Source organism: Cryptomeria japonica, chromosome 4 (assembly GCF_030272615.1).
Source record: "Cryptomeria japonica chromosome 4, Sugi_1.0, whole genome shotgun sequence".
Taxonomy (NCBI): domain Eukaryota; kingdom Viridiplantae; phylum Streptophyta; class Pinopsida; order Cupressales; family Cupressaceae; genus Cryptomeria; species Cryptomeria japonica.
The window spans coordinates 153,751,626-153,823,714 of NC_081408.1; positions in this window are offsets into that span (position 1 = coordinate 153,751,626).

Below are 72,089 nucleotides of genomic sequence, written 5' to 3' on the forward strand. Positions count from 1 at the left end.
GATTTATAACTTTTAAAATTAAAAAAAATTATTGGAATTTTGGAATTTAAACAATTGATATCAGACCTCACAGTCACAACAATTTGTGAAAGGAAGAATTATAGTTACAACATATGTCAAGTGATAAGGTATAAAAGATTTATTGGAATAGAAAGCAGCATGGAGGTCCTATAATAACTAAGTAGCATATGGTGTTGGTTTATTTTCAAGAGCTTGAAGTGCATTATCATTTGATTTTGGTCTTTTGAATTTGATCATGTAAATTTTTGCATTCCCAATGTTTCAGATCAAATACCATGATCCATCATCATGAAAAAAGAACAAGTAATAGAGCAAGAGAGCATTTTCATTGTTCCAATTTAACTACAAATAATTATATTATCATGTAATTGGTTCCATAGATTATTTTCTTCTTTCAATTTTTATATTTTATTCATTTGAGAACTATTGTAGTTTAATTATTTAATATATAGATAATATAGTTAAAGACAAAGAGTGTAAGATTGGAGACAACAATTCTTTTTAACTACAAATATTTTTAATTATGATGACAATTTAACAAATGATGTTTTATAAAAAGTTTCTTTTGAGATTATGACCAAAAAAAAGAATGATGCATAAATGGTTTGAAAAAGTATCAGAAAATGAATAGAGAGCCAATTGAACCAAGTGTGTGGTTGAAAAATACAGGGCTTGGATATATTCAAACTGAAGCAAATATAAATGATGTAAAAGGGAATATGGTTATAAACAAGTTGATTTAATAAATTTAGTGTTATTAGTGTTCTCCTTGTAACAAGAAAGGACATATGAATTTTTTTTGGATCTTCACATCATAGAACATGTGGATTAAAGTATCGTTATTCGAACAAAGAATGTAAAAAATAGTAAATAGTGGCATAGTGCAATAGTGAAATTATTGTGTTTTGGTTCTTGCTATCAAGGTTCAAGTATTTTTGGGTTGTTATTACAAAGTGATTATGTCAAGGATGAGGTCTCTCATTTGTGACCTCACCAATCCATAGCTCAAAGTCAATATTATTTTCTCTTTCAAAAAAAAGAAAAAAAAAAGAGTAGAAGAAACAACCTAAGACATATTATATACAAATGAATAGTGGATGGATTGGTATATCTAAATAAAAAAGACATCATAAATAATTTCAAAATATTGAATAGGAATAAATGCTCCCATATCAACCAAAATAGTAATCAAGAAAGGCTTGAATGTTTTATTTGAGTGACTAATAATCATATTCTATTAATCAAAAGAAGTAATTATCTTGCTCTATGTTATTACTAAATCAAACATAGTAATACTACATATCATATATTCAAGATAACCAATGAATAAGTGGACAATTTACTTAAATATTGTAGAATAGAAGATAGAAGATCATTTGATATGTTCATATATTTCTAATAAGTCTTTCTTTATCATACATACCTTTGATTTCAAAGTTTTGAAGGAATAAGGGTGACTTGGAAGTGTGGTTGTAATTTAGTTCTAACACAGATTACTATTTGCTAGTTTGAGCAAATTGTTTGTTCCATTACAAGTTATATAATATTTAGATTTCAATTATAATGGAAGGCATACATTTTATTATAGAGTTTGAGATTTTTGTATTAATACGATTTCAATGGATGGTAAAATCTATTTTGTTTGAGTTCTATTTAATCGCTAAATAGAAAATTGAGCTTTTCTATAATTTTATTATCATTTGACTTGTTAGAGTAACTCAATAATTGATCATATATATTAATGTACTTATGGCATCAACCCATATGAAAATCATCTCATCTAGTATTTTAATTGCTAATAAAATCAAATAGAAAATGAAAAGGCCAATAAAATAATTGTATGTTGGACTAAAAAGTCAAGGTTATCAAAGAATACATTAGAAACTTCTACCTCACATAGTGAGGTATTATTAATTATTAGTTTAAGATTATATATTTTTAATTATACTTATGTAATTAATTATAATTGATTGCTTGATAAGGGGGTTTGTAGGTTGATCCTACATTGCAACATAGAAAGCAAGTGATACGGGAAAGACCTATTCAAGTTAGGTGAAAATCAATTCTGATTGAGCATCTAAAGGTAATTCTAGAGTGTTGGGGGTGGGTGCGTTCACAATAAATTAATCAGACATAATTTTAGCTATTGGAACACAAAGAATAAATGGTGGAACCAATAATGAGGTCAAAGCTCAAGTGGTTCTTTTTGCAGTGAAGCTAGCTAATAGAATTGGCATGTCCAAAATCCATCTTAAAGGAGATTCATAGATTATTGTGAATGTCTTGACATCTAGAAGAGCTCACAATTGGAAGATTAACAAATATATAATATTAATATTAAATTTTATTCAACAATTCCAAGATTTCAAAGTCACCTACATCCAAAAGAAAAGTAATGAGCTGGCTAACAAAACTTTGAATTTGGGATGTGGATTGAATAGTAGTGATTAGATTGAATGGTGGGATAAAATCGAAGGGGTTTCATGTCCCATTGAAGTGGAGGAATGTACGATTGCGGTACCAATTGCATAGAGTATGTAGAGGCAGGATGTCTTTTTTACAATGTTCAGGAAAATAGATAAACATATAATGAATAGGTTGACAACTCTTCTATGGGTTGTCTCAATGTTGTAGAGATGATATGATGGATATGGTGCATAGAATTGGGATTAAAAGACGATGTCAAATGGGTAATGAGGGAGTGTCTGAAAGAGGAGTAGAAGGATGACCTTAATTCATTCTTAGCAATGACTCAACCTAGTGAAGGTTTATGGAAAATGGGTCCATGTAGCTAAATTTGAGCTGCCATTGAGACCATTCCTAGTTTGTGGAGCGGATGATGATCGAGAAGCAAGGAGGGTTGGAGACCATTCCTAGTATATCATGATTGAGATGCAAGTATGCAAGATTATGATAGACAAAAGACAAATAGGAAAAGCAAGAAGAAGCCATACTGTAGGAAATAATATTACAAGCTTAGCAAGAGTACGTATGAAGGGGGTCCTTCATATGAGTTAAAAATATTTTATAATAGCTATAGATGTATTAGGCTTTATCATATGGCCATTTTGTAATCATGTCTTGATGTATGAGGGTATTAGTAGGATGGTTTGAAGGAGGACATTTGGTTTCTGGTTTGTAGGTGGTTTGGAGAATGGGTTGCTAAGATGGATGAATGGGGCATATGTTATGGACTATACTACCATCTTATTATTATATAATATTTTCTCAAATTAATATAAACTATATAATTTACTGATAAAAAAATATTAATTATAATTGATCTTAAAAAAATAACTATTAATCATTATAAAATTATATAATATAAACAATCAAGTGACAATAGGTTTTTTTAATAACTAAACTAAAAATATTTAAATTTATCATTAAATATTATAATTTAATTATATTATACATATTAAAATAATTAAAAAGAAAATTATGATTTTCAAAAAGTATTTATAAAAGAAAATGATTTCAACAAAAATTATACAAAATTATAATTATAGAAGATACATACTTGAATTTTTTTTAATAGAAATATTTGTTGTGTAATGCTTGTAATTAAATAGTTTAATTATTTATTTTTAATTTTTGTTTAATTTAATTTAAATGGTGTGAATAAAATTTCTAAACAATGGTTAGTCAGTTTTATTACTTATACTTAAAAAAACAAAAAATATTACAAATTACATATAATTATATAGATAAATCACTTTATTTACAACAATATCATTAAAAAATGAAAAAAAGTAATTTGAAGTAGACCTTTATTTTTTAAATGTAAGGATATCTATTAAAAAAATCTATAAAATGTATCATTCCTATAAATTTGTTCCTATAATACCAATTTTTTTTCATCCAATCATATTGTAGATAAATAATTTCTAATTTAAAAATATAAATCTCAAAATTATAAAAATCAAGTTTATTTTGAAAATAAAAAAAATAATCACTTTTTATTGGTGCAACAAATTGATTAATTAGACTTAATTAAATGCAATAGTATTTCCTATATGGCAAGTACTAAAAAAGAGAGAATTCCATTCACAAAGCACTTGGCTACTAACGTTTTACTTTGAATCTAAAACCTTTTTTTATGTATGCCATAAATGACTCTATAACCTTAAAGGATTGATATTTTCTTTCTAGCCAAATTTTCTAAAGGATGAAATATGACATATATCCTAGGCAATGACATAAAAGATGGTAAAATAGGAGTTTGACCCATGCTAGCCCAACATTTATATATAGAATCAACGTGAACAAAAGTTTGATTCTAAATGTGCCATCACATGCTCCACATGCTTCCAAAAAGAAGAATAGGTAAAGAAATAGTGAGAAACACATTTCTCACTAACCCGACCAAGAACATATTTAGAAGTACATTGAAAATTATTTTTTATATGCTGTCCCAACAAAGATATTTATTATGGCTAAAAATCCATATAAAACGTATCACTTTGGTTAACAATAAGAATTATATATTTCTTTTCACCAAGGAAAAATTTAATACCTATTTCTTTCATGTTTTAAAAGCTAATGCCCAAGTGACATTATATAAACCCCCTTTCAATCACACCTCCTGAAAACAAAATCAACTACTTCCAAAGAAAAGCATGGTCAATCTATCAGAATAGACCAAAGAGAATCCTGATCATTTTGACCACTCCTAGTAGCTAATACTTAAATCCTTCAAAAAGTAAATATGAGTTTTCCCAACAAATTCAGAAGACTAGAAATAGAAATATAAGACCAACTAGATAATGAGAAAACCTTACTAAAATCTAGAAAACAACAAAAATTAGAGAATAAAGGTTCAAAGAGTATCCAAAAAAAAACATTACTTTTAGACTAGACAATCTAATTATGTCCATATTCAACAAGATATGCACTCCCTTTTTTATAGTATTCCAAATCACAAACATTTTTACAATATAGAATTATAGAACCTCCTTCGCAGAAATTCACCTATGTATTAATGAGATAAATGTTTAGCCTATAGTTGATTTTTTATTTTAACACAATCCACTAAAATGTTTTGTTACCAAAGCTTATCTACTGAAATTTTAAAGCAAAAGTTTAAGACCACCTCCTAGTTTAAGACCATCCTTTTTTAAGGCCTACAAATATGATCCTAAATAATAATAATCTATTAATGAGAATTAAAATTTCATACCCAAATAATTTTTTGATAGAAAGTATCAATTTCCTTTAAGAAGATTTTAGGAGTAGACAACACTAGAATTATATACATTAAAGACCCTATGACATTCATTTCAACATGAAAAATGATAAAATAAGACAACCATTTGAAATTCTATTGATTAAATTTCAATTTGAACATATGAAGGACATGCTTCCTATTGGAAACTTGTGTTATGTTGCTGGTGTTGTCATTGATCTCAACCTATATGTTGTTTTCATTAATGTCACTATGTGTGATGTGGATGTTGTTGAACATGTGAATTATTGGAACAAACCTAGTAAGATGCATTGTGATGTATTTGGGTCCTCTTTTTCTCTTGGACTAGACCACATTAAATGTATTTTTGGTCTAGGTGCTCAACTTTATGTAATTCATGTATAGTTTGGTTATGGTTGACCTAGTTGAGGGTTTAAATGTACAACCTTTTATAAATAGATGTGTGAATGTATGAGTTAAGGTAATGAATGTGTGTGGATTATTGTCAATTAGATGTGATTGATATGCAAGTAGGAGAAGTATGAATTTCAATAAATGTGATGAGCTTTGATGATCATATCTTTAGTGCATTGATGTGTTGGGATATAATAAATGAAGTCAATAATGTTTTCCATAATTTGTTTTCTTGAAACAATGGTTCAAGGATAGTTTCATTATCATAATTCATTATTCCCTATACCTACTGAAAGATAGTTTGTCCTTTAACAACCTTATGTAGCTCTTTATATCTTTCTCTAAGATTGTGTATCTTAGTATTATGAGTCCTTTGTATCTTTCCCTAAGATTGTGCTCCTTATTTTTTCAATTCAATTAAGGTGTAGTGTGCTTCATGAACTTCAACCTAAAATAATTATTCATATTGTGATTGTGATTCTCACCATGGATTTTCCCTCCTTCGGGTTTCCATATAAAATAGTGAGATGAAATTATCACTCATCTTAAATGGTCTCATTTGTTGCCACACTTGTATAATTTAGTTCCTCTCCCTAGTACACTTAGTAATAGACTTGATTGGAATTGAAAAATGGATCATATCTTAAGAGTTATTCTTATGCATGTATATTATGACATTTTGGGGTCTATTATAAATTTTAAGTTTTCTCATGCTCCTTGGAGTTATATTTTGGATTTATATGGATATGATGATTCTAAAATATTCTCATATGATCCACTTTAGATTGAAATGTGCTTCTTTATAATTCAAAGAAGAGACCCTATGATTGTGACACTATTAGGGAATTTGAGACCTTGGAGTATTTTAAGACTTTAGATGAGGATGAGCTTGCCTCAGAGGTTCCTAATTCTTATTTAGAGATAGTTAATCCATCTTCACTTCTATGTACTCCTTATCCAAATTCTTTTGAGACTTCCATAATTCATAATAAATAGGGACACCATTGTCTTCAATATTTGGTTGAAGGACACATTCAATTTTTAAAATTTATGATTGCAAGGTGGAATCCTATTTGGTATGTCAGATTTTGTTTGTCAATCTTTGAGTAGTTTGGAGGATACATTTGAGGGGTTATCAATCCTCCATGATGAAACTAATTGCATTCATATTTTTATATCATGTTCATCTTTGGATCTTGAACTCTCTATTAGTTTCCCCATAGTTCAATCTTATCACTTATTTATTTGTTTAGACATATACATGATTTGATTGTTGCATCATCATCTTTATTATCTTTCATGGACAAGGTAAAAAATGAACATTTTTTAGAGACATCATTATTCACATGGATTTCACTTCCTACCAATTCCTATCCAAAATGGGAAGCATACCTGCATCTATACATGGATTTATTTCTTCCGAATGAGAGAAAAGGTGTTTGTAAGTTTTGGATATTATTTTATCTCCAATCACTTACCATTATTATAGGTGATTATTCATTGTGAGGAGCTACATTGTCTCTCATTTTTCCTCATATGGGGGGGGGGGGGGGGGGATATGGATTGGATTCTTGTGATTGATGTAGTTATTGGGGCTATTAGTGTTGATCCCTCCATACATAACTTTATCTTTGACTTCTACATGATTTGACTTATCTCTTTTTGGAGAAGAGCTTTGTCCCATGAGGTTTTCTCTTTCTATCCATTTGTGAGAGATTATTTACATTATTAGTTGTACATGGGTACCTAACATGGCCTAGTTTTGAGGACCCATCATCATATCATATTGAATTTTGCATAATAATTATTCTCCCTAGGTTTCACTTAAGGGGGGTGGGGGGTGTTAGAGTAAATATTATTTACTCAAGATTGGTGGGGGGTGTTAGAGTAAATATTACTTACTCAAGATTAAGTTCAACTTAGGAGTTTATCATTTTAGGTGCATTTATTAGTTGTAGTTGGGTTGTTGAGCGGTAGTTAATGTTTACCTAATCTCTACCTACCCTCTCATCCTATTGATACACATGGCCTCATCCTATTTTCTCTCATCTGTTGCCTTTTCCCTTTACAAAAAAGGCTAGTGTACATTATTTCTCATCTCAACATATTTTTCATATTTCTCGTGAAATATTATTTCCTTTCTTGTGAAGGTTTTCCCAAGTTGTCATCCTTGGCTCAAACATTTACTAATGTTCAATTTTGTCTGCTTAGGATGTTTCTCTTGGCTAGGATTTTAGGGGTTCTTTTGAGTTGCTTTTCACTAGTACTCCTAGGTAGCCACCTAGTCATTCTTTCAAATGGTTTCCTTAGTAAACATTGGCTACTTTCATTCTATGGTGATGATAATGAAAATTATGATGAGGGGTGGTATTCTCCCGACATCGCTTTGGACCTCATTAATGTATAGGGTTTAAGTCAAGTGGCTAGGTTTCATCATTTCCTTGTAGTATTATTGCTCTTGTTACATGTTGGATTTTATGTTTATTCTATATTAATTATGATCTTGGCCCTATCCTATTTGGACTATTAAGATTTTCTTTTATATCCAACCACATTTTGTGAATATGTTTTCTATTATTCTCTTTTAAATAGAAATGGTGATCACTTATTCATAAAAAGTGACCATTCTGTCCTTCACCTAGTACTCAAATTATTTTAGGAGAGCATTCCTTGATGTTTCACTAACATGAAATCTATCAAATGAATGAAAGAAATGATTGATCTAAGAGAATTTATAAGCATCATATGCTCGAGCCCAATTTTTATCATTAGGCTAAAGGCTAACTAGTTACTTCTAACACTTCTTATTAACTTGATAACTACAAGCTTGAACACGCACCTGAATATGGTAGTATTACAAAATCCAAATAAGTGTATGGACTTAATATTTCATATCAAGGGAAATTTCTAACCATGCATACCATGATTCTCTAACAATATTCTATGTCTTATGTTGCTTAGTATGTTCCCTAAGTTATAATACTAAATCAAGACAATTTTTGCGATCTTTTAGTCTAATTCTGACCTATTTACAATAATGAATAATTAAATAAAATATTCCTAATCCAGATTGATGTCTACTCCAATGGACAAGATAGTCACGAGTCAAAAATAAGAGAGAGATACAACTATAATGTATAAACTAGACCTTTGTATGCATACAAATTGAAATAACATTGTATGCAAATGAACATACTTACTAAATATTCCATCTGAATACTACAATATGTCACACATTTATATAACCCATACTACATTCATAGAAACAAATATGATAAGAGAAAATCCACAACTAGGTTTGTGTAGTCCTTGAATAGTTACAGACTTCCATGGAGACATACCATTTGCATGTGCTATATTTATTCAATTCTCTTTATGTGATTTATAAAATGAAGATCATACCCCCTTACATACCAGAGTTGCATCACTTGATCTCATACAACTATCTCAAAAGACCCACAACCAAGAAATTAGCTTAACAACCAACCCTTATTATATTTTTCAACCATGAATATAAAGCATTCTCACAAAATCTATTCTTCTTTCCATGTCAAGGTTCTCATGGGTTTTCCACTATTCAATGTATTCCATGTGAAATAAAATAATCCTTAAGTTTTATTATATAATAGACTTTGAAAATAGTTTAAACTGTAGAAACAAGAATTTTCTATATGAAAACAATGAAGTTAAAAAACTCATTAATATATTATTTTTAAAAAGTTAAAAATATATCAAATATTAATTTTACACTGCATTTTTCTGTCTTAGCCACATTGTAGCTGCGGCCTTTTCGTTAGTTTATGTTTTACACTTTGAAGAGTGTAAGTTTCCTACATTCTTTTGACCAAAACAAAGCTTCTAATATTGTTTATTGTTTACAAGGGCAATGTTTAATAATTCGCTGTTAATAAATAAATTAAAAAATCTTCACATGTGACTTTTACTTCAACCACCTTAATCTATTGTACTACTTTTAAAAGACTTGAAATGTTTTTAAGAAATTGAAATAGTATTTCACGTTGAATTGGCCAACCGTCAACCATGTGATTGAGGGAATCATCTCTTCTGACAAGTTCTTTTATTATTAAAAACAACTTTATATGTTTAATAAAAAACTTTAGAATTCACAAACGTTGCTTATTTAATTTTTTTCCTCTTTTTCGATGAACTTTATTTATTTATGTACTTTATTTTTAATAATTAGTGGTTTAAAATCTATTAATAAGCTAACAATTAAGTTTGAGTTGATCTATTCATCCTTATCCCATTTCACCTCAAACTGTGTGTTACATCTGTCTATTTAAAATCTATTAATATTTTCACTCTTTCCTTTTTTTCTTTTTAAAATAATGTCCTTCATTTGAAATCATCTATAAATAAGCTTTCTATTATTTAAAAAATAACAATCATTAGTGATTTTTTTAATTTGAAATTTAAAATTTTTACGTTTCATATAATGATAATTATTACATTATTTTGAATTAAATATTTAATTTTCATTTTCATGATGTATTATTTAATTTAATGTACAAATTCAATTAAATAGTGATTTCAGAATGACATTGATTCAATTTTGTTTAATTTTACTGAATTTAAAATTTCCCACCAATTTATGAAAACTATAGTGAAGGAAAATTGCATCAAACTCCTCCAACAATATCTAAAAATCCTTTTGGGATACAAGAAAAAATTTAAGGACAACTAAAATAATAAAAAATAGTTTCAAACCTTGATTCAAAAGTTCAGAAGTCTATGTGGAACAAGTTCACATTGGTCTACCCCTGTGACTTCATTACAATATATGTCCCCCACACAAATTTTATTTGTGGTCAAATTAATACATTGTCAAACAAGAGGGATGGAGTAAGCCAATAATATGCAATCAAATTATTTTGTGAACAAGAAAAATATTGAGATTTAATTATATACATTGTTAATTGATCCAAGAAGTAATATACCCCTACATGGTATTTGTAGGAGGCTTTCTATCTATTAGTGCTAACATCAAGGGATAAAAAATAATTTTTGGTATAGGTAGTGGATAAATTTTATTTATTTTCCATGCAACAACATTTATGTCCTACATTAGTTTTTAAGGACAATTTAATTGTTGGCATAACATGTTTATTAATTATTTATTATATAGTAATTTTGTTGTATAGTTGTGTTGGCATATAGTTGGCATCAATTTAGTAACTATTTTGTAGCTATTTTTCACCCTGTAAATATGTACCATTCATCAACAATGTATCGATCAATTAAGAAGATTTCACCACATATGGTATTATAGCCAGCAAACAATGAACAAATTGCATGAAATTTTTTTCTTGAATCTTTACATGGAGGAGGTGGATCCATATAATCTTTTTGAAATGCAACTAAATAAAATGAATGATGGTTGAAATGATTCTAAAGATGAATGCCACTACAATGATAAAATGAAAATTGTTTTGTTTGTCCAAGTATATTCAATCTTTATTTATGATTGTTGATCTATGAATGAAAGGATATGCTTATAATGCAACTGATAATGAATGCTTATAATGTAGATGAATAATGAACTAATCTGAAAATGATCTAAACTGACATTTCCATTCTTCATATGTTGTCTTGTAACAGTGCTTGATTTCATCATCGAGCTTTAATATGTTGTATGAAAATACAAGCAACTTGACATAAGATCTGAGTTGACCTAAGTATTTGTTACATGGATTTTGATATAGCAAGTTTATACAAGCAACTTGATATAATGAATCAAGCTGACTTGAGTATTTCTTGCAGAACAAACAAGGATTATCTCTTTTCATGCATGACTCAGAACGTCTTCCTTGATCTTTTGTTAATCATAGCCTTAGACAAGTACATACCTTAATAAGAGATAAACCACAAACAAAAAACAAAGAAAATAATCATGCCCCATCATAGCTTCTCTAGTCATGGACATCTTTGAGTCACATAGATTACATGATTAGCAATAAAATCAAGATATAAACACTGAATCTTGTATCTCATGCACATGTTCTCATGATCATTAATTGATATAATCATCTTGATGAATGATCATTGATAATCTTTCATTACTTGCCGGTTGATTGTTTGTATCCTGAGTTTCACGATTCGGTTGATATGAAAGGCTTTGATCTTCGTTTCTCTATTGCTCATTATCATTTTCAAAACCATAGGTATTTTTGGTTTTTCTAAGTTTTCTGAATGTTTTGGATTTTCAAAGATTCAAAAGATAACCTTAGCAAAAGGAATTAGGATTTTTCACCCAACGGAAACCAAAAATTTATTATGGAAATGAATTGATCAAGATCCAAACCATGGCAGGATATAATGTAGATTGATTGATTCTAAGAAAATCTAAGACAATGACTATGACAAGTATGTCAAAAATTTATAACTATTGGTAAGGTGCATATTTCCTGCTAACAGTTTGAAGCAAAGGATGCGAAAGATGAAATGAATGAGCTAGGATAAATGGAAGCGATATATGGGATAGGATGGAGTGAATAGGTGCGCAAAGCGATCTCATAGATGAAAGAACTCACTTTTTAGATAGCGCCTGTTTACCAGGTTTTCACTATCTAAATTTATCGCATTTTTTCTAGGTTTTGATTGTTTTTCTTTCATTTTCTTTGTTTTATGATTTTTAGGGATTTTCTGCTTTTTTGATTTTAACTGATTTCTTCAGGGCTTTATATTCTTTTGATTGATTTTTTTCCAAGACTTCTCATCTCAAGCATAGAATTTCTTGAGATGGATAGAATAGATAGGTTCATCAAACGAATCACGTTCAGGAGTAGATAACTTGTATGCTCCTGAACCATATGTTGCTACTATGACAAAAGGACCTAACCAATTTGGTTCAAATTTACCCTTCTTTTCTCGGTCTTGCTGATTTCTTGGATTCTCCCTAAGAACTATATCTCCAATCTGAAAAAATGCATGGCTCAACTCTATGATTATAAATTCTTTCCATTCTCTGTTGATATACCTTCAAATGATATATTGCATTTTGGCAACGTTCCCGAATCAACTCAAGTTCTTCAAGTCTAGAGACTCGTTGTTCTTCTTCTAGTATAAGACCTTTCAAGGAAACTCGTAGAGAAGGTATCTCTACTTCTATTGGTAACATGGCTTCTGATCCATAGACTAAGCAATATGGAGTTGCCCCCGTTGGTATGCAGATGCTAGTTTAGTATGCCCAAAGAGTAGGATTTAGCTTAATGTACCAATCTTTCCCAGCTTCATTGACTATTTTCTTCAATATTTTCAAGATAGTTTTGTTTGATGCCGTAACTTGACCATTTCCTTATAGATAATATGGAGTAGAAAACCTATGCTGAATATGAAATTGCTCACATAGTTCCTTCACATCTTGATTCTTAAATAGTCATCCATTATCAGTGATAATGGTTATAGGAAATCCATAGCGACAGATTATATAATTCAAGATGAATGATGATATTTGTTTTCCTGTCACTTTTGTCAAAGGTACTACTTCAATCCATTTTGTGAAATATTTAGTAGCATTCATAATGAACTTTTGTCCATTAGAAGATAAAGGGTTTATCTTACCCACCAAATCAAGACCCCATTGAGAAAATCCTCATGATCCTTCCATAGGATACAATTCTTGTGCTGGTGCATGAATAAGATTCCCATGGATCTAGCATTGCTTGCATTTCTTGGCATATGTAAATGAATATCTCTCCATAGTAGGACAATAGTAACCCATACGAAAAATTTTCTTATCTAGTGTTAATCCACTTGAGTGTGTGCCAGAAATAACTACGTGAACATCATTAAGAACTTTCTCAGATACTTCTTGTTCAAGACATCTCAATAAAGTGATATCTAGACCTCGCCTATATAAGATATTGGCAATAATAGTGTGTGAGGGAAAAGCGGGTCAATGAAACTTAAAATGTGAAAAATGCATTCAAAGAAACTTGTCCACACACCCACAGGATCTCTTGGTGCAAGTTATGGAGTCATGAAGAATGACTCAACTTCCCAAGGTTGGTTCCATGGTTCTCTATCTCACAAGGTCCCTCAAGCCAATGCCTTTCCTCTCAGATAACTAAGCAAAGTGGCTTGGGGATGATGAATGCAAGAATATGGGATGCTTTAGATTGATTTTAGCATGAAATACATTCTATCTATGCATGATTCTACAAATGAAGTAAACTAGATTATAAGATGACAAGGTTAGTAGCAATACTATCCTAACATGATATACTAGTTAATGATTTAAGCTAATGATAAAGGAAATAACCTAAAATTCTTATTAGATTAATTCCTATTGCAAAGAGAAGCTAGATGTGTTGATAAATTTGAGCATAAATGAGATACTAAAAGCTTGCATGGATCCTTAAAATGGAGGAATGAGAGCTCTATTTATAGTGAAAATAGGGCAATGGATGCTCAAGATTGAAGCAGATAATCAAGGGTCGGGATTGAAAGTTAATCAATCCATGTTTACAATTCTCACCAATGAAATGGTGACAATTGTCAAGAAGAGACTACTTGAGAGGAGATGTAAGATGCTTGAGAAGACCTCATGGTTACCTTAGGAGCTAATGGTTAATGTTAGGTTAAGGTTATCCAATAGATAAAGCTTTTACCCAAAGGGTAAACTCTTGTGAAAAGGTCAAATGGATAACCATGGTCAAAGCAATGAATGCTTGATGAGACCCCTGGGTTAGATGAGGGTTAAGTTAGTCAAAAAGTCTCTAACCATGCCACTAAGGGTTAGTTAACCATTAATGGTTTGAAGACTTTGGGGACAAATTTATAAGAGTCCTTCCAAATTTAGGGATATTCAACAAGTTGGGTTGTTGAAGGCATAAAGGCTTTAATGCCTTTTGAAGACTTTACTCCAAATTTGAGAAGTGACCTCCTCAAATTTAAGGAAAACGGATAATGAATGGGTTTGAGTTAATTGATTAGGATTAGATGGATTCTAGAAGAAATTAGGAATAGGGTTAGGATGCAAATGGGAGATGTAGGAAAATGCAAGTGGATGAGGGATAATAGGATTTAATTAAAATAAATTGCTTTATTTGAATTTGGTTACAAGTTGGGAATTTAAATAAATTAGATTTATTTAATTTGGGTAAACTATTTAATTAAATGTAAATTTAATTAAAAAGTAAGAAGAAGGGATTTAATTAAATAAAATGATTTATTCAATTAAATGATGTAAAGGGGGGAAGTGAATTTAAATAAATAAATAGAATAATTTGTTTAATTAAATAGAAGAATGTGGATGATTTAATTAAATTATATTTAACTAAATAGAGCAATGAGAATAAAATGAACATTGAATATTCATTTAGGAATATGGTCATTTTTATATGTCTACATTTTGCCCCTCTTTGAAGTGACATGTGTGCACATGTTGATTCAAAGAAAATGATGTGTCATGATGATTTAGTTATGATCAATTTTTCTGTCATTTTGAGATTTTCATGTCGTGCCCCAGATTTGATAACCGATGCCCCAGATTTGATTATGATATTGATAATGCCCCCTCGGGAGATGAATCAAAATTTTTGAACATCTGATTTGATTTGGATAAATTTGATAAATTTCATTGCATTGTAAAATTTTTGGTTATGTTGAATGCGATTATTTGATTCATCTCCCGATAATGATGTTTGGTAGGGTTGTATGAGACACCACAAGCAATTTACGCATTCCTCTACGTAACCCTAATTTCGATTGACCCTATAAAAGGGAAAAACTAATTTCTTTTTGTCTCATTTGTGCTTATTTACTTTAGAGAAAGTGACACTTGGAGAAAAGTGAACATGCCGGTTCCTTATGCTTCTCATCAATTTGAGCGTGTGTGGAGGTATTAGAGACCCGTTGCGTATGGACCACTAGTAAGTCAGCCTTTTTGACCCCTTTTGGATTTTATTTTGTCATTTTTTATCATGTTTTCAATTTTGTCATGTGAATTTGGTGCTTTAGCACGTTAGGGTCAAATTGTAGCACATACGATAGGTTTTATAGCTTGTAGGGTTCAATAAAATAGGGTAGCATTTGGGTAGATTAGGATTGCGCAGCTGTAGGTTAGGTTAGCGCTTAGGATTAGGTTAGCGCACTAGGAGTACATAGTAGCACATAGGGAAAAATGGGTAGCGCATAGGAGATACCTAGCGCATATGGTTCTTAGGGGGTCACATGGGTAGGCATAGGCAGCACGTAGGTGTGAACTAGAGTAGCAAGGAAGGGTTATAGCGTAGGAACCAAGAGAGGATAGCGCATAGGGTAGTTTAGGTGACGTAGAAATAGGATAAGGTAGTGCATAGATGTTGGCTACCATATAGAATGAATGGTGTAGCATGCTGAGAGGATAAGGTAGCGCATACCCAACAGTGTAGTGCATAGACAAGGTAGGGCATGAGGGATAAGTGTTTGCCAGTTTTGCCGGGATAGGTGCAAATTGTCAGTCTACATGCTTGTTGTCATTGTTGTGATAAGTTGTCCAATAAGAGTTTTGATATAACTTGATTTTATTTGCAATTTTTCAAGATGATGTTGATTTGATATGATTTGGTTTTTGATATGGATGTTTTTGATATGAACTTGATTTGATTTGCATTGTTTCAAGTTGATATACATGTGGAGCTTGAGTTATTTTACAAGCTGATATGATTGTGGAACTTGAGTTGTTTTACAAGCTGATATGATTGTGTATCTTAGTATTATGAGTCCTTTGTATCTTTCCCTAAGATTGTGCTCCTTATTTTTTCAATTCCATTAAGGTGTAGTGTGCTCCATGACCTTGAACCTAAAATAATTATTCATATTATGATTGTGATTCTCACCATGGTTTCTCCCTCCATCTGGTTTCCATATAAAATAGTGAGATGGAATTATCACTCATCTTAAATGGTCTCATTTGTTTCCACACTTGTATAATTTAGTTCCTCTCCCTATCACACTTAGTAATAGACTTGATTGGAATAGTTGGTTGAAGGACACATATTCAATTTTTAAAATTTATGGTTGCAAGGTGGAAGCCTATTTGGTATGTCAGATTTTGTTTGTCAATCTTTGAGTAGTTTGGAGGATACATTTGAGGGGTTATCTCTCCTCCATGATGAAAATAATTGCATTCATATATTTATATCATGTTCATCTTTGGTTGTTAAACTCTCTATCAATTTCCCCATAGTTCAATCTTATCACTTATTTATTTTTTTGGACATATACATGATTTGATTGTGGCATCATCATCTTCATTATGTTTCATGGACAAGGTAAAACATGAGCATTTTTTAGAGACATCATTATTCACGTGGATTTCACTTCCTACCAATTCCTGTCCAAAATGGGTAGCATACCTACATCTATACATGGATTTATTTCTTCCGAATAAGAGAAAAGGTGTTTGTAAGTTTTGGATCTTATTTTATCTCCAATCACTTACCATTATTATTGTATATGGTGAAAATGGATTCAAGAATGACGAAAGACTAAATGAATTCAACCACAAAACCCTAGCCTAACAACAACAAAGATCCACCATAACATATGAAGATTACCTAAGACCATGCAAATCAAATGAAATCACAAAGATTATACCATCACATGTCCAATAGGGTTTGGATCTCCATTCTTCCTATCTCCATTGATCTTGCTTGATATATTTGCTCTCAGATTTTATGTATGCACAAGAGCTCAACAAAGAACAAAAATGTGGTTGCAAGTAGGATTGCATATGAAAAGCGTAGTGTAGTCAAGTAGTCAATTGATCAAGTAGTTAGGGTTTGGTAATGAAGGAAGAGTTTCCTTATATGGAAGACTCTATATGAAATGGAGGGATCAGATTGAGAGGTGTAAAAGAGGTCAGCTATGATTAGAGGGTAGGTAGAGGAAATAATAAAATAATGAGAGGGGTAGGTAGTGTATGAATTAAGAGATGAATGACATGTGTCATGGGTAGAAAAGGCTAATGAATTAATTAAATAAATAAAGATTTATTTAATTAATAGAAGAAGTTGGATAATTAAATAAATAAAATATTTATTTAATTAGACATGACGATTTTAGGTGTCTACAATTATAGGTGATTATTCATTATGGGGAGCTACATTGTCTCTCATTTTTCCTCATATCAGGGGGTATTGTTGATCCCTCCATGCATAACTTTATCTTTGACTTTGACATGATTTGAATTATCTCTTTTTGGAGAAGAGCTTTGTCCCATGAGGTTTTCTCTTTCTATCCATTTGTGAGAGATTAGTTGCATTATTAGTTGTACATGGGTACCTAACATGGCCTAGTTTTTAGGATTCATCATCATATCATATTGCATTTTGCATAATAATTCTTCTCCCTAGGTTTCACTTAAGGGGGGCGGAGGGTGTTAGAGTAAATATTATTTACTCTAGGCTAACTAGTTACTTCTAAAACTTCTTATTAACTTGATAACTACAAGCTTGAACATGCACCTAAATATGGTAGTATTACAACATCCAAATAAGTGAATGGACTTAATATTTCATATCAAGGGAAATTTGTAAGCATGCATACCATGATTCTCTAACAATATTCTATGTTTTATGTTACTTAGTATGTTCCCTAAATTATAATACTTAATCAAGACAATATGCATAGAAACAAATATGATAAGAGAAAATCCACAACTATGTTTGTGTAGTCCTTGAATAGTTACACACTTTCATGGAGACATACCATTTGCATGTGCTATGTTTATTCAATTCTCTTTATGTGATTTATAAAATGAAGATCATACCCCCTTACATACCAGAGTTGCATCACTTGATCTCATACAAGTATCTCAAAAGACCATGAATATAAAGCATTCTCTCAAAATCTATTCTTCTTTCCATGTCAAGGTTCTCATGAGTTTTCCACTATTCAATGTATTCCATGTGAATTAAAATAATTATTAAGTTTAATTATATAATAGACTTTGAAAATAGTTTAAACTGTAGAAACAAGAATTTTCTATATGAAAACAATGAAGTTAAAAAATTCATTAATATATTATTTTTAAAAAGTTAAAAATATATCAAATATTAATTTTACACTTCATTTTTCTGTCTTAGCCACATTGTAGCTACGGCCTTTTTGCTAGTTTATGTTTTACACTTTGAAGAGTGTAAGTTTCCTATATTCTTTTGACCAAAACGAAGCTTCTCATATTGTTTATTGTTTACAAGGGCAATGTTTAATAATTCGCTGTTAATAAATAAATTAAAAAATCTTCACATGTGACTTTTACTTCAACCACCTTAATCTATTGTACTACTTTTAAAAGACTTGAAATGTTTTTAAGAAATTGAAATAGTATTTCACGTTGAATTGGTCAACCGTCAACCATGTGATTGAGGGAATCATCTCTTCTGACAAGTTCTTTTATTATTAAAAACAAAGTACATAAATATATAAAGTTCATCGGAAAAGAGGAAAAAAATTAAATAAGCAATGTTTGTGAATTCTAAAGTTTTTTTATTAAATATATAAAGTTGCTTATTTAATTTATTTCCTCTCTTTCGATGAACTTTATTTATTTATATATTTTATTATTAATAATTAGTGATGCAAATTTTTGGACTGCAAATTTTGGAGTGATTTTTTGGAGCGTTTGTTGCGGACTGCGTGCTCTCCAACATCGCTGGCATTGTCTCACATGGCCAACTCTGTGAGGATGTGGAGGAGTTAATCTCCTCCACGCAGTTTGCATCTTCTCTCCGTGCCCTTATTACTGTTTTGCATTTACTTTCTGCTCGACGCTTAATGTATTTTTTCTGCATGTTAACCTAACCATTAATCACACCTATGGTTGCTCGTGTGACTCCTCTGTAGCTCTCAATGGAGCTTGAGTCTGATGGCGCTGCCATTAATTCTCCTCAACCCACCGAGCAGGCTCATTCAAGCCAAACAAAAACATTTGCTGAGACTGCTAAACCTTCTGAGCAGGCTCACTCAACCCGAAAGTAAACCTTTGCCGAGATTCTTTCTCCATCTGCCCATGGATTCCACCCTAGTACTATATTTTTTAAGACTCATGGAGGCAAATGACCCGGTGAGGAAGGTAAGAGCCCTACCGTGCCCTTGAATTCTTTCTACATTTCGCCAAACAATGAAATGTTGAAATAAATTGTTTCCAATAAAATTAGGTTAAGCAATACTGTATTTTTTTTCGCTTGTGTTAATATTGAGAAATGCCCGCCTAGGAAATTCCTAGATGATTGGTTTCATAATCTTTGGAGTTTGAAGTTAGGGCTTAAGATTTCATTTTGTAGGCAAGTCCAGAAAGGTTTGTATACTATCTTTTTTAATAATCATGAATCCCAGGTTGAAATTCTTAAAAGACAATACTAGACTATTGGGAACACCTCCTTTCGCGCCCTAGCCTTGTCTTTAGAGGCCATCAATGAGGAAGTTCTTGCACTCTCAAGCCCTAGATGGGTCATCCTTAAGTATGTCCCTCCCTTCCTATGGCATTTTCTTCCCTAGGTATTGGAAACATTTGGGAGAATAATTCGGGTTGATGAAAGAACACATTTAGTCCCTAACCTTGATGCAAGAATACTTATATCCATTAAACTTGGGGTCGACATCCCTCCTCTACTAAACCTTAACATTGGTGATGAAACATTTGTTTACCTTGTTGAAATACTTGGAGGACTAAACACCTATTTTTTGTGCAAAAAAGAAGGGCATCTTCAAAAGAACTGCCCAATCATCAACCACAGGAAACAAAAAAATAACACTAACCTAGCAGGAACATTTGAAAACCTATCTCCAATAAGGATCCAATCCCTAACCCAAGCAACCTTCATTCTGTTGGAAACAATACCAACCCTAAAGATTATCCCTCCCTAAGCTCGACTCCTAGCCTCATCCCTATTGAATTAAATCCAATGATTGTTGACACCACTACCGAACCCCTCAACCCTGCTTTTGTTTCATCCAAAATTTCTGAGGATTCACCTTCTGATTGTTTTCAAACAGTCATATCAAGAAAGCGGAGATGAAAGAATGCCCAACAACTCACCTTAAATCAAATCCGAGCTGGTGATCAAACTGCTAATCAGTTGATTACTAGTAGCAAATACCCCATCACCATGAATGATGACATACTAAAAGCTTCACAAACTCTGCGCACCTCCCTAGCTAAAAATATGGTTAAAAATTTAGAGAAGCCTAATCGCGGTGCTGGTGATGCTAGCATGAGTGATAACCCTGCAAAAATGGTGTGTAGCTCTGGGACCCCGAAACGATCTGAATCCATATTATTTGCAGATACTACCCCTGATGTTAACACCTGCAACCTCGTGACTACATATCTGCTAAATGAAATAGAGGAAAACCATATTATTGAAGTCATTTATGCTAATAAGGGACTAGAAGACATTAAGTGTAGCTGAATTCTCCTTGGCTTTCCAGCCTCCCAAGTACTTGGGTCGAACATTGTAGAAACTGCAGATGTTAAAATTGAGCTAACTGAGATTAGTGAGGAAGAGGATGACCTCATGAAAGGTGCCTCCATGACTAAAAAGAAAATAAGAAAAAAGTTTAGAGATCAAAATGGTCTCCCAAACAGTCCCTCTTAATCCCCTTTTCTCATGAAATACATCTAATCGAATATTAGAGGCTTAGAGTCACCTGATAGAAAGTTTGTTATTAAGAGGTTTCTGAATTGTCATAAACATCTAGATTTCTTGATGCTTCAAGAGCTTAAATCTATTGAGTTCTCCCTTGACACTACGCTTGATTTTATTTGGAGAGATGCGATCAAAATATGCATCAATCATCCTAAGAGAAAGGGTGGAGTTGGTCTCCTCATTAACCCTAAGTGGGAAAATCACATTAGGGATAGGGGCATCTCTCCTTGTAACAGAGTGGCTTGGGCCTCCCTGGATATTAGAGGCTCCTGTTTTGGGGTATGTTCTATATATGCACCTAATAATCATAGGGAAAGAATGTCCCTCTGGAATTGGCTGGCAACCCTTCCAAGTATCCCCTGGGTCATGGCTGGAGACTTTAACATGATTGAAAGCCAAGATGATAAGGCCAGGGATATCCCTTTGGAATGAAAGTGCCAAGAGAAACCTCACTAGGATAGATTTAAACAACACATGCAACTATTTGACCCCCTTGAGGGAAGGAAAATCTGAATCCTCTGCCCTATGGTACACTTGGTGCAACTTTCAGCAAGGCCCCACCTGAATTTACTCCAGATTAGACAGGTTCTATGTTAATAAAAATTTCTTCTCCTTCTCCCCTAACCATTTGGGGAACTCGGTGGTTGTTCTGCCAGTAACCTTATCTGACCATATCCCTATTATTGTTGTCATCAATACTAGGAACTCCATCCCTAGCAAAAATCCTCTCAATAAGAAGTTTATCCTTAATACCTCCCTGCTAAATGACAAGGATTCCCTAACTGGCATTAAAATGGTTAGAATCTTTAACATTCACTCTCAACATCCCCAATCCCACACCCTTAGATGGAACAGAAATGTCTCCTCTTGGCAAAAAATATTCCAAACTATAGGCCAGAAGAAAGCCAAGGATCTCAGGATTGTGGAAAAGACTCTCACTAATCGGCTCCACTCCTTGGAGCATGAAATACAATTACATCCTTCCTCCTCTATCCTGGCAGAATGGGTAGCTCAAGCTAGAGACATTCTTAGGAAGCATCAATAGGTCAAAATGAAGGCTGCCCTCATTAGAGCACGTAATCATTGGCTCAAATTTGGAGATAAAGGCTCTAAAGTCTTCTTCAATCTCCTTAAACAAAAACAAAATAGAGAAAAAATTGATAGAATCATAGTTGAGGATAAGGAACTCCTGAACATCAATGAGATCAAAGATGCTTTTCAAATGTTTTATAAAACCCTATTTACCTTGGAAGATACTGAAGCCTCAAAAGAGGCTAGAAATAGGTGTAGTAACACTATCCTAAAAGGAATCTCTGAGGCGAAAGCTCTTCCTCTCAAGACCAAAATCTCTATGATAGAAATTGTTGATGCCATTAACGCCCTCAAGGATGATAAGGCCCTAGGCCCCGATGGACTTCCTGGTGAGTTTTACAAAACCAATATTGAGTGGGTCACCAAAGACCTTTATGACATATACACCGAAGCATTTGATAGTGGCACCCTTGGGGAGTCCATCAATAGGGGCATTGTTAAACTTATCCCAAAAGATGGGGACAAAGCCCTCATAAAAAACTAGAGGCCAATTACTCTCCTCAACGTTTCTTATTAAATGCTGGCCAAAGCTGTAGCCTCTCGCCTTGAGAATATCCTTACAAAGTTCATCTGCTCTACCCAAACATGATTCATTAAAGGAAGGTATATCTTGGAGAACCTTGTCACTAGCTGGGAATCTATGGAATGAGCCAAAACTTCAAATCAAGATACTGCCATGTTCCTTGTAGACTTTGAGAAGGCCTATGACAAGGTGGAATGGGACTTCATCCTCATGATGCTGAAAGCCTTTGGTTTCCCTAGTGAGTTCTGTAAATATATCCAAATTCTCCTCAAAGATTCCTCCACCCTGGTTGAAGTTAATGGATCACTTTCCCAGTCTATTCCACTTTCTTGATCCATTAGATAGGGCTAACCCCTTGCCCCTGCTCTATTTTTCATTGCCTTAGATGCCCTCTTTTACCTCCTAAGAGATGATACCCTATCCCCTAAAGTTCATGGCATTGAGATGCTAGATGGCTCTGAATTGCTCAACATATAATTTGGTAATGACACTGCATGCTTCCTGGAGCTCTCTAGGCATAACATTGACTCCCTCAATCAAAAGCTTGCCACCTTTGGCAGAGCCTCTAGTGCTCGTATCTCCAATTCCAAGTTTATCCTACTTGGGTGGAATGAGGAACCCCCGAATTGGCTTCAGCAGGTTGGATACTCATGGGGAGGACCCAATAAAATAGTCATGTACCTCGGTATCCCTTTTTTTGTCTCTCCCTCTCTCAAGGATATGTGGAAAGATTGCCAAAAAACTTAATAAATGGGACAATAGAATTCTATCCTTGGCTAGTAGGATCCAAGTCTGCCAGAAAATCCTCTCCTCCTATAATTTGTACTACTCCTCTGTCTGGATGTTTAGTAACTACCAAGTTTATGAGATCCAAAAATCTTTCAGGCGCTTCCTTTGGTCTGATGGTAAGGGTAAAAGGAAGGCCCACACGGTCAAATGGCTCTGGTGCCACATAGATAAGAAACTTGGTGGGCTGGGACTTAAGGATCTCAAAACGCAAGGAGTTTCCCTAGCTCCCAAGTGGATATTTCATGCCATGGAAGGACAAGAACCCTAGAAGATCCTTCTTAGAAATGACATACAAAATGGCGTTCCCAAGTCTACCAAATCTTGGAAAGCCCTCCCCTTTAGTGATCTGATAGCAGGTGGATTCTCTATGTTTGTTCAAGGCACCTAGGTGTTTAAATCCATCTAGAAAGCTTTTGAGAATGTGTGTAAACTTATTACCAACTCTAATATTGACTGTAATAATACTCTGGATGGGGAAAGGTCAATATGGTGGAATCTCTACCATAACTCTAAACCCCTTGCTTTAACCCAAGTCTGCTCTACTAGGAATTGGTATAATAAGGGCATTAAATACCTCATGGACATCTTGGAACATGATAATCTCATCAGCTGGGAGGACCTTAGCAATAAGTTTGGCCTGCCTGCCTCGCATAAGAGAACCTACAATATGATTAAAAATGCTTGTGCTTCTCTAGATCTTCCTAGGAACACTGATGTAGACACTCACAGATACCTCTCATTCCAATGGAAGGATGGCTCCCTCCTCTCCAAGGTCAAAGCCAAGTCTATCTACAAAATGCTCACTCATGATACCATGGTGATCGATCATATTAACTCCCTCTGGTATGTTGACCTTGATACATCTGACTAGTAGAAAACATTTGAGAAACTATGGAAGTCCCCCATTCCCCCTAAAATCAAATGCTTCAGGTGGCAACTAATGTTGGATAGACTGCATATTAGGAATAACATTGCTGCCTTTGACCTATGCTATGTATGTAGGAACCCTGAGACTATGCGACATATCTTTTTTGACTCAATTTTTGCCAGAGAGGTCTAGCTGATGTTTGTAATTTCCATTACTGAACATGTTTGTACTCTTGATATTATTGTTGGATTCATTCATGGCATCAAGAAGGATGCTAACCTGTTTTGGCAAATTCTTTCTTCTTTCATACTTTGGTTTATTTGGAAGCTTAGAAATGAGGAAAAATTCCAAGGTACTGATAGGACTCTTACTGCGTTTTTTAAGAAACTCACACATTATAAAATTGTTGTGTAGGTATGTTTTTTGATGAATGTTGAGAGGGAGAAGCTGTCGCGTTTCCTTAGGGATGGCCAAGCAACCATGTTCATATATGAGATGAAGGATGGCTTTGAATGGGCTAGAATTATGGAGAACCAGACAGCATTCAATGAGGCTCTAAAGAAACTAATCAAGGAACTCAGGGACAACAGAGGTCCCTACTTTGATAAGCTCGAAATGTTTACCAAGGTCCTAGAGTGGAAGAAGGTGGTGAGTATGGATGGGCCACAAGGATGGACAACATGGATGGAAAACTAGGATGAGATTCTAAAATAGGTGTCCAGTAGCCTCTAGTTGATGTATATGGTTCACTGTATATACTCTCTCTCATAACTCTTTCTTTTGTAGGAGGTTATCTTTGTTCAGTCGGATAATCGCACAGGTTAATGGATGAGGTTTTGCCTCCCATCCTCATTTTTCTATAAACTCTCCTTATTTTGGTCTCTCAATATTTAATATAAAAAAAAAATTATTGATAAGCTAACAATTAAGTTTGAGTTGATCTATTCATCCTTATCCCATTTCACCTCAAACTGTCTGTTACATCTTTCTTCATGTAATATCTTTTCACTCTTTCATTTTTTTCTTTTTAAAATAATGTTGTTCATTTGAAATCACCTATAAATAAGCTTTCTATTACTTAAAAAATAACATTCATTAGTGATTTTTCTTAATTTGAAATTTAAATTTTTTAAGTTTCATATAATTTTAATTATTACATTATTTTGAAAAAAATATTTAATTTTCATTTTGATGATGTATTATTTAATTTAATGTACAAATTCAATTAAATAGTGATTTCAAAATGACATTGATTCAATTTTGTTTAATTTTACTAAATTTAAAATTTCCCACAAATTTATGAAAACTATAGTGAAGGAAAATCACATCAAACTCCTCCAACAATATCTAAAAATCCTTTTGGGATACAAGAAAAAATTTACAGACAATTAAAATAATAAAAAATATTTTCAAACTTTGATTGAAAAGTTGAGAAATCTATGTGGAACAAGTTCACATTGGTCTACCCCCCTGACTTCATTACAATATATGTCCCCCACACAGATTTTATTCATGGTCAAATTAATACATTGTCAAACAAGAGGGATGAAGTAAGCCAATGATATGCAATCAAATTATTTTCTTTTGATTGATTTTTTTCTAAGAATTCTCATCTAAAGCATATAATTTTTTGAGATGGATAGAATTGATAGGTTCATCAAACCAATCACCTTCAAGAGTAGATAACTTGTATGCTCCTGAACCATATGTTGCTACTATGACAAAAAGACCTAACCAATTTGGTTCAAATTTACCCTTCTTTTCTCGGTCTTGCTGATTTCTTGGATTCTCCCTAAGAACTATATCTCCAATATGAAAAATGCATGGCCTGACTCTATGATTATAACTTCTTGCCATTCTCTATTGATATAACTTCAAATGATCTATTGCATTTTGGCAACGATCATGAATCAACTCAAGTTCTTAAAGTCTAGAGACTCGTTGTTCTTCTTCTGGTATAAGACATTTCAAGGAAACTCATAGATAAGGTATCTCTACTTCTATTGGTAACATGGCTTCTGATCTATAGACTAAGCAATATGGAGATTCCCCCGTTGGTGTGCAGATGTTGGTTCAGTATGCCCAAAGAGCAGGATTTAGCTTAATGTGCCAATCTTTCCCAACTTCATTGACTATTTTCTTCAATATTTTCAAGACAGTTTTGTTTGATGCCTCAACTTGGCCATTTTCTTGTGGATAATATGGAGTAGAAAACCTATGTTGGATATGAAATTTCTCACATAGTTCCTTCACATGTTGATTCTTAAATGATCATCCATTATCAGTGATAATGGTTATAGGAACTCCATAGCGACAGATTATATAATTCAAGATGAATGATGATATTTGTTTTCCTATCACTTTTGTCAAAGGTACCACTCCAATCCATTTAGTGAAATATTTAGTAGCATTCATAATGAACTTTTATCCATTAGAAGAAAAAGGGTTTATCTTACCCACCAAATCAAGACCCCATTGAGAAAATGGTCATGATCGTGCCATAGGATATAATTCTTGTGTTGGTGCGTGAATAAGGTTTATCTCTCTCCATAGTAGGCCAATAGTAACCCATACGAAGAAGTTTCTTATCTAGTGTTAATCCACTTGAGTTTGTGCCACAAATACCTACTTGAACATCATTAAGGACTTTCTCAAATTCTTCTTGTTTGAGACATCTCAATAAAGTGCTATCTAGACCTTGTGTTTATAAGGTATCGACAATAATATTATAGTAGGATGACTAATGGATAAAATTTCTTCTCTAATTGCGGGATAGGTCAAGGGGAAGGATATTCTCTTTTATGTATTGATATGTTTGGTTGTATAAGGATTGATTAGTTCCTGATATATGGAAAATCATGTAGGTATGCTGGGTTTGAATGGTAGGGGTTAAGATATCTTCCACCAAGAATTCATAACGTTGTTGATTTTGCAAGAGAGATGCTATTGTAGCCATTGCATCTGCTACTTTATTCTCATTTCTTGGGATCTAGGTAAATGATATTTCTTCAAAGTGTTCTTTAAATTCTTCTACCAACTATTTGTAGGGCATGAGATTGACATCCTTAGTTTCATAATCATCATTTATTTGGTTGATGATAAGCTTTGAATCACCATAGACATGTAATTCCTTGAAATTCCATTCAAAAGACATTTTAAGACCAATAGTCAATGCTTCATATTCTGTAGCATGATTTCTGCATGGAAACCACAGTCTATATGATTTTGGAATTGTGTGTCCCTGAGGTGTGATGAACAAAATTCCTACACTTGGTCCATATTGTGTATAAGAACCATCAAAGTAAAATTCCCAAAATTGTTTACTTATTGTCAGAATGTTGGCATCCGGAAATTTAATGTGTAATGGTATGTCATCTTGTAAAGGTGCTTCAGCTAATTGATTAGCAATGACTCGTGCTTTGATAGATTTTTGATCAACATATTCTATATCAAACTCACTTAGTACCATAACCCATTTTACTAGTCTACCTGTCAAAGTTGACTTATTCAATAAATACTTCAATGGATCGATTTTTGCTATCAGTTTCACATAATGAGTCAGCATATAATGTCACAGCTTCTGAGTTGCAAATACAACTACTAGGCATGTCTTCTCTATTGATGTATAATTCAGTTCATAGCCTACAAGTGCTCTACTGATGTAATACGTTTCTCTTTCTTTTCCCTCTGCATCATGTTGTGATAGTAGAGCTCCTAATAATACATTTTTTGCTGAGATATAAAGTAACACTAGTTTCCCTTTGACTGGTGATACAAGTACTGGAGGATTCATGAAATATTCTTTTATTTGCATAAAATCCTCTTCACACTTCTGATCCCATTTGAATTGAACATTCTTATGTAAAAGTCAAGTGAATGGATGACATCTATCTACTAATTGAGAGACAAATATTCTAATTGACTTATGTTTCTAGGTGATTCCATTTTCATGATAGCTTTGACCTTTTCTGGATCTACTTCAATTCCACGAGCTAATATAATGTACCTAAGAAGTTTTCCAGATTTTCCCCAAATGCACATTTCTTTGGGTTTAACCTTAACTGATATCTTTCAATCCTATCAAAGATCTTGCCCAAGATGTTCAAATGTTCTTTTCTTGTATAAGATTTTGCAAGTATATCATCTACATAATATTCCATAGATCTATGCATCATATCATGATTTTTTTTTGTCATAGCTCTTTGATAAGTTGCTCCTGCATTCTTAAGACCAAATGGCACAACATTCTAGTAGTAAGTATCCCATGCACAGGTGAATGTTGTCTTTTCTTGATCTTCAAGAGCGATTCTTAATTGATTGTATCCTAAGAATCCATCTATTAAGAAAAACATCTCATGTCCTACTGATAAGTCCACAATTATATCAATGTTGGGTAGTGGGAAATCATCTGTGGGACATGCCTTGTTTAGATCTTTGAAATCGATGCAGACTATTATGATTTTATCTGGCTTTGACATGTGCACAATGCTTGAAACCCATTTTGGATAGGCAACAAGTGTGATGAAACCCACATCTAATAGTTTATTTAGCTCAACATTTACAAGGAGAGCAATGTGTGGATGCATCTTCCTTAACTTTTATTTAACTGGTTTTTCTTTTAAATCCACATTGAGATGATGCATGATAAGATCTAGATTAATTCCTGGCATGTCTGCATAGGACCAAGAAAAACATTATCTGTCTTTGTTTGAAGAATTCTATGTACTCTTTCCTCTCTTCATTTGATAATGATGAAGTAGAATGAAGTATCTTGAGGTCCTTGGGTGTGCCAATGTTTATTGCTTTTGTTGGTTCTATTAGAATAGAAAATCTGATGTAGAGGTCTTGTGCCTAGCTCTCCAATTCCCCCTTACTCACCCCATCTCCTCAACTCACCCTTCTACTCAAGCTCCTCCAAGGTAACTTGTTAGGGTACACTCCTGAGACCTCAAAGGCCTAAAAAACTATTGGCTTAACTCCTAGGTATATCCTCCTGAGGTTTCTTGTTAGTTCAGACCCAAATCTCTAATTTTGAGATGGTCTCCTACTAGGTTCCCAAAGCTCCAACTAGGCTCCAAGGATCTTCACTCTAATAGCACATTTAAAGATTTTTGTTATGTTGTGTAGGTATGTTCAAGGTCATTTTATGCATTGACAAGGTTTTCACCTCCCTCCCAAGCCCTAGGATTTCAACTTGTTTCTACCAGCTGCTATTAGGCCTAATTGACTAGCCCTTCTTTGGATGTTTTTAGTCTTTATCCCCAAAATTTCCTAACAACCCCCAAATATTTTTACATACCCATTTGGAAGTTAAATAAGATCACTCAGTTTCCCATCTATATTTGTCGTACAACTAGGGTAACTGAAAAAGAACTATTTTTAAGGGGTTTAGGCCTTCCAGACAATTTTGGAAGATGTGCTCCAAACTCATCACCAATAACAATCACCAACCCAAAGAAACTTGGATTATTTTAGTAAACTCATAGACCTTTCCAAAACACTATGGGTTGCTAGGGTGTCACTTCTCCATGGCACAAAAAATGGGCAATCTCTGCTGCCCCCACACACTAGCTACAAGCTTGTGTTATTCATCTCACCCATTCTCCTCCTTGTGGCGTACAAAAACACAAAACACATACTCAAAAACTTTTGCAGATCCTAACCAAGGATCACAACTTGTTCCATTCATGGATGCTTAGGTAAAATGCATTTTTACAATCAAAACCCCAAGTTTCATGGGTTTGTGAGCAACTTTTACTAAAACAATGATAACTTTTGATCCAAGGAACTTAAGACTTTCATATTATACTTGTTGGAAAGATAAAACAAATTAATAACTAAATCTTCTATTATGAGAACCATACCAGACTATATAGGTATGAATGAATTGAATGAAAACCAAAAGTTCATTAACCTATTATTGGAGAAGCTTAGAATGTTTTATACACAATTTTAAGTTTGTTCCAACCAACTTCCAACAACATTTCCTTCATGGACAACTTTTGCCTAGAAATGCAAAAGTTGTCATGACCAATTTTTTACAACGTTTGCCTATGAGTGCAAAAACATACTCCAAGGATCTCAAGGTTTGAAAAAACACTCAAATGGCATCCCGCAATGGATTTAAACCATTTCCAAACATTCTAGAAATTTTCTAGGCATCCACCTGGAACAAACCAAAAATTGACATTTTGACATTTCAGGATAATGACAATTTTGGATCCTGAGCACAACAAAAGTGTGGACAACCAAACTATGGCTTCAAAAAGAATCATAGGATTTATTCCACCTTATTACAACATAAAATAACTTGAAATCACACAAAAACTCTAAAATGCAAGAAAAGACAACTTTGAGCTAGGTGCTCTGCACAATACTCCCCTGGGGCAAGGAACTCAAGTCCCTTGAGTTATCAGGTCTGCTAGTTGCACTCCATGATGAATTATGTTAGCTTTTGACATCCACATAGCCTCTGTATCAGGTAGACCTTCCCATTTCACAAGATAATGTTTGTAGATGCCTTTGTTGTCTTCATGATCACCTTATTATCCAAGATGCTTTCCAAGTGAACCAGTTGACTAACTGGTAAATCCTTCACCCAATCCTGTTTAGATTGTAGTATGGTATCCATTTGAGAGGTCTGAGATTCTCCTTTATAGGGATACAAGTCATAAATATTGAAAATAGGAGATATGGCCAAAGAAGGAGGTAGTTCAACCTCATAGGCATTTTGGCCAAACTTATGCACAATCTTGAGTGGCCCAATCTTATTCATCATCAAATTGGTTGGCTTTCCTTTTGGAGGCCTTTCCTTTCTAAGATAAGCCAAAACTAAGTCTCCAACCTTAAATTGCAAATTCCTTCTTGATTGATCAGCTTGTTCCTTATATTTTTCTAATTTTTGTTGCGAGGACTGTCGTACTTTGTCATGAATTTCCTTAATACCTTCAGAAAAACTCTCTCCTTGAGAACTCTTGTGGGTCATTGTATTGATTTCACTAAGTTCTAAGACACCTCTTGGATGCATTCCATAAACAATTTAAAAAGGACTTTTACCTGTGCTTCGGTTGATTGAATCATTGTATACATATTTTTCTTGGCTGATCACCAAGTCCCAAGTCTAACCATGTTGCTTAGTGAGACACCTTAGGAGATTAAAAAAGGACATATTGACCACCTTAGTTTGACCATTTGATTGTGGATGGTGGGAAGATGAAAATGAGATTCTAGTACCCAAATTATTACATAAGGTTCTCCAAAAGTGACTCAAAAACTTAACATCCCTATCACTCACAATGCTAACTGGAAGTCCATGGATTCTCACTATTTCTTTTAAGAAAAGACCGACAATATAGGTTTTATCATTTGTACTATTTCAAGGGATGAATTAATCCATTTTGTTGAACCTATCTACCACCACATAAACACTATCAAATCCTCTTGGTGTTCTTAATAAACCCAACACAAAGTCCATGCTCAAACATTCCCAAGGCCATTGGGGTATGACTAAGGGCTCATATAAACCTACATTATTTTCTGATCCTTTTTCTCTCTGAAATATGGCAAATTGTTCAACAAATCTCCTTACTTCTGATTGCAACTTGGGCCAATAGTAGAATCGACTAACCTGCTCCATTGTTTTATCATTGCCAAAATGACCTCCTAGACCCCCTTGATGTTTCTCTTGAATGAGGTTTTATCTCATAGAGCATTGGGGTATACAAAGGATATGTCACTTACACAAATAACCTTCCTGTATCATCTATTTTGAGTAAGAAACATGAGAAGTGTTAGAAAAATCAAAACATGTAGCATATATATCAACAAAATCTTTGTCTTCTTTGTAGAGGTCTCTCAACTCCTCCAACCCCACACTGTGCAATTTAACCTCTTGTATGCTCATGACTCTCCTACTGAGTGCATCAACAACTTTATTTGAGGTGCGCTTCTTATGCTTGATAGTGAAGGTATAAGATTGTAGGTATTCTACCCACTTGAGGTGCTTCTGATTCAACTTCTCTTGTCCATTGAGAAAACTAAGGGCATTGTTCTCAGTATAGACCATAAAATATTTGGGCAGCAAGTAATGATGCCACTTGTTCAAGTCTTGTACCATGGCATACAACTCCAAGTCATACACAAAGTACTTTTGTTTTTCTTCATTCAACCTTTTAGAGAAAAAGGCTATGGGAAGACAACTTTGCAACACATAAGGGATTCAAAGTATATCAGATGGATGTGAAGTCAACTTTTTTTAATGGAATACTGAAAGAAGAAGTATACATTGCACAGCTAGATGGTTATGCTTTGATTGATGCAAATAACATAGTATGCAAATTGCACAAGGCACTATATGGTTTGAAGCAAGCACCTAGAGCATGTTATGAAAGGTTACATTCACACCTGATGAAGATAGGTTTTCAAAGAACTAGTGAAGACAACAACATATATCTTAATTCTAAAGGAGATAATATACTGGTTAGTGAAGTGTTTGTAGATAATATCATATTTGGAGGCAATGATGATATGAGAAATGACTTTACAAATGAGATGAAAAGTGAGTTTGAAATGTCTCTATTGGGAGAGATAAAATTCTTCATAGGTTTGCAAATACAACAGATAAAGAGTGGTATTTTTATCACACGGCTTAAGTATGTGAAAGAGGTGTTAAAGACATTTGGAATGAGTGACTCTAAACCAGTTGGGACACCAATGGTTATAGGTTGTAAATTGTCTAAGGAAGATGAAGCCACATCTGTTGATGAAAAGGAGTACAAGTCCATAATACCTGAAAAATTGCATTATGTTATTCACAGCGGACCGGATATAGCTCATGTAGTTGGTTTAGTTACTAGATTTTAGAAGACTCCAAAGGAGACACACTTGATAGAAACTAAGAGGATATTTAGATATTTGAAAGGAACTATTAACTATGTATTATGGTATCCATATGTAGGTAACTTTAATTTGAAGGTTTATACAAATGCGGATTGGGCAGGTAATGTTGGTGATAGGAAGAGACCAACCAGTGGTGCATTATTTCTTGGAGGAAGAATTGTTTCATGGAGTAGAAAGAAGCAGATCTGTATATCACAGTCCACTGCTAAAGCTGAGTATGTTGTAGCTTATATGAATTGTACCTAGGCTATCTAGATGAAACACATTCTAGGAGGATTCAAGATGAAATTTTTCAGTACTGTTAAAGATCTTATGCAACAACACGAGTGCAATTAATATTTCAAAGAACCCTGTTTTGCATGCACAAAGCAAGCATATTGAGCTGAAATATCATTTCTTAAGAGAAAAAGTGCAGAGTAAAGATGTATTATTGGAGCATGTATCTAGCAAGGAGCAACTAGCAGATATCTTTAGAAAACCTATGCCTAAGACTACTTTTAAGTATCTTAGAAGTCGGCTAGGGGTTGTATGCCTACATGAGGTCAATTGAGAATGATGTAGAATACATCAATCTTAGAGCTACTTGCTGAATTTTATAGCATGATTGGTGTAGAGTGGAGTTATTCCATAGGGGAGCATCAATTTGTAGATTGATGATGCTTAATAGTGAAATATGGCATTGCATGTTTTACTTTCACTTTGGCATTGTTGTTAAAGGGGTAGAAGAACTATGTGATTGGCATAAGAACTATATGATTGGTGAGAATAATTGTATGATTGACATAGAGAAGATCTATAGCCTGTTTCCTACTCAAGACATAGAGAATCAATTGAAGGAGAGTACATGGTAAAATATAAACCAAGATTCCTATTCACAATCATAGCAATCAAGGATATTGATACTTGTATTGCTATCAATGCCAAAGGCGAAGATTGTTGGCATTTACATGAAGATTGCATTAATGAAATGTTATGTTGTCATTGATATCAATTATAACCGGTAATGATGTTGTAATAATGTTGTTTTGCTACCGGTAAGTGATCTTGTGAAGGAAACTAGTATTACTAGAGATGAAGTGAGATCAACTAGTAACCCCTACCTATTGATATGATAAACCCTAACTGATGGAGTTTGGTGAATCGGTTGTATTGGTTTATGATCTAATGATGAGCGGTAATGGTTATGACATGTATGCATGTTGTATGAGAAGAGTTTCAGATGCTTTTTTGTGTGTAGAGATAATGGTTTTTCTCTTGGAAATGAGTAAGTTCATTGCATGTAATGCAAACTGTGTGATGAGTTACAGTGTTCGATGAAGTGGTGATCAAGGAGAGGTCAAGGATATCTTGAATGATTTGAAGTGATTGTTATGTAATGTAATGGTCATACTTCAACTGATTTGTTTATAATCTCTATGAGACGTTTAGGTTAGTGATGTGTTACCGACCTATTGATTTGCTTATAAGGTCAATGAATTGTTTTGTTGAAGAGTTGGCAATTTGTAGTTGAGAGTAAGAGAGTGTGGTTGCCGAACCAGATGATGTATTTGTAGTATGTGTAAAGGTAGATAGGAGCATGAAAAGGAACAAGCAAGTGTAGTGCTATTCAAACAGATCAACAAACCCCTGTTGTTCTCTAACAATTACAACAGTCAAATCCCCTAACCAAGTAAGCTCTAACAAGCTTAGCTTTATTCAAATCCTTTAACCAGGTGGTCCATTAGCTTGGGTTTCAAATTCTCTACCAAGGGTACTCCTAATAAGTATCGCTTCTAATAGGACATTATAGTCAATTCCTTAACCGGGTGGTCCCTAACAGGATTTGTTCTGAACAGGACTTTTGTAAAGCTTTAACAGGCTAGGCTCATAACAGGGCGAACTTCAAATGAGTTTAGAATAATTGTGGCTATTCATCCCCACCGTGGTTTTTCCCATTTGGGTTTCCACGTCAAAAATATTGTGTCAAGTGGTGAATGCTTTTGTGGTTATGTTTTGTATGGTTGAATTGCTTAACTACTAAATCCACTTTGATATATTATGTTAACCAGTAGCAATCTGAGATGAGCTTTAACTTTTGTCAGTAAAGTATTTGAATGATTTAGTTTAAAGGTTTTGAGAGTTCCAAAGTTGTTTTATTGTTAATCTATTATAACAGTCAACTGGTTTAACTTGTTAGTATTATTGCATTTGAAGTTCAGTGTTTGAACCAGTCAGTTCTGAGTTTGCTTTGAGAGGTTGTTTTGTTTGCTGAAAAGTTTATATCAGTTTTCTATCTACTAATTCACCCCCCCTCCTCTCAGTAGTTTACCAGATACTTATCTTTCATCATATCATCATAAAGTGATTCCCTAAACATAATCAACTATTTGATTAAAAAGACAACGCTTAGCTAGATGATTGATGATTTAATGTAGGAATGCTTTGAAATGATTTTCAAACTTGAAGAAATTCAAATTTCACACATTTTGAGGGAGGGCAATATATCTGTAGACCACGTGACAAATCTTGGGGTCCCTAGGGAGGATGAAAAATGGTGGTGGGAAGGGGAATCCTTTCCATTTCAATTATGTGAACTGGCATGGAAGGATGCCAATATTATCTCTTCGATAGAGCATTAATTAAGATAGCTTTTCACATGTGTAAAACTGTTCTTAGAAAGAAGTGGAGGTGACCTTCCAGGCTATTCCTATGGGCCTAGTTTTTTATCACCTGTTTAAAGCCTATTTTTTGTGTAAACGCTAAAAAATGCAAAGGTAACACTTATATGGGGGGAGAGAAGAATAAAATGCAACCATCATCATGTGAGATATGGGAGAAAAATAAACATATGGAGGAAAGTTGTGGATGTTGGTCTAGAACCATATGTCAGAAAACTCCATGCCCAAAACCACAATCTCATGAAAATGTTTATTAAGAATTGGAGCAATGGGGTGCTAAGTGTGTATGGAATTGAATTAAGGATTGATAAACCCTTCATAGTTAAGATTACAGGGCTAAGTTTTTAGGGTAAAAAATTCTACAAAGAGAGGAAAAACTCAGAAGAATCCCTATTGATTTTCTATGACAAAAAGAGCGAGAGAAGCAGAGTCAAGAAGAACCTGGATGGAGGCTACAACTGAAAGGATCTCCTAAAGCTTTGGGTGGATATGGTGGAGATCATTATGAGGTACATAACCCTGGATGGCTGCTATGCTAGTATTTTTACTTCTCATTTCACTATTCTGAATCAATTTAGGCATGATAAAATAATTTTGGCATCATTTTATTTATTGTCTTCTCTTGAGCATACTATTCATAAGCATTTTGAAAATGAGGAAAATTTGGTTTTTCATGAGAGTTTAATGCTCTAGATTGTAGAGTATTCTAAGGATGATGAGGTTAAACCCTCCACTATTTTGAGAAACCGCAAACCCTTAGCCAATGAGCAAGTATATGATGTTTCAAATACAAAATTTGGTGATGAGGAGGGCAGGATTTACACTGACTGAATGATATCCATATATCATGTGAATATAAACATAAGCCCTCAGATGATGGGGTCCCCTTGTAGAAGCCCACGCTAGGAACTACTAGTAGGAGGAAAAGAAAAAATCCTCCTAGATGGGCAGCAAAAAAGTTGAAAACCCCTATTTCTCAACCCCAAAATTTGGGCAAACAAAATATTAAAAAGAAAAAGAGTTGGAAAAGGGTGAAGGCTCAAGAAAAATGGGAGGATGAAATTAAACTATATGTTCCCCTTACTATGGACCCGAACAAGCTAAAAAGAAATGAAAAGGATGTTGACAAGATCTCCTAGGTAATTCGTTTTCCAACTAGGAGAAATGTTTCTACTTGGCTTTTAGTTAAATTAATTTTCTGAAACAAGGGATCAAGGACATTATAGACTATTTCACTAAGAATCTAATACTTGATAAAACTCATACTCTTGAAGCAGACTCAAAAAATTATGGAAGATATCAAGGTTATGAAAATATAGCATTGACAAGTTGGGGAATGATATACAAGATTTAAAGGGAAAACTCAAGGGTCTAATGGAGATTAGTAAGGAGGCAATGTATAACAATGCAAAAGGACTCAAAAGAGTTAAGCTCAATCGATCATATTTGACTTGTCCTCAAATGCCAGCTTGGACAAGAAGAACCAGGATGTGCAAACCTCCACAAGGCTCTCTACCAAGACTAGGAGAAAAAAACAAGAAAGACATAGCTTGATATTTATCATGGAAGAGCTCGAGGAGATCAATAATAGGATGATCCAAAGGAATTTTGAGCTCATGAAAGCTCTTAGTTAGTTGTTTTTGGCTTGTGTTTTTTTTCTAGCATTGTGTTTTTTCGTTTGTTGAACTCTGTGAGGTGCTTCCCCTGTTTCTGTTGTTTTTTTTCTATTGTTTAGACTCTGGTCTATCTCTATTTATTTTTTGATGGATTTGGGTTTTGGGTCCCTATAAAACCCATTTATCTTAATTAAATACAAAAGATATGGCTAAGCATGACTTAGAAGAATGGACCTTTAAAAAAAATGCCAAATGTAACAGAATTTTATAAACTTGCAATGTGTTTATTCATTCCAAAAGGATGAGTACATTTCATGGTTGAGATTAAATTTACATATGATGTTAATCTTCTCAAGATATTTGTTGAAGTTATTCAAAAAATATTTTGGTTGGTATATCTATTACACATTTAATATTTTTTTACAAGTGGATATATCTTAGACCTTTCTAGCAATCTTGTGATGTAATATAAACAATTAACCTCCTTTAGTTTAGGGTCAATGATTAATGAATATTCACCCTAACATATTTATTTAGGATATGATCCCATTTTATCTTATAGAATGTTAAACTTTTGTGCAATAAAAAAAGTCTCACTAATCAACTCTTTATAAATGATTCAACTTTATCAACAAACTAGAAATAAATTGAAAAAAGATAATATTTTTATATTTACAATCAAACCAAACAAATTCTTTAGAATCCCTTTAAAAAAATTAATCAATGATAAAAATACCAATACGTAACATAACTTAATACTCTTTCAAACATTCAGTATTTTATAATTATAAAGGAGAATTTCAACAAAATATATAATATCTAACTCAAACATTCAAAAATGAAAATTCTATAATATATATTTAATAAATTCAATAGACAGTATATTATTTTCTACTTCTTTCAAATTGATTGTAAAAAGAAAAAACTCGAGGAGTACAAGCATATAATTTGATATCTCTTGAAACATTGACTACAAAAAACATTAAAGAAAATGATGGCATGACATTTGAAGAATTTTAAAAAACATAGATTTTCTCAACAATAGATAAATCATTTTATTCATTCAAATTGATGAGAAAATTTAATGATCATGAGATCAAGGAGAAATAATGCATTACGATTGCCTTAATAAACAGAGGTCTTGGACACATCAAAGAACATAAAAACAAAAGTGGATCCCATGCATACTCATGCAAAATACAAACTCTCAAAAAAGATACATGTGTAAATATATTTAGAAATCTTATTTTTATCTCATACAAAGAACTATAGTTCAGACTACAGTTATCCTGTAGTTCAAACTACAATTATCTCATGCCCTATGCAAAAATTATAGTTCCAAGAGGAGCCTATTGAGCACCAAATACTTTTGGACTATATCTAGCTTCTAGGTACACAACAAAAGAAATAAATAGTTTTTTATGATTTAGAGCTACTTACCTTTCTTCTAGCAATCATGAAATAAGAAAAGAACTTGCATGACCACTAGCGAGAGACATGGGATTCCTCCAAGAAGTGAAGCGACTAACCATGGCTTAGAACAGTGAAGGAAAATTGAGCCCAAAGAACCCTCTGCCATTTTTTGCGCTAAGCATTTAGAGATTTTGAATCCTTGTCATTTTGTTCTCTTATAAAGTGTTAAGCTTATGCCAAGATCAACAAAATAAAAATTCCCCTATATAGTTGGCAATCTCTTTGTGCCTTTCATGGGTGTTTGTTTTGGTTTTTTTATTTTTGCTAGGTTTCTAATTGCTTTGTTGGCTCTTAGGTTGTCCTAGTGGGTTTTTGTTTTGTGTTTGTAGGGGTTTTTTTTTCTGGTTGTGCATCCCTCATGTGCCCCAATTATTGCTATGTGGTTATATGATGGTGCAGATCTATCCCGCTTTTATTAATTAAAAAAAAACCAAACAAATTATTTATAATTCCTTTAAAAAACTTAGTCAATGGAGAAAAGACGAAATGTAAAATAACTTGTTACCTCTTTCAAGCATTTAGTATTTTATAAATAAAAAAGAGAAATTCAATAAAATTATATAATATCTATAGCTCAAACATTCAATAAATAAAAATCTATAATATATATCTCGAACATTCAATACACAATATATTGTTTTCTACCTCTTTCAAACTATCTATACAAAGATAGAACATGAGGAGGACAAGCATATAATTTGATATCTCTTGAAACATTGAATATGGAAAACATAAAAGAAAATGATGACATAGTAATTAATTTTTTTTTTTAAATATAGATTTACTCAAGAGCAGATAAATAATTTTATTCATTCAAATTGATGAAAAAATTATATGTTCACGAGATCAAGATTCAACTAATCAGAGATGAAGGATAAATAATTCATTATAATTGTCTTAATAAATAAAGGTCTTGTATACATAAAAAAATAGCAAAAAAAAGAAATGGATCCCATACATACTCATACAAAATACAAACTCTTAGAAAAAACATACATATTTTATGTTTAAAAATCTCTTTTTTACCTCATACACAGAACTACGGTTCAGACTATAGTTATCTCATGCCCTATGCGAAAACTAAAGTTCCAAGAGCAGACCATTGAGCACTAGACCTAGCTTCTAGGTACACATGAAAAGAAATAAGCAGTTAATATGATTAAAAACTACTTACCTTTCTTCTGGCAGTCAAGAAATTAAGTAGACCAATTGCACAATTGCACAAATTTTTTGCGGCATTTGTATACCAAAAGTAGGCTAATAGTTGTCCATTTCTATATCTAGTAGGTCAAAAAAAAATAAGTAGACCAATTGTACAATTTTATTGGGGCATTTGTGCATAACTACTAGATCAATTGTTCAACTTTTTGAGTGGTCAAATTGAATGGTTCACAAGGCACTAAGGAACTGTATGAGACACCAATTTAAAATTAACACTTTTTGACACTTGTGTTCACAATGAATCCCACAACATTTATCATAACTACCCAAAAGCTAAAACAATAGCTACAAGCACTTAAGTCACATATAAAGCCAACAAAAATAATAATCAAAATCCACCATACGATTTAGAATATCAGGGTGTGCAAAATTATCTAAAACATCTATTGTTATCCTTCCCTTAAGTATTTCATATAGATTAAATTTTTGACTTACATAATTACATATAATCATAGTCACCTATTAGGAATTACATGTAGAAAGTATCAATTATATGTAGATAATTATAAAACACAGGAACGAAAAAAACATAGAAATAATCATAGTGAAGAGACAATATTTAACATGGTTCACCCAATCTCAGGCTATATCCACCAAACAAAGTGTCCAATCTTATTATCTAGTAAATCAAAACCGATTACAACCAACAATCCCGTTGCAACTCAATACCACTGCAAAATGCTACAAATTCTCTACTGAAAACCCTAAACCTTAGCCTTTTTTTCATGACTTATGTTGGTTACAAAATGTGATGCCCCTTGACCCCAACTTGGGGGTGCTTCCCTAAAACCCCAGTCAAAAAATATAGAGGGAAACTGCATCGATAGAAGTAGGGAAAATTTAACCTCTCAGTCTGATTAGGCTTCATATAATAAATATCTCCTACTTGGAGACTGATTAGACTCCACAACATATCATCTCCCACTATTTCAGCCATATCATCTCTTTGCTTGCCTTTATTGTAGCCACATACTTTACCTCTATGGTCAATTAAGCAACCACGTTTTGCAACCTAGAGATCCAACTCACCATTGTCCCACCTATAGTAAAGGCATAACCTGCAGTACTTCGCTTGGTATCAATATCCCCTACCAAATCTGAGTCTACATAACCTGCTCAATCAGCAAGAGAGCCCCCCAAAATATAAATGTTTATTTGATGTTCCTCTCAAGTATTTGAGAAGCCATTTTACATCATTCCAATGCTCCAATCCTGAATTACTCATATACCTGCTTACAACTCCAACAACATGTGCAATATCCGGTCTCATGCATACCATGGCATACATTAAACTTCCTAAAACTAAAGGATATGGTACCTTGAACATTTTATCTTTCTCCTCTTGTGTCTTTGGACACATTTCCTTTGTCAATTTCAAATGACTAGGCAAAGGTGTGCTAACATCTTTTGTGTTCTCCATATGGAATCTCTGCAATACCTTTTCAATATAATCAGCCTAAGATAGAGTCAATGTTTTGTTCTACCTACCTCTACAAATTTTCATACCAAGTATTTGGTTTTTTGCCCCCAAATCCTTCATAGAAAAGGATTTTTCTAACTATTGTTTTAACTCTCTAATGTGATCCATGTTAGACCCAACTACAAGCATGTCATTAACATATAAACACAAAATAATGTATCTTTTATTATCCAGCCTCTTAAAATAAACACAATGGTCAGAATTACACCTGTTGTAGCCTTTCTCAGCCATAAAACTATCAAATTTCAAGTACCATTGCCGAGGTGCTTGTTTCAAGCCATATAAATTCTTCTCCAATCTGCACACCAATTTCTCCTTTCCTTTGACCTCAAATCCTTGGGGCTAGGCTATATATATCTCCTCCTCCAAATCACCATGGAGAAAGGCAGTTTTCACATTTAACTATTCCAAATGCAAATCTTCAGCAGCCACAATACTTAAAACAGTACGAATAGAAGTCATCTTGACAACTGGAGAAAAAAATTTAGTGTAGACACTCAAAATTGTCATGTCTAATTAAATAAATATTTTATTTATTTAATTATCTAAGCCTAATTCTTCTATTAATTAAATAAATCTTTATTTATTTAATTAATTCATTTATCCTCTTCTAGCCTTATTTCTCATTTAAATAAATACATTTATTTATTTAAATTATCCTTTTCCTAAATTAAATAAATATTTTATTTATTTAATTGATCCCACTTCTTCTATAAATTAAATGAATCTTTATTTATTTAATTAATTCATTATCTTTTTCTACACATGACACATGTCATTCATCTCTTAATTCATACACTACCTACCTCTTTCATTATTTTATTATTTCTTCTACCTACCCTCTAATCCTAGCCGACCTCCTTTTTTTACACCTCTCAATCTTATCCCTCCATTTCATATTATGTCTTCTATTTAAGGAGATGCTTCCTTCATTATCAAACCCTAATGACCTAATCGATAATCTTGAGGACTTGGCTACACTACGATCCTAATTTCAACCACATTCCGTTCTTTGTTGAGCTCTTGTGCACATAAAATCTGAGAGCAAATATATCAAGCAAGATCAATGGAGATAGGAAGAATGGAGATCAAAACCCTATTGGACATGTGATGGTATAATCTTTGTGATTTCATTTGATTTGCATTGTCTTAGGTAATCTTCATATGTTATGGTGGATCTTTGTTGTTGTTAGGCTAGGGTCTGGTGGTTGAATTCATTTAGCCTTTCAATATTGTTATTATTGTTATCCATTTTCACCATACACATTTTGGTAGGCTCGGTGGGACTCTTGTCCCTTTGCATTTAACCTCCTTGTTGCAGATTTTGCATTTTTGAAGTTACAGATCGGATGTTTTCGACAGCATTTTAGGTATTTCCGCGTCTGTGCACTTTCGGACCGTGTTTTTGATTTTCTTGCACGTCTGTGGAATCTGGAATCGCATCTATGTTCTTGACAAATTTTTATTTTGTAGGTTTCAGAAAAGAGCGTCTGTGCTATAGAAACACGTCTGTGTCATTTTTACCTGCGTCTGTGTTTGGAAAGAGCGTCTGTGGTTTTTACTCGCATCTGTGTCTCACAAAACCGTGTTTGTGTCTCGAAGTCGCGTCTGCATCTGGGGTAATCGCGTCTGTGTATTGCCTGTTTCAAAATTTTGAAATTTTATTGATTCAGTTTTGGATTTTGCATTTAGGGTTTCAGATCTGGTTTATTTTGCACTAACATTTTCAGATCTGACTAACAAAAGTGGTGCAGCTTTGCCTTGGAAGCAAAATCGTTTGGTTGAAGGCCCCTATTTCACAAAGTCTTTTGGGTTTTAAAAATTTACCTAACTTGTGTGTTTACAGGAAAGGGTGATTATTTCAAACAACCCAAACTACTAACAACTTTTTGTTGTAGGTCCTTGGCAAGGGTTTTTTTTAATTTTATTGTGTGTCTTGTTTTCATAGACTAGCAAACACTTCCATTGGTGCACTAAAATTGAATCATTGTCTTTTGTGTCTTGAGCAATAGGCTCTTTTTGTTTAATCTTTAGAGGGCCTGTCTTCCCGTGTGGTCATTAGGACTACTAGTGAGAAGAGAATGACCCAAGTGGTAGCGAGGAAAACCCACCTCTTCTGAACCACTATAATCAAATGTATTCATGGTGAAAACTATGAATAACGTGTGCTGATTAGTTCATACCGACACTATGTCTCCCCATAAACCCGTTTGATCAAATTTATTTGATCATTTGTAGGGCGTAACCCCTACCGACTGGGAGCCTTCTGTATTTACAGAGCTGAAAGTGCTGCATGTATGGCCACACTAGCGGATGCCCTTACTAGCACCTCTTTGTTTTAGAAGCTCAAATCCTTCTAGTTGTTGGGGCAGGAGGTCGGACCTCTGGTAGCAGCCCACACACATATGGTTCTTAGTAGAGATACAAAGTTCGCCATGGGGAGTTATCATGGGGACTGATGCTTGGCTAACCCGAGAAGTGAGTGCCGAGGGTGGAGCCAGTGAGGTCAAGCATCTAAGTATCTGCTTTGAATAGCGTAGCCTCGGGGGTAAAACCCCATGTGGGATCAACAACTATTGTCTTGGCCAGCCATAAGAATTGTGCTTGACTGATTTTAAACATTCAAACATTGAAGACCAAACAGCAAAACATTGTGTCTTTTGTGTCTTCAAGTGTATGCAAAACAATTTTACATCAAACAACACACTTTTTTGGAGTCATTTTGGAGTCTAGACACTTGCAAACATTGAGTCTTCATCAACATTGTGTCCTTTTGTCATGAAAAACAGTCAAATAGTCAGATTTGGTCACAACAAAAATGACTTCATAGATTGGAAAAATTGCACAAAGTTTACAGAAACGCATCTGTGTCTGTTTTAATCACGTCTGTGTCGTATAAGAGTGTCTGTGAAGGGCAGAATCACATCTATGTTTCTAATAGCATCTGTGTTAAATAGAGCCGCGTCTGTGTCGGGGAACCGTGTTTGTGAAGTATACAGGCGCGTCTGTGTCCAGAATTGAAAAAATTTTACAGCCCAGCAAGCAAACACAGTCAATTTCAGAATTCTTGAGCTTCCTAGGTTGTTTCTCCAGGTTTCATCTAGTATTCAATCTGTTTTTAGGTCTCACATAGTTCATCATTGCTTCACATCTTGCTTTACATTCACACTTGTCTAAGATTGAGTCAAAAGGTCACTTGCTTGTCCTCACTATACTTTGTCAACAAACTACATACAACAACACTTTGCTAAGTGATCCCTCATCAAGGTTTCTTACCTTTGGGTCTCATTTGGTTTTACTTAGAGTCAAGGTCAACTTACCTCATCAAGAGAAATTATCCTCTCTTTGGAAGTCACACCTACTCTACTACATACATACTTGGTCTTACACTTTGGACATTGCAAGTACACCTCAGATTCATTTACACTCCATACAACCCTTGGTCTTCCATACTTTTTCCATTTTCATCTAGTCTCACACATCTTGGTCAATACCTAGTTCATGGTTGAAACTTGTCTTCAAAAATCTAGGAGAGAAACTAAAGAGGCTCAAGAGTCTGCAAACATGAGTTCTTATGAGTATGACAACGATTTATTTTTCAATACTGATCACACTACATTGCCAGACATGGATGTCTATAGAAACATTCCAAATGTTGAGAACGCAGACACTACAAACAACAATGCTACACACAATGACAATATGGACAACTTTTCAATACAGTCAGCAGATGTGGAAGAATCCATTATGAATCCCCATTTCAATCAATTAGTTGAGGAAATAATGAGGAGGGATAGACAATACTTCTTACAAATGATGGCACAAAGTGGAGCCAAGATACCTCATGATTTTGACATGTCTCAAATAATGGAAAATCAACCTTTGCAACAAACTCACTCCAACATGGATCAAAGGAGGCCTAATAGTGGAGGAAATAGAGGACCATATATGGTACCTGAATCACCATCATCTTTGTTTCAAAAACCAGAGGTCCCACATACACATGGTCAAGCATATGATACTCACCTTCGCAGACCATTATGGAAGTCTTATGCAGACAGATATGCTCAACCACATACTCAAGCTACGGATCAACCAAAACAATTGGATATTCAAAAGCATGCTCAAAATTTGGACACAAGGAAACCCCGTGTCAAATTTGGGGGCAACACAATAGAACATGACATGCCTGTAGAGTATGGTATACATGCACAAAATAGATACGGTGTTCCTCAACATGAATCTATACCAAGTGGTCCATATATGCTGCATCACTATAGACCTCCTCCATATGAACATGTGTATGATCAATATCATCCATATATGCAACAAGCTCCTCCTCCAATTAGTGCCTCAAACATGGGGTATGCTTCAAGAAGTTGATCTCCACCTAAGAGCAATTTGGAGCAACAAATCAGGGACTTACAAAAGAAAATGGAGGACATAAATACACTGAAGCCAACATACACAATGAGAGACATATGTCCTTATCCATTCGACAAGAGAATTCCAATGCCTCCATTTCATACACACTTTGTGATGCCTAAATTTGATAAGTATAGAGGAAAAGGGGATCCTAAGGCACACATAAGACAGTTTTTCATAGCTTGCATTGAAATAGCTTCAGAAGAGACATATTTGATGAGATTATTCCCACAAAGCTTAGGTGATCAAGCTATGGAATGGTTCTCCCAACTCCCACCTGGTATTAAGTCATGGGGTGACTTAGTAGAAGCATTTATCCAACATTTCTCCTACAATATAGAGATAGACGTATCAGTCACTACTTTATGCAACACAAAGCAAAAAGAGGGAGAGTCTTTTGCATCATTTTTACAAAGATGGAGGAATCTAGCTAGCAGATGCTCTTGTGAAATTCCACAAAAACAAATGGTGGAAATGTTCAGACAAAACGTTAACAAAGACATTGGCTATGATCTAAGGAAAGCTTGTTTGTCCACCTTCAAGGATGTCATTGAAAAAGGCTTAGCAACAGAAAAGGTTCTAATTGAACAAGGAGTCATTAAGATATTCAAGGAAAACAAAGATGACTTTAAAGGAAAAGATAAGCCAAGATTTTGGAATAAAAACAAAAACACAGTCAATGATGGTGTTGTTGATGCCAATACAGTGCGACCCAAATTCATCTTTTCGAGTTCAAGTTCTACAAACAATCAAGTGAATATTCAAACAACTTCTAGATCACGGAGGAAATACACCCCATTGGGAGAACCACTTGAATCAGTCTTCAAAAAGCTAGTGGCAAACAAGGTAATCACAGTTCCAGATTTTCCTCCATATGAACCAAAGGTTAAACCAAATTGGTGGAATGATGATGAGTATTGTGAGTTTCATAAGAGCAAGGGTCATAAGATAGGAAATTGTCATGGACTGAAGAATATCGTACAAGATCTCATTGACAAAGGTGACATAGAGATTGAGGGACACTCATCTAATCAAGAACATGAGATGTTTAAGGAACCATTCCCAAAGCATGACAAGAGAAAAGCTAAAGTCACAGATGATCAAGCCAACTATACTAGAGCACCTTACAACTATGATTCAACTATCAATCATATCTCGATGGACAATCATGTCTCTACCATTATCATTAAGGACAAAACTCCTGAGAGTTCTACCCAGTGACCCAAGATTGTCCTAAGAGGTGTTGGATCTTCTTCCGAACCTACCTCTAAATGTCATGTTACAACTCGTCGAGGTAAAATTACTTTGCCAGGTGCCTCCACTAAAAACACCGCTTCTTCATTAACCAAACCTGAGTATGACCTTGTAGAACAATTAGGGAAGACACCCGCGCTCATCTCCATTCTTGAGCTCCTACGTATATCCCCCGCTCATAAAGCTATCCTTGACAAAATCTTGAGAGACACTACCGTTCCTACTAATCTAAACGTGGACCAGTTTCAAGCCATGGTGGGATACCTTTCTCTTCCACATTCCCTTACATTCACAGAAGCCGATGACGCCTCCGTAAGTCAGCCACATAATGCACCATTACACATTGAAGCCTTCATATGCAAACATAGAATCAAACGAGTCCTGATAGATGGAGGAGCTGGTCTAAACATTTGTACATTGAGCACCATTAAACAATTGGGATATTCTGATAAAGCTGTGAATTTAACAGATCAGATCACCATCAAGGCATATGATGATGAAGAACGCTCATCCAAGGGCACAGTCACCTTACCTCTTAGAGTTGGGCCAGTTACAAAGGATGTGGTTTGTCAAGTCCTAGACCTGGATCTCACATACAACATATTGCTAGGATGTCCTTGGATTCATGAGATGAGCATAGTACCATCTACATATCATCGATGTATCAAGTTTCCACATAATGGAGTTGAGGTAACAGTTAACGGTGATCCTAATCCGTTCATATATTGCAATAACTTGAGATCACATACTGAGACCATCATTCCCAGTAATCATGAAGCTGTTCCTTCTTTGGCATACATTGATCCTGAGTCATTAAGACCCTCGACATCAAAGCAAGGTGAGCTTAAAGGCAAATTTCAGGACAAAGGCATGGGAGAATACACTTTAAATCAGACCATGTATTTACAACAAGTCATGAGCTCTCCAAAAGAATATGGAAGTCCACATCCTAACAAGCAAATATCCATCATAGTATTCAAATGGGATCCTACTACCTTTCAAAGATGGGGCGAACTGGAAGAGGAAGGTTTATACAAAATGCTCTACAAAGACATTGAAGATGACACACAACATTAGATCAATATACCCTGTGAGAAATATGGCAAAGGCTTCAAGATTCTACAAAAATTCAGGTATGATGGAAAAAGCCCTCTTGGGTTATGAAAAGAAGGCGTTATGGAGCCCTTACAACCTGAATTGACTGTAAAAAGGGAACACTCAAAGGGACTTGGTTTCCTAACTTCCAAGATCCACACTAAAAGGATAGAAAAGGCATCACAAATCAAAGTTGCCAAAATTCAACAAGAGGATCGCTATTCCATAGATTCCAACGAAAGGGAATGGAGTTCAGACAAATCCTCTAGTGACTATGAGCTCACCGAGACATTCAGAGAGCCAGAAGAACCCACAGAAGAAGAGGAATTTTATAAAAAGTTCAGAGTTGGTCAAGAAACAACCCATAAGGAGGCCACACAGTCTTTGTCTCAAGGTTCTAGGTTGAAATCACATAGGATGAGAACACCTGTCCCAGAATCCGCTACTAGTGACGACAATTTGGATTCGCTCATGATCAAAACTGATGAGGAGAGTGCCATCGATGACCTCGACGATTACCTTGATATACCTGAATATAACCACATCTTCACTCTTAGCCCCGCTAACTCTGAAGACATTAAAGGCCTTCCCCTTGTCCACCATCAACTCATTGACTGGGATCATGAAGGACCAGCGTAGTTTGACACATTCCAAAATGATGAAGCTGTTATTGACTATCTTGGCATACGAGATGATCTTCCCCCTAGGGACCACAAAGCAGGATACACTATAGAACTCAACAACATGGCATATTTTGGTGAGGGTGTCGGACCTTCCAGTTGCAAAAATGTGAAAATAAGAACAAACCAAGGGTCTTATGGCAAAAACCACACTGTGGCGCTGTCTGACCCCAAAAAAGTAAAAAGAAAGGACGTATCTGAGGGCGAAAACCTCTCTGAGGCACCCAAAGATGGAAGGCTTGACATTCTCCCAACATCATATGAGGAAAAGTCATCCATGTTGGTCGAGGAGACTATCAAAACAAACATTGGTATAGAAGAGGTTCCACACAACATATTCCTGGCTCAATCATTGACAGAGTCTGAAAGGTCAAAATTCATAAGCTTCTTCAAAGAACAACAAATCAACTTTGCATAGTCATACACCGATATGCCTGGACTGGATCCGGATTTGGTAATGCATCATTTGACAGTCAAACCGGGGGCAAAGCCACTGAAACAAAAATTAAGAAAAATGCATCCACAAGTGGCATTACTAGTCAAAATCGAGTTGGAGAAGTTATTGGATGTCGGATTCATACACCCAATTGATTATCCTGAATGGATCTCCAATTTAGTACCTGTCAGTAAACCGGATCGCAGCATCAGAATATGTATCGATTTCAGAGACATCAACAAAGCTTGTCCAAAAGATGACTTCCCATTACCAAATATTGACTTGATCGTTGATCTCACAGCAGGCCATGAAATGTTATCATTAATGGATAGATTTTCTGGTTATAATCAAATAAGGATCGCACCTGAGGATCAACACAAAACATCGTTCACTTGTCCTTGGGGAACTTTCTGTTGGAATGTCATGCCCTTTGGACTAAAAAATGTAGGTGCTACATATCAAAGAGCCATGACTACTATCTTTCACGATCTCATGCACGTAACCGTGGAAGACTATGTCGACGATCTCTTGGGAAAATCAGTAGACAGAGATACACATTTGGACATACTTTCAATCGTCTTTGATCGGTTGGAAAAATACAAAGTAAGATTAAATCCCAACAAATGTGTCTTTGGAGTAACCTCCAGGAAACTCCTAGGATTCATTGTGTCCAAAAGAGGAATCGAAGCTGATCTTTCAAAAGTCAAGGCCATCTTGGAGATGCAACCACCTAGAAATATTAGTCAACTTCGATCCTTACAAGGCAGACTTGAGTCCATATGGAGATTCATAGTACAACTTGCAGACAAGTGTAATCCTTTTCAGCACTTGCTACATAAAAATATCAAATTCAAGTGGGATAGTAACTGTCAACAAGATTTTCAGACGCTCAAAGATTATCTCTTGAATCTGCCAGTTTTGATGCCACTAGTTCCAGATCAACCTTAGTTACTATACATATCAGCTACGCCAACAGCACTGGGGGCACTCCTAGCACAACAAATTGCTGACGACAAGGAAAAGGCAGTATACTATATCATTCGCACATTGGTGGGATATGAACTAAACTACACACCAATTGAACGTGCATGTCTCACTGTGGTCTTTGCTTCATAGAAATTACAACACTACATACTCACTCACAAGACTAAGTTGATTGCAAGAATCGATCCATTGAAATACCTCCTTAATAAAGCAACACTTACTAGGCGACTAGCCAAGTGGGTAATGATTCTGAGTGAATTTGACATCGAGTATGTGGACATAAAAGCAATAAAAGGACAAGCAATCCTAGATCAATTAGCAGATGCCCCCATGGTTGATGATGTTCCTCTAAATTCAGAATTTCCAGATGAATCCATTTTAACAATATCACATGCAAAGCCATGGCAACTGTACTTTGATGGCTCATACGCACAGCATGGGGCGGGAGTAGGCATCCTCTTCATAACTCCTCAAGGTGACTCTATACCAAAGTCATACCGCTTATCATTTCCTTGCACTAATAATATAGCGGAATATGAGGCATTAACAACTGGATTACGCATTGCAGTTCAGTGGAAGATCTAGGAACTTCATGTTTTGGATTCTCAACTGGTTATCCGTCAAGCAACTGATGATTACCAAATAAAAGATGAAAAATTAATGCCTTACAAACAAATGGTGGATGACCTGAAACAACACTTCACAAAGACAGATTTTGAGCAAATACCAAGAGAGCAGAATCATGCTGCAGACGCCATGGCTACAATTGCTTCACTGATCGATCTACCTCAAAATGAGACAAGCTATGAGTTCTTGGTGGACAACCTTCTAGTTCCTTCATATGAAATCACTCCTACTGAAATGATATGTGTTGTTGGTCCTGAATCCCAGTTATATGGTTCCATCTTCACATACCTTCGCGACAATACCCTACCTCTTGATCTATCAAATAACCAACATCGCACTTTCATTCGCCAATCCTCTCGATATGTCATTTTAGCTGATATCCTATACCGGTGAGGTCTAGATGGCACTCTTCTTAGATGTCTAGAAAGCGACGAAGCTCAGATTGCGTTATGTGAAGTACATGAAGGGATATGTGGTCCACATGCTAGTGGTCCTACCTTGGCCAAGAAACTCATCACGACTGGATATTACTGGCCCAATATGGAAAAAGACTCATATCAGTTTGTCAAGAAATGTAAGCAATGTCAAATTCATGGAGACCTCATACATGCGCCAGCATAAGAACTACAACCACTTGCGTCTCCTTGGCCCTTTTGTCAGTGGGCACTTGATCTTATAGGCAAGATTCACCCTCCTTCTTCTAATGGTCATAAATTCATTATCACTGCCATAGAATATTTCACAAAGTGGATTGAAGTCGTTCCTCTCACACAAGTCATTAGAAAACAGATTGCCAAGTTCATCCTTAACTATATCATTTGCCGATACGGTATTCCTGTTTCCATTATCACTGATAACGGGCGTCCCTTCAAAAATCAGAATGTTCATGAACTCTGTGACTACTTCCATATTTCCCATCATTTCTCCACACCATACTACCCCCAAGGTAATGGCCAAGCTGAGGTGTCTAATAAAACAATCCTTAAAATCTTCAAGAAGACAGTCGACGACGCTGGCCGTAATTAGCATATCCAACTTAATCCTGCACTTTGGGCCTATCGCACAAGTGTCCGTACACCTATAGGAGCTACACCATATTCACTTGTCTATGGCGCTGAAGTCATCTTGCCTATTGAGGTCGAGTTACCTTCTTTATGAGTCTCTTTGCAAAACATCATCAATGATGAAGACTATAGGGTCTCTTGCTTACAGGAACTGGAACTACTAGATGAATGGAGACAAACTGCTTTTAATCATCTCAAGGCTTATCAACAATGAATGAGTCATAGCTACAATCATAAGGTCAAGCCTCACACATTTGAGGTAGGTGACTTGGTTCTCAGAGAAAACTCTAAGAATCAACAAGACAGAGAGAAGAAGGGCAAGTTTGAACCAAACTGGCTTGGTCCCTACATCATCACAGCAGTATATGGATCTGGGGCATATCAGCTCTCAACTATAGAAGGTGAACCTTTGGAGGATCCTATCAATAGCATGCACCTTCGTAGGTTATACACATAGCTCTTCAGGGTATCCTAATTCAAAAAATACAAAAAAATCAAAAAAATTCAAAAATACAAAAAAAATTATAAAACAAAAAAATTGTTACTTGGTGAAAACCTGGCAAACAGGCACCTTGTGACACAAAAAAAAAATCATCAAAAAAATAAAAAAAGTAAAGAGAAATAATTTCATCCAACAGTGAAAACCACTTCAGTGGCGCCCTGGGAAAATACCATGGTGAAAACTGGGTCACCAGCGCCATGCATAGATACATTGCTCCTCCCTCCTTTAGGATCCACTTTCATCCTTTCACTATTGCACACACTCATGACCAATTCATCCATAATAAACTTACCCATTCCCATCATGGCTTGTTATTGATCTACCCAAGATTGGTTAGCCATTCATAATAAACCTCCCTTTCCATCCATAATAAATCCGATCCTATCTGTGGCTAAGGTGAATCCTACATCTAGTGATGGGTGTGGAACTAAGAATATCACATGTTTCAAGGAGTACAGTTTCTTCCAGCTTCCTTCAGTCTATCTGCATACAATCCACAATAAAGCAACATCTGCATCACCAGTCCGTAATAAAGTTTCATCTTCTCCGCAATAAAGTATCAGCTTCATGGATTCAGTCAGTTTCAGATGAGACACAACAGCAACAATGGGCTTCAACAAATCAAATCTTTCAACAGACTCAGACAACATATGGTTCAGTGCTATTTATCCATTTTGTGAAAGTAAACATTGTGACCACAATCAAATAAGACTTATACAAGTGACAAGAGACACTAAACTTGAGGACTACAGTAGATGTTGGTGTCGAGTCTTGGTTTTCTTTTGATTTTATCTTTTGGTGACATGTCTTTTAGCTTTTCCAGGATGTCTCTGACTAGAGATTCTATCTCCAGGATGTCTTTGACTAGAAAGGTGAGGATGGGGTATCGTCACCTATTTGTATTTGCTGTTTGTGGATTGTCTCTTAGTAATGCTATGACTTGTCCAAGGATATGAGGACACTATGAGTCTAGTATGAACTGGGGCATTCCTTGTTTGTGATTGTCTTATCTCCATGCAAATAGGTACACTGACTTTCTGGGTCGAACATATGCCTCGATTGTCATAACCTACTTGCCATAATAAGCTCAATGATGATAACGCACAAGAAGCTCTTTCACATTCATATCTTCTGTCTTTCATCCCCCTTTCTTGATTGACTTCCATCATCCTTCTTGAGTCCGCATAGCCTACTATAACATGACTGAGTATAATGACACACCAAAAACATTTGCATTTCATGTAGTTTGCGCCTGCATTACCATATATAAGCATTTCATACGTACATACATATATAGATATCATAATCGCATCACATCCTGCACACAACACCTATTAGCACAATTTACATTTGCATTATCATATTCATCTACATTACATACATTCACATTTGCATCATGCATACACATATTAAACATAAAAGAACAAAAATATTGCATTACATCATATACATATTTGCATCCATATTATAAGCATACATCATGAAACATCTCATCACATAGGTACACATGCATATAGCTGCCGCAAAGAAGAATCATCTCATATATATAATCAAAAGTGTCATGATACAATGATGTCAAAAAAATCATATGGCTACAAAATCACCCACAGGTGTCTACATCATCATACAAAAATGGTACAAAACTGATACAAAGGGAGCCCTCTATGGCTATGATGAACTCCCTCCCTCGGAGCCACTTGGCCTCGGTGGAATCTGAGCCCCTGAGGGACCTGCCCCAGGATCATCCTGCCTGTCCCCTCTATCTGGTGGTGGTGGAGGACCCATGACCCCACCACTAGATGCCTGCCTCCTCCGGCTCCCTCTCGTAGCTGTCATTATATGCGACGGTCTATGGAAGCTCCTCGCCCACTGATCTACTGGCACTACCCCATAGTAGAGGTCCCTCCAGTAGCCTATCTCCTCTCCTGCTCGCAGAACATATGCATAGCCTGCCCCTATGTCCTCCGCCGCCTATCTCCCTGCCCTCAGCGTTGTCTCAGCCTCTGTATAGCGCTGAATCATTTGATCTCTCTCCCGCTCGGTATCTCTGAGCTGTCTCCTAAGATGATCCCTCTCCCTCTCCAGCTCCTAAATCTCATCGGCCTGACCTTGGCAGCTCTCTCTCAGATCTAGTAGCTCAGCCTCCACTGGGTCAACCCCCTCTGCCTCTGCCTGTGGCTCCCCCTTTGTGGGTGCCTGCCCTTGTACCTGTACCTATACTAGCACCTATCCCTATACCTGTCCCTGTCCCTGTACCTATCTCTATACCTGCCTGGGACCCTGTGCTGCTGGTACCTGTAGAGGCAATCCACCGTGACCCCTCACCACCCGAGCCTACCTCTCCTCTCCACCCTCCCTCCAAGGTGCAACTCGCCTCTCTCCCACTACTCCTCTCCTCCTCCGTCGGCCTCAGCCCCCATCACCTCCATCATCATCCTCCTCACCACCACCATCTCCCTCCAATGCCTCTCCTGGATCTGTCAATCGGGGAAATGGATGCTCTGCCCAATATGCTGAATACTCAGCATCTATCCTGGCGTCCTCGATCTCAGGCCACATGTCCTAGGGTAGGGGCACCATCTCTACTAGCTGTGTGACTACCTGATCATATGACAGTAATGGCCCAAACTGCGCCTAATCTCTGACTGCGCGGGCATACATGCCCAAGCCTTGTGGCATCCTCTGGATCCTGCCATACTACCTGCAAACCCTATCCACAAGCTGCCTCTCTAGCACATAGGGCGTCCGCCCAATCAGGTACCTACTCCGGAAGGTGTATGGAAGCTCCACTGCATCATTGTCCCACTCCTTGCAGCCTAGATATGGTCTCCATATGACCACATCGATATAATCTAGCGCTCGCCGCCAATGCTCGAACCTGCCAATCCGTGGCTGTGAGGTGATCATATCATACAGATGCACAAAACTGCATCCATGCCCCCTGCCTCTGAAGTGTATCGGCCTCATCACTGGTGCAGCAGTGTCACCCCGCAGCCCAATCCCACTAACCTATGATAAACAAACTGGTGAAGCTCGTAATACAAATGGGCCAGCACACATGGTCCCTAGGCATATCTGGTGTGTTGCATCACCAGTGTCTCTAGTGCTCCCCCCCAACCTACAGCCAACCCCCGTGTCGCCCTATCCGGACACAAGAACCCACTGATAGCTCCTCCGATCACTATTGGCAACGCTAACCCTATCGCTGTCATGGTGTCCCATGCCACATGTCCTACCCTCATCTCTAATCCAGGGTCCTGAAATACTCGTGTCAAAGCCTCCCTGTCACTGTCTCGATCGTATGGGATCAAATCTCCATTGATCGGTACCCGCAATATCCTATAGACATCCTCCAAGGTGACTGTCATCTCACCCATCGGCAAATGGAATGTGCACGTCTTTGAGTGCCACCTCTCCGCCAGCGCAGTCAGCAAACCCATGTTTGCCCGAAACTCAGGCACATACAGTACATGTCTCAAGCCCATCGCCTCGATGGCAGCTCTATCTCCAAGTGTCAACTCAGGTCGCAACCTCTATGTCGACGGGAATCTCTCCCGTGACTCTAGCATAGGCAAATACTCCTGCAGTCAAGCAAATCAATCATGTCAGTTATAGTGGCATTCACTGTGTTATCACAAAATGCTACTCGCTATCTAAATGCATATGGTTGTCTATCCTAGTGAGACTCACTGTTCATCACAAAGTGTTGCTTCTATCCTAGTAGTACTCCCTATTCATCACAAAGTACTACGTGTGTGACACTCACTGTTCATCACAAAGTGTTGCTCACATTTGCACTCCTTGTTCATCACAAAGTGCTGCTCATACTTTAAGTACTCCCTGTTCATCACAAAGTACTCTATCTTGGTACTCCCTGTTCATCACAAAGTGCCTTGATCTATCCTAGTCTTTCCTAGAGGACTTGCTTGAGTGTATCCTCTCAGCAACTTATCCAATCGACAGCATATGTTCATCACAGAACTGTCGATTTGACCTAGAAGACCAAAACCTTGCATTTTTTCAACGCAAATGCGCTTACATTACATAAATGCACCTATAGACTGCACAGACGCACCTGCACAACATAGACATGCCTGTATAACACAAACGTGCTTATGCTGCTCATAAACGCGACTAGACTACATAGACACCCCTACACATTGCAGACGTGCCCGCATTCGATGCAGACGCGGTTCCAGACACAGACATGCCTGGCACAGACACAGATGCGCTTGGCGGACACAGACGTGCCTGGCACCGACGCAGATGCGGTTAGACGGTTTTTGACATTTTTCAACTCTACTTCTAAGTGCATTTATTGCCCTATTCGACATGCATTAATGGAAAAATTAAATGCATCAAAATACAAGGAGGTTTGGTGGTACTTACCGGCTCTCTTGCCTCTGCTGGCCTCTGAAATCAGTGAACACGGTCGAATCTATGAACGAAAGCCATCACTGCTGACTGTTGCTGCTCTTTTCTCACTCTGCAATCTTCTCTCATGGATGTGTAGATGACAATGAGGATGTCTTTTCCCCTGTGGTCTATCTTATAGCCTACCCTAGCCCTCGCATTCATTTCCCGAGTCAGTCTTCGTTATCCCGTGACTTTGTCACTTTATCCGGTCAGTCCATTCTATCCCATCTTCCTTATCGAGAGATTGTCTACGATCTTTTCAGACATTTTCATCCAATCTCTCGAGGGGGCATATCATTCCCATCTTGGGGCAACTTTGTATCAGTTCATCTTATCTTCTTTGAAACAACATGACAAGCCGCATTGTCTCAAAGAGGGGCAAAATGTAGACACTCAAAATTGTCATGTCTAATTAAATAAATATTTTATTTATTTAATTATCTAAGCCTAATTCTTCTATTAATTAAATAAATCTTTATTTATTTAATTAATTCATTTATCCTCTTCTAGCCTTATTTCTCATTTAAATAAATACATTTATTTATTTAAATTATCCTTTTCCTAAATTAAATAAATATTTTATTTATTTAATTGATCCCACTCCTTCTATAAATTAAATGAATCTCTTTTTATTTAATTAATTCATTATCTTTTTCTACACATGACACATGTCATTCATCTCTTAATTCATACACTACCTACCTCTTTCATTATTTTATTATTTCTTCTACCTACCCTCTAATCCTAGCCGATCTCCTTTTTTTACACCTCTCAATCTTATCCCTCCATTTCATATTGTGTCTTCTATTTAAGGAGATGCTTCCTTCATTATCAAACCCTAATGATCTAATCGACAATCTTGAGGACTTGGCTACACTACGATCCTACTTGCAACCACATTTCGTTCTTTGTTGAGCTCTTGTGCACATAAAATCTGAGAGCAAATATATGAAGCAAGATCAATGGAGATAGGAAGAATGGAGATCAAAACCCTATTGGACATGTGATGGTATAATCTTTGTGATTTCATTTGATTTGCATTGTCTTAGGTAATCTTCATATGTTATGGTGGATCTTTGTTGTTTTTAGGCTAGGGTTTGGTGGTTGAATTCATTTAGCCTTTCAATATTGTTATTATTGTTATCCATTTTCACCATACACATTTAGTAAAATCAATGCCCTTTTTTCTATGCAAATCCTTTGACAACTAATTTGGCTCTAAATCTATGCTTACCTCCATCTTCCTCTTTTATCCTATAAACCCATTTGTTTTGCAAAGCCTTTTTACCTGCAGGCAACTTACATAATTTCCATGTTTGATTTTTCTGCAAGGAGTCCATTTCTTCTTTCGTGGCAAGCTCCCACTAAACTTTTGTATCCACTGGTATAGCTTCATCATATCCTTCTGGTTCACCAACATCTATTTACAAAATAGAATACAAAGAGGGGGAGAACCTTTTAGGAGGTCTACTTAGCCTTGTTGACCATCTAACATTCACTGAGTTTGTGGTATTTCTTGTTGATGTTGTGGAGCATGAGGAACCACTGGAACATCACTATCTGGTGTATCATCCAACATCACATAATCCTTTTCTTTCTTCTCATGTTGTTGCAACCAATCTTTTTACAACACCTTCCCATTGAATACAACATCCCTACTTCTCACAATTTTTAGAGTTTCAACATCCCAAACCCTATAACCAAATTCATCAATGTCATATCTAATGAAAAATACACCTTTTTGATTTTGCATCTAGGTTGGTTCCATTTTTAGAATCTAAATGTGCAAATGCTTTTCATCCAAAGGTTTTGAGAAAAGAATAACTCACCTTCTTACTTGTCCATGCTTTCTTGGGAATACCACAACCCAAAGGAACTAAGTGACCTCTATTAATTAAATATATAGAAGTATTGATAGCCTCTACCCACATGTTTAAAGGGATCCCAACATGTAATCTCATGGTCCTTGTGTGCTCCATTATTGTCCTATTCATGCACTCAGCCACTCCATTTTCTTGTAGAAGTCTTGGAATCATTTTCTACCTACGAATTCCATTAGTGGAACAATAATCCTCAAATTATTTGTTGAAATACTCACCACCATTATCAGATTGGAGACATTTTAATCTATTATCTGTCTCGTTCTCAACCAAGCTTCTCCATTTCTTAAATGTTTTAAATACATCTGATTTCTTCCTAAGGAAATAAATCTACACTTTCCTAGTTTCATCATCTATGAATGTAACAGAAGGGTATGTGCAGGATCATGGTGTGCCAAAACAGGGCCTTAAGTGGCAATGAAATTTCAGAAAAATCAGAGTTATGCAACTTGACATGAAAATTTGAATAAGTTGTGAACATTATTTTTAAAATATGTAAGAAGAGAATATATAGAAAATTGAATGTAGTTTCTAAGCTACTAGTTGTTTTTTGGAAAAAAAAAATTCTCTTTGATGAAAATTTCAAATTTCAATGTAGTGGTACTAAAATTTTAGGAAAAAAATAAGAAGTAGATGTATGTCTAACCACCCTAATCACAATCAAATCTTAATATTTTTTTATAATATTTATAATATAAGTATTAGACTCATGTCTGGATGTGACACATTTTTTTCAAAAAAATTTATGAATTAAATAATTATTTATGATTTTTTTACTACAGCTTTTCAAAAATTCAGAAACTCCTATGTCTAACCACGTTAACTTGGTCAAAACCTTATGAAATTTAATTGTTTTTAATTTTTCCCTATAGTAGACGAAGCATAGAATGTGACGCATGTTTCGGTTTCAAAAATGTTATATCGTTTGAAAGTTATGAGTGTTTTTCAATCAGTATATCAATCAAGACTATTGTCAGAATTCAATTACAAAATAAATAATAATTATTTACTAAAGTTGAAATAAGACAAGCCTTATATTGTTGGAAAGCTGGGAACGTCCTTAAGAAACCCTTTTTTTTTTATCAATTTTGGCCACAAAAAAAGTCGTCAACCACTAGTGTAAAGTCTGGAAAATCAAGGAATACTAAAAAACACATTTTTTCAATTGACTTTCAAGGCTTGTCACTTCCAAGCCTAATACCAAAGCATTCCCGAGCCGAAATTTGAAATTTGAAAATTTGAGTACGAAAATCGGATATTGGATAAAAATTTGCGGTCCCCAAAGAATTTCCCTTTGTCGCCATTTATGAAGTAAACTACCACATCACAGAAATCTGATATTCAATTAAATTGGATATCAAATTTTATTGGTCATATTTTAGAGAGAGAGAGGGAGAGAGGGAGAAAGAGAGAGAGAGAGAGGAGGAGAGGGAGAGAGTTAGAGAGAGAGAGAGAGAGAAAGAGAGAGAGAGAGAGAGAGAGAGAGAGAGAGAGAGAGAGAGAGAGAGAGAGAAGGAGAGGGAGAGAGGGAGAAAGAGGGAGAGAAGGAGAGGGAGAGAGAGAGGGGGAGAGGAGGAGAGGGAGAGAGAGAGAGGGAGGGAGAGAGGTAGAGGGAGGAGAGGGAGAGATGGAGAAAGAGAGAGAGAGAGAGGAGAGGGAGAGAGAGAGAGATAGATAGATAGATAGATAAAGAGAGAGAGAGAGAGAGAGAGAGAGAGAGAGAGGAGAGGGAGGGAGAGAGAGAGAGAGGAGGAGGAGAGGGAGAGAGGGAGAGAGAGAAGGAAGGAGAGGGGAGAGAGAGAGAGGAGAGGGAGAGAGAGAGAGAGAGGGAGGGAGAGAGAGAAGGAAGGAGAGAGGGAGAGAGAGAGAGAGAGAAGGAAGGAGAGAGAGAGAGAGAGAGAGAGACCATAGGACCCCTTAGGACACAATATGACCCCTTAGGAAACAATATGACCTAAAGTGACCCAATATGGTGTCATTAGGGGTCATATGGTGTCCTAAGAGGTCATAAGGGTTCATGGGACACTATATGACCCCTATGGACAGCATATGACCCCTAACAACACCATCGGATCCCTTAAGACACCAAATCATGTCATTAGGGGTCATATTGTGTCCTACGACCCCGTAAGACACAATATGACCCCTAATGTTATGATTTGGTGTCTTAAGGGGTCGATTGGTGTCGTTAGGGGTCATATGGTGTCTTGTGACACCATAAGACCCTTTAAGACACCAAATTGTCTCATTAGGGGTCATATTGTGTCCTACGACCCCTAATGACATGATTTGGTGTCTTAAGGGGTCCTATGGTGTCATATGGTGTCCCATGAACTCCTATGGTGTCTTACGGGGTTGTAGGACACAATATGACCCCTAACGACATCATTTGGTGTCTTAAGGGGTCTTATAGTGTCGTTAGGGGTCATATGGTGTCCACAGGGGTCATATGGTGTCCCATGAACCCTTGTGACCTCTTGGGACACCATATGACCCCTAATGACACCATATTGTTGTGTCCTAAGGGGTCATATTGTGTCTTAAGGGGGTCCTATGGTGTCACAAGACACCATATGACCCCTAACGACACCATAGGACCCCTTAAGACACCAAATCATGTCATTAGGGGTCATATTATGTCTTACGGGGTCGTACGACACAATATGACACCTAACGACATGATTTGGTGTCATTAGGGGTCATATGGTGTCTTGGGACACCATAGGACCCCTTAAGACACAATATGACCCCTTAGGACACAATATGACCCAAAGCAACCCAATATGGTGTCATTAGGGGTCATATGGCATCCTAAGAGGTCATAAGGGTTCATGGGACACCATATGACCCCTATGGACACCATATGACCCCTAACGACACCATCGGACCCGTAAGACACCAAATCATGTTGTTAGGGGTCATATTGTGTTCTATGACCCCGTAAGACACAATATGACCCCTAACGACATGATTTGGTATCTTAAGGGGTCCTATGGTTTCGTTAGGGGTCATATGGTGTCCTAAGAGGTCATAAGGGTTCATGGGACACCATATGACACCATAAGACCCCTTAAGACACAAAATCATGTTGTTAGGGGTCATATTGTGTCTTACGGGGTCGTAGGACACAATATGACCCCTAGTGACATGATTTGGTGTCTTAAGGGGTTTGATGGTGTCGTTAGGGGTCTGATGGTGTTGTTAGGGGCCATATGGTGTCCATAGGGGTCATATGGTGTCCCATGAACCCTTATGACCTCTTAGGACACCATATGACCCCTAGTGACACCATATTGGGTTGCTTTGGGTCATATTGTGTCCTAAGGGGTCATATTGTGTCTTAAGGGGTCCTATGGTGTCCCAAGACACCATATGACCCCTAACGAAACCAAATCATGTCGTTCGGGGTCATATTGTGTCCTACGACCCCGTAAGACACAATATGACCCCTAACGACATGATTTGGTGTCTTAAGGCATCTGATGGTGTCACAAGACACCATATGACTCCTAACAACACCATAGGACCCCTTAAGACACCAAATCATAATATTAGGGGTCATATTCTCTCTCTCTCTCTCTCTCTCTCTCTCTCTCTCTCTCTCTCTCTCTCTCTTTCTCCCTCTCTTTCTCCCTCTCTTTCTCCCTGTCTCCTTCTCTCTCTCTCTCTCTCTCTCTCTCTCTCTCTCTCTCTCCCTCTCCTCTCTCTCTCTCTCTCTCTCTAAAATATGACCAATAAAATCCAATATCCGATTTAATCGGATATCGGATTTCTGCCATGTGGCAGTTTAGTTCATAAATGCTGGCAATAGTTCATAAATGGCAGCAATGGGAATTTTTTTGGGGGACCACATATTTTTGTACAAAAATCGGATATCGGATTAAATTCTAATATCTGATTTTAGTACTAAAAACCCAAAAAAAAAGGGTTTGTGGGCCATTCTGTAGATTCCAAGGGCCGACAGTCTGGGTTCTATGTTTTCTGTTGAGGATCATGGGGTTTCAGATAGCTAGAGACAAATTTGTGCTTTTGGGAGATTCTTAAAGTGAAAACTTACATTGTCAATCACGAAGGAGCATATGTGTGGAGGGAAATGGGGAGTAGTAGTCGTCGGAAGTCGAAACGCAAAAGAAAACTTTCAAATGACCAAGGTGAAGTGTATAGAGAAAGAGATAGAGAATGTCATAGGAGGAGAAGACAAGGTATGTTAAATATTGCTATGTTACTTCAACTGAAGAGGAAATTGAAATTGAAAATGTGCCACAAGTTATTGAAAATGAAAATGTAAATTTTGAAAGTGAAAATATTGAAAATTTTGAAAATGTTGAAAGTGATAATGAAAATGCTCAAAATGTGGAAAATTTTGACATAGGAGGTGAAAATGTGGAAAAATTTAACATTGAAGGTGGAATTGCCTCACCAAGGGAACCATATGTAACACCTAATTACTTTAGAAATGAATACCCTCTCATGGATGAAAGACAAATTCCAAATCCAAGACCTTCAAGAACCCCAAAATGATTATTTGAAATCGATGAGAACATTATTGCAAATCTTGAAGGCAAGAGGTCAACAAGAACCATTTGGTTGTGGGCTACAGAACTTTTCAACCAAATTTTTAGCAATAAGACATTGACTGAGCAATGCCAACTCTTTGTTCAATTGCTAAAGATGATAAAGATGAGACCATTGCTAAAGAAATTGAAGATTCGTATGAACAAGAAGATGGAGAGAAATTCTATTATTGCAAAAAATCTATTTGATGCTCTCAATTCTATTGGAAAGAATACCAAAGAAAGAGATAAGAGAGCTGCTTGAAGAGTGATTACAACCTCCTTAGTAAGCCATCAATTGAGGAAGGCTCGTCAAATGAGACAAACTTGTGTTGATTTTAACATAAACCATAAAAATTTGGATAGAGCACTTGCACGAAGACAAAGACTTGACGATCCACTTCAACAAGATACATGGGCATTTGGTCGGAGGCTTCCACGTGTTGATAGAAAGCCAATTGACAATGTGAAGGAAGAGATTCAACAATTTTGGCACTCTAATTCTAGAGTGTCATCCAATGTAAAGGACGTTTTGAAATTAAGAATTGGCAACCAAGATGGCACACCGCATCCCAAACATTTCTTGGAATCAAGCCAAACAATGTTGTACAAAAAATTTTGTGAATTACATCCAACTTTGCAAATATCACAAATGGCCTTTGAATCTTTGAAACCATTTTATTGTGTTCCTCTTAAGATTCGCAATGCCTATTGTTGCAAGTACCATGTGGAGATTTCAATGTACCATGAACTTTTATGTCATATTCGTTCTACGATGCATACTAATGAGATGTTGCAGGAGTGTGGTGCAATGCTATTTCTGAGATCATCAAGAGACTTGCAAGATCTATTTTTATGCCCTAGAGATGATGGCTGCTATTTCTATAGAAATGATTGTTTGAATGAGAAGTGCTTAGAATGCAGTGGGTTGTCAAAGTTTGTTTCATGTTTTCATGAGGGCAACGAACATGAGTTTGGAAATAATTATGTTGAGAAAAAAAGATACGAGACAATGAAATATACTTTGAAGAGGGGAGGTGAAGGTTCTAGATGCGAATTAGTCTCAAGAGAAGTGAGTATTGCTGATTTTATTTTGGATTTTAAGGAAAATATTTTCTACAAGTATGCAAGGCACACCCATAGATCTCAGTGGTTGGATCAACAGTTCAGGATGTGTAAGAATTCTTTCCCAATCGGTACTATTGTATCAGTGGTTGATTTTGCAGAGAACTATACATTGTAGCCATAGAATGAGGTACAGTCTCAGTACTACAATTCAGTCCAGATTGCTATTTTTGTTCACATTACATATAGACATGCTCTTGATAGTACATAAGAGGACAAGAAGATAATCAGGGAGTATCATTTTTATATGAGTGATGATACATCACACTCCTTCGAGTATGTGCAACATTCTTTCGAGAATTTTTTTGAGTTCTTGCATGAGAAAGATATTGCAATTCACCGACATATAATATGGTCAGATAACTGTATGGGTCAATTCAAGAATTCCCGTATGTTTTATTAGTTGAGTAGAATGAATGTGGAGAGGCATATACCTCATACTTGGTGTTTTTTTGAGGTGGGGCATGGGAAGGGAGAGCATGATGGAGCAGGTGCATGTTTGAAGAGAGCTCTAGTTAAGGAGCAATTGAGGATTTCAGGTGAAAATTTCTCTGATGCACGTTCTATTGTTGATTGGTGTAGCTCAGCATTGTCACATGGAGGTACTCTTGATTCAATAGTGAGCAAATTCTTTTGGTTGGTTGAGGAGGGAATAGTGGGAGATAGATTGGATTGTCAAACAATTAAAGATTCTTCAAAGATGCATTCATTTCTCAGCTCAGATGTAAGTACATGGACCATTTGGACACGAGCGCTGGCTTGTTTTTGTCAGAGTTGTGTTCGGTGTGATTAGGATTAGTACGAGTGAAGTGAGTGGGTTGATACGTGGGTTCCCCACTATCTAACTCCTTTATCTCAAACAATATCCTTGTCAAACGATGACATGGAAAGTTCAATTGAGTATGATCATCTATCAAATCTTGTACAACCAAGACATGTTTTTGTAGTTGTTGCATGGCAAGGGAATGAAGAGAGATCAGAATATTGGTTGGCACGATGTGTATAGGGAAAACAAAAGCTAGCACAACCAGTGACAGATGATGATGGGTTCACATATCCTACAAGTTCAGTTGTTGTTGTGGGAACTTGGTTGCGAACATACATGATTAGAAAGAATGGCATACCTGCATTTGAAGACTATGAGAGACACAAAACCATTATAATGTATTCACACCTTATTATAGCTACAAATGTCAAGTTGCTAAAGCATCAAGCAAAACCGAAGACCAAAGAGCTATGGACAGTGACTACTATTGATCATTAAGCAATACTGGATACTCTTAAACAAAGCGATGACCCTTCAAGCACACTTGAGTAGTAGGTCTTTAATGGTGCCTTATTTTTTTATCATGCATTTCATTTCAAACAATGATCATTAAACCTTAATGTTCAAGTTTGTTACGTGTATATTAAGGATGTGTTCAAAATGCAGGTCTATTGATGAATTCTTTTTTTTGGCAACACAGTTTTTGCATGCACATAGCGAGTACACTCGATATAATTGGAAGGGATGTATTTTTGCAACATGACTTATTATCATACATTTGATGAGCTTTACAATTTTTGTTATAGACAACACTATTTGATAATTTTTTATGATATAATTATCGCATAACCTTTATGCTCATGAAGGTCTTTTTTGATGATATACAACAGTATCACATTACGATTTTTGCATCAACATAGTGGGTTTTGTTGATATAATTCGAAGGGACGTATTTTTATGGTATATAATCCCACCTTTTCATTTATTATCATGCATTTCAATTGAAGTGATTGTCATAAATCCTTTATGTTCATCCATGCATTTTATGTGTAGACTAACAATTCTTAAAAATACAGGTTCATGCTAGATCATTCGTCATTGACAAGACCCTCTCTTGGTGATGGTACATATTCCTTTGTGCATTAATGAGATTAAATTGTGGGTCTTGTTGTGTTTATTATCATGAAGATGATTCAAATGCATGTGGCCAGGACACATCTGCAGTGGATCAAATTGTCATGATAGATGATCTATTGAATCAAAGGTTTCTCACGGGGCCTTGGTTTGATGGTGCACCTTGCTATCTCATACTTGGAAGACTTTTGGGAGGATTGCTGTGATGAACTTGAAGTTTTCATGAGAGAAAATATGAGAATGGTTCTAAGACAGATAGTTTCATTGTAGGTGAAAATTGATATAAGTGGGATCAAAGAAGATAATCTAGAGCTATTTGAACCAAGGTATTTGGATCAAACTGAACCTATAACATTCTCTAGTAATTGGGAAGTGGAAGAAGAAGATGATATACAACTCAGAAAAAAAAGAGTCTTGGAGAGAACTGCAGATTGGGTTGGTAAGAAAAGAGAAATGAAATCAAGCAGGATCAGTCCTACAAGAGATAATGTGGTTTCTCTAGGTTCTCCAAAAAACTTTTCTAACCCCACTTCTATGCCTATTCATGCAGGTAAAAATAAGAAGTAATCTCACACCAAGCATGAGCCTAATCCTAATTTAAATTGTCCTGCTCCTCGATTTACAAGGTCACGAAGTGGTGCACAGAAGAAAATGGACCTCGTCAGAGACACAGAGGTGAAAGATAAGACCCTCAACCCTCTGATTTTTGAGGTCGAGTTCCTTGATAGTGATATTGTCAACACCAGGGATCCCAATGCAATCACTGTAGCCATGACACTGCCACCTAAAGTAACTAGAAGAATAGCTAGTTCAAGTATAACTCTCAAATGGTTAACTACTTCACTAAGTAAGAAACGAAGCTCAATCCTAGTATCTATCCCAATTCAAGACATGGTGGTTAAATACATGGAAAAAGGTCCTAAAGAGAAGAAGTTCAAAACAATCACCAGGTTGGACATTGATGAAAAGACTAGGAGATGGGTTGCTGAAATTGCTTCCTATAAACCCAAGGATTAACGTAAAGAAATAAATGCAGAAGATTTTGAAGTCACCAAAGTAGATCTGGGAAACATGAGTAGGGACTTTGATAACCACCTTTTTAATGTGATGGCTAATAAAATTCTCAATAGGTCAGAGAAAGACGGACAAGAGAAAAAGGGACTGAAATGGCACATCAAAGTTTTAGACCAAATCATTGATAGCCTAGGTTGTTTTGGAGCACTCCCAATATCGCAAGCTTCAGAAAACTTTGATCCCACCTCATCGGAGAACAAGAAACTGATGAATCAAGTTCAGCGAGCTAAGAGCATCGCAGGGGCCGTAGAAAAATGGATTGAAGGGGTGATCAAGGATGGAAAAAAATATATTATAGATTCCAGGAAGCTATGTGATGAAATTGAAAACCTCATTGCAGAGATCCAAATTAGGTTATGCAATGGGAGAAGGAGGAGCATAAGTGGGAAAATGTATTACCCATGTTTGCCAAGATAGAAAAATATGGAGCCACTGAGTTTTTAATAGAAAACTCAATAAAATTGGTAACTGATGAGTGTCGACTCTTTGTGTTGAAGAAAACCATAGCGTGGTGGGTAATTACTTTCAAGGTTGTAATATCCGATGCCAAAGCCTCCATTTACGAGCTCCAGGAACTTCAATATAGCTTGGTCAATAATAATAAAGTGGTTAACCCAAATCATGATTGGTAACTAGGCCTTTATGGGCTGAACACACAGGATGCAGTAAAGGCATTTAAATTGTACATGGAGAAAATTAGGGCCAAAGGAAACTTTACTTCTAAAGATATAACATAGATTTCCCGAATTGAACCCATGACGTTCATTGGCAATGATTAGTTACCTAAATATGCTGAGAAAATGGTAAAACATAGATGGGAAAAGGAAGCTGCAAAGGCGAAAACTAATGCCATGAAGAATCCAAGTTAGTCTATGATTCAGGAGCTTACAACCGCCCATGATGCCTGGAAAAGTGGAAGAGGAGATGATGCTGGAGATGAAGCATAATTTGATGCTTATGCTTTGTTTTTGTTTCTAAATTCTTTTTAAAACCCTTGCAATTACTTCGGGACATCTGTCCCCTAAATACTCTGTTATTTTTATAACTATTTCAGAGGAGGTCGGGTTTTTAGGGAGACCTCCTTCGATCTTCAAAAATACTACTATAAGTTAGATGAAAATGATTTAGAAGGGGTTAGAATAGGAGACTTAGAGATTATAAAATTTTGTTTGTCTAAAGGAATTGATCAGTTTTTCCAAAATCTGAAATTGGAAGGAACTTATTTGTGTATCTTTATGCCTTTTTTGCATGGAATATACATATAAAGATCATATGCATTTTGAGGTTTTAAATCTTTGAGTTTGAACTCATGGAGTAATGTTTCTTTGCAAATATTAATCCAATCAAATTGTCTATGATTATCTTTCTGATGGTGAATGCTATTATTAATCTGGAGCTTCTTTATGTGTTGTTTAGAAAGATATTTGGTTGAAAAGAGACTTTGTTTCTCTTGTTTTTTTTTATGAAGTGTTGAAAGCAGTGTTATTGAACTTTTCTTTGATTACTTTTGATTTTCATGATGAAGCATCTTGAAGAATATTTGCATATTACCGGCCTCTCATCTAAGAATGAAGTAGGCAGCCTTAGGTGCTTTCAGGTTAAAAGCATATCAGTTTTATTTAGTTAGATTATTCTCTGAATAACTAATGGAGGGAGCTGTACCTATCTAGAATTCATAGGGAAGTGATGTATGCCACACTTACCCAACTGTCTAGTTGAACTTTTGTTTTTCAAAGAGGGTAATGAAGCTTTGAATTAATTCAATTAAAAGAAAGACAAAATCTGTTCACTAACACATAGTAAGGATATGACATTCAAAAGATTAGACTTTTAAAATAAAAAAATTTCAAATGTAATAAACATAGATATATGATAAATAATAAATTCAAATTTCACCATCTACAAAACATTCAAGGATTTTATTCTATTATATCTTATTCATATCTAATATAGAGAAAAACTATATTCTTTCAATTCAGTATTAATTTGTTTTTAAAAATGAATTTATTCATTAAGAATTTTTGGAAATACATGTTATAGTTTTATGAGAAATTCCATTCATTTTAACATCAAATGGAAAAATTTAATTAATATAAATGATCCAAATTCGATAATAACATTGTGTTATTCCCTTACATATAAGCTAATGAATCTAAGCTATATTATAGTTGGCTACTACATGAAAGGTATGCTAAATTTTATTGTCATCTACTTAATAGAAAATATCAAAATTCTTCTAAATATGTTAAATAGTTTAAATCAAATTAAAAATAAAGTTAGATTAAAATATAATTGTAATGAGTTATTTGAATATTTTGCACATATTAAAAATTATGGAAATAAAGTTATTTGAATACTTTAAACTTATCAAAATATATGAGAATATAGTCAAATAGATATTTAACACTTTATAAATAAGAAATTAAATCAAATCAATTATATGAATACTCGGAAGATAGAAATTAAATAAAAATAGAATTTTTAAAAAAAAATGTAAATAAAAGAAGGAAGGAGTATAGGCTAACATAAATTATTAGGTACAAAAATTATGAAAATATAATTATTTGAATATTTTTTACTTACCAAAAACATACTATTAATCAAATATCTTTATTTTTATATTTTTTAACTAAATATTTAATTTAATTTTAAATATGAAACATATTCATTGAATTCGATTTCATGTATGAATACTATTCATAAAAGTATATAATGTTTTTTTATTCATACAAAACTTGTGACAATAATATAAACTCAAATAACCAAACAAATTTATTAAAAAAACCAATCAAATTTATTGTGAACCTATAAAAATGAAAAAAATTACCAAAACAATTCCTTAAACTTCAAAAATGAATTGGAAAAATTACATGTACAATAATTAAAAAATCCTAATAAATTAAACTAAATTCCATATGACTTTATTAAACAGGAGTTAATAAAAAATATAGTGGATTAGGTAACCGGTCATAGATATGAGTTGGTCAGCCGTCGCACAAGGAATAAGACGTTGACATGGAAATGTGTGGCACATGGGTTCACGTTTTCCGCCTTAATCTTTGTAAAGGCTGAAATTGACGTGTCAAACCAAAGGCCAAAATCTCCATATTTCTTGCCGCGTTGTTAGGTATGATAATGACAAAGAGATTGATTTAACGATAGCGCCATGGCACAGAACGATCCACTTGAGGGATTCCAAAGAGATATGGTCGCACCAGACGACCCCACATAAATACTGTAGATCGTGGAGACAATGCGAGACGTATTTGTAACTTCTTCGAAATATAAGAGAAATAATGTGTCATTGTATAAGGTTCATTTTTATAAGGAATAAAGAAGAACTATGAATAGATTATTCTTGAATGTCTAAAAATAATTAAAGTTGGTTATCTTGTTTTGAAGTATGTGGAAGTGTTGCTTATTATTTTAAAGATTTAGTTTATTGTATATTAGTAATCTCTAAGTTGTTGATATGGTTACAATTCATTTGATGTGCATGAAATTTATATAGATTTTTTTTTTTTTTGAAGTCCGCGAGCTGCTAGTTCAACAAGGGCCTTCACAAAGTATTTTTTGTCATCCGATATGGGGGCACGAGCCAATAGGCTAAACCTCTTCGTCTAAGAGCCAAGGATTGAGGGGTATCCATTTCGCCAAATTTTCTCAGGGCACGATCTTGACCTCATCCCTTATGATGTTGGAGCCTTGCACTCAACGAGACTTGATCCCTAGTGGGCTCATTTGGAGTCATTTAACTTCACCTGTAGACCAAGGGCCCATTGCCAATTTTATATAGATTTTAGCTCAACAAACATTCAAGATGTATGTACAATTTTATGATATTGTAGGAAGGTCGCTACACCTTCCTTTGATCTAGGCATGCTCATTACTCCCCTTATTCCTTAGAGATAAGGCCCCTATGTATTTATTGAGTGACTAAGGAATTTTATTAAGGCGAAGTTAGGGTTGAGTATATATATAGGCTGGGCCACATCATCTATCTTTCAATTTAGATTCAAGCACAAACACTTCCCTAGGTAGATTGTTTGGCTTAGCCCTATCTATATATTGAGTTTGAGAACTATCCCTTTTGAACCAACCCTAGAAATTCCAAATCATTTTAAGATGATATTTTATCATTGTGTATTATATTCAATAAAACTATTGAGTAATTATAGGGC